The sequence below is a fragment of the Manihot esculenta genome, chromosome 11, assembly GCF_001659605.2.
Source record: "Manihot esculenta cultivar AM560-2 chromosome 11, M.esculenta_v8, whole genome shotgun sequence".
Lineage (NCBI taxonomy): Eukaryota > Viridiplantae > Streptophyta > Magnoliopsida > Malpighiales > Euphorbiaceae > Manihot > Manihot esculenta.
Window position 1 is genome coordinate 26,720,845 of NC_035171.2, and position 72,089 is coordinate 26,792,933.

At 28.8% G+C, this 72,089-nt stretch overlaps 4 protein-coding genes and 1 long non-coding RNA gene across 5 annotated transcripts; all 5 read right to left on the reverse strand.

Moving 5' to 3' along the window:
• Window positions 1-8,865: 8,865 nt before the first annotated feature.
• On the reverse strand, window positions 8,866-9,693 carry LOC122725184 (calcium-dependent protein kinase 34-like). Its single transcript, XM_043962175.1, has 3 exons — window positions 9,618-9,693; window positions 9,377-9,544; window positions 8,866-9,141 (listed from the first exon to the last, which is right to left on the reverse strand). Exons 1-3 carry the CDS (start codon window positions 9,645-9,647, stop codon window positions 9,058-9,060), a joined length of 282 nt encoding a protein of 93 aa, XP_043818110.1. The 5' UTR covers window positions 9,648-9,693; the 3' UTR covers window positions 8,866-9,057.
• Window positions 9,694-16,596: 6,903 nt separating this feature from the next.
• On the reverse strand, window positions 16,597-17,236 carry LOC110626116 (putative lipid-transfer protein DIR1). The gene has a single exon (XM_021771868.2). It carries the CDS (start codon window positions 17,121-17,123, stop codon window positions 16,806-16,808), a length of 318 nt encoding a protein of 105 aa, XP_021627560.1. The 5' UTR covers window positions 17,124-17,236; the 3' UTR covers window positions 16,597-16,805.
• An 11,707-nt stretch (window positions 17,237-28,943) lies between these two features.
• Window positions 28,944-30,900, reverse strand: LOC110625747. The gene is made up of 3 exons (XR_006352434.1): window positions 30,428-30,900; window positions 29,272-29,606; window positions 28,944-29,167 (listed from the first exon to the last, which is right to left on the reverse strand). It is a non-coding gene; the product is annotated as an uncharacterized LOC110625747 (long non-coding RNA).
• Window positions 30,901-32,726: 1,826 nt separating this feature from the next.
• Window positions 32,727-34,418, reverse strand: LOC110625872 (UDP-glycosyltransferase 92A1). Its single transcript, XM_021771557.2, has one exon. The coding sequence runs from the start codon at window positions 34,340-34,342 to the stop codon at window positions 32,810-32,812; it is 1,533 nt and encodes a 510-aa protein (XP_021627249.1). The 5' UTR covers window positions 34,343-34,418; the 3' UTR covers window positions 32,727-32,809.
• Window positions 34,419-46,363: 11,945 nt separating this feature from the next.
• Window positions 46,364-47,533, reverse strand: LOC110625937 (transcription factor IBH1). Its single transcript, XM_021771648.2, has one exon. The coding sequence runs from the start codon at window positions 47,164-47,166 to the stop codon at window positions 46,708-46,710; it is 459 nt and encodes a 152-aa protein (XP_021627340.1). The 5' UTR covers window positions 47,167-47,533; the 3' UTR covers window positions 46,364-46,707.
• Between the last annotated feature and the right edge of the window lie 24,556 nt (window positions 47,534-72,089).

The window sequence follows — 72,089 nt, forward strand, 5'->3', positions numbered from 1 at the left end:
AATGCTTTTATGGTTTTAATGTTAAGTTTTTGAATTAAATTCTTTAAAAAGAAGAAAAATGTTTTTGAGGGATAGGCCCAGGTTCGGCCGCCGAACATGGTACTGTCGCGGGAGCTCTTTCGGCCCCGAAGGTGGTCTGGCCAGCCACCTATAAGAGGCCCCCAGTCCGAAAATGGGCGATCTTTTCTCTCCATTTTCGGGCAAAGGTGAGTTCATGCCCTCCCTTTGATGATTTTATGATTTTCTTTCAAATCCTTCAATGTTTTTACGAGTTTTCATCTTGTCTTGAAGTTTTTAAGCTTAAATTGAAGTTTGGAAGCTTTGGAGACCGTTTGACTCATCTCCACGTTGGGGTTGCTGTCACTCCTAGATCTTCAAGAGGTAAGCCTAGATCCTTGCCTCTCTTATGTTTTTAATTAAGTTTTGTGAAGGTTTAAGGGGTTGAGATGCATGTTGTGGTTAGACCAAGAGCATTAGGGTTTGTATTGGGTTTTGATGAATGTATGTTCCCTCTTATGTTTTGTTGTTGTTTGTTGGGGTTTAGGCTAGTTTTTTTGCCCCTTATGCATGTGGGTGTGAGAATGCATGTTATAGGAAGTTGGGTGTGATGATTTGAGAGTTTGGGGTTGAAATGCTTGAGGCAGAATTGGGTTTTGCCATTCTAACGAACCCAGGTTCGGCCGTTGAATCTGCCTGTGGAGGCAGCCTTTGGCCGCCTAAACTGCCCTCGAAAGCATGGACTTTCGAATCTGAAGGGGAGTTTCGGTCGCCGAACCTGCCCCCGAAGGTTAGTGACTTTTGGGTCTGTGAAGGCTTTCGGCCGCCGAACCTTGCCCTCGAAAGTGTCTGACTTTCGAATCTATAGGGACCTTCGGCCGCCGAACCTGCTGCCGAAAGTCCCCTGCCCAGCCTTCCTTTACTTGTTTTTTGTATGTGTTTTATGATGTTTTAGGGGGTTTTTGGGGAGATGTTTAGAGTCTTGCTAGAGTTATGTTTGGTCCCTCACTTGAGTCCATCAATGTAGGATCGGACCTGAGAGACCAAAGAGATCAGCAGTGAGTCAACTGCTTTAGTGTCAGTCAAGCGTTAGCCTGAGGTGAGTAGAACTAAACTATTCTATTTTTTTCAAAGAAATCAAACTTTTAAGCATGTTCATGCATCATGAATGCCATGTATGTAATAGCTTGTGTGCATTAGAATTCACGAATATGATGCATTGCATAATTTGCTGTTGATGTGGATGGATATTGGATGACCCACTAGCCCTCGATATGATATGTTATGATATGATATGGAAGTCCAGGTCGAGGCCCATTCTACGCCCCTAGCACGATGTAAGAGAAAGTCCAGGTCAAGACCCATTCTACGCCCCTGGCACAGTTGGACATATTATGTTATGTTAAAGTGAAAGTCCTAAGGAGCTCCGTCGAGGGCCGGGCACATTGGATATGTAGAGGGTTACTGGTGACAAGTTCATCTTTGATATGTATTGTTTGTGTTGTGATGCATTCCATATGAGCATAGTTTATTAAACTGTTTTTACTGTTCTGCTCACTAGGCTCTTGTAGCTTACCCCTTTCCCCTAACCCCCCAGGTTTGCAGGATCAGAGTTAGAGCGGGAAAGTCACCAAGGTTGATGGTATATGTTATGTAATAGAATAGTAGTGGACATGTATCATATAATGGTTTAGTTTTGTGCTTTACCCTAGTTTATGTTGTAAATCCCAATGAATATGTTTCTATGTAAAAGGTTTCATAACGAATTATGTTAATCTAAGCTTGAGGTATATGATGTTGACCATGCTAGAGCATTTGATGAAGGCTCTAGCGTGGGTTTTCTGTTTACAGGTTATGATGTATGCTCAGGTCAAGCTTGGTTTATGAAAAATTTAAATTTTTATGAAAATGTATGTTCATGTATGGGATTTTATCAGGTACACAGGATGCATAGTAGGCTTGCTACGGGTTCCGGCGACCTTAAGTTGATCAGAATCCTAGCGCCGGTAGCGGTCTGGTTTCCGGGTCGTTACAATACAACTCAAATTAGTTCTTCAACTTTTCTTTAAGCACTTTTCTTTCTTCCTTTGATGTTGTTGAGATGCAACTTTCATCTTGATTCTTTATTTAGTATGTGTTTGAACTTAACAAAGATCTAACCTGCCTACATAGTTTCATAAGAAGGATTAAGTCATAACATAGTTCAAATGTATTTTGTTTTAGCAAAAGACCTATTTTAGCCATTAAAGTATTAGTTAATAGTCAAATAAGCTCTCTATTTTTTTGAATTCAAACAGACCTTTCAACTATTAAAATAATTCAATAAATCCTTTAAATTTTTTAAATAAATCAAATATGTCCTAGGAGTACTTGTATGCCCTTCAAAATTTAAAATTGGACAAATAAGTCCTTCAACTTTTTGAAATAAATAAAAAAGAGAGACTAAATTATAATTTCCTTAAATTTAAATCCAAGTAAAGGCATGTATGAAAAGTTTTTCTAGTACATAAGATGCTTATTAATTATTTTATGCACTCGATATGTAATATCATGATGAATATTTTGGTGTAATAATATAGATTAAATTGATGATTTACCCTTTATTGAACCATTTAGAAAATTTTTCTATAGATTTATTACCTTTTTTTATAGTCACCATCGCTAATTTAATATGATCTAATAAAACATATCAGCTATTTTGTTTAGAAACCTAGACAATATAAATTAATAAATATCACTAAAAGAGGTTAGTTATAGAACAACGAAATAGAATATGAGAAAAAGATTCGAATTAGAAGTAAGGGACTATGTGATAAGTTTTAAAATTTTAAATGCTTTATTTAAATTCTTCTAGAATTTGAAGAGCTTATATGCCTTGTAAGAGTATGTTTGATCTATAATTACAATTTAAAGGTCTTATTTGATTTATTTAAATAGTTAAAGGGTTTGTTTAGAGCTAAAAAAAATTAAGAGCTTATTTGACTATTCATGAATACTTTAAAGGTTAAAACATGCCTTTTGCTATTTTTTTGTGCGACTAAAAATTTGAAAAATTTTTTGTGCAACTAAACTTGGTGAGAATCCAAACTGCCTATGTACCTTCATAATAAGGATCAAGTTAAAATGTAGTTCTTGATAATTTTCTTTAAGGGAGAGTGTCGTTCACAGTTTTAGCTCATGTGGGCCAGGAGCACTAGTGAGCTTCAAGTGTAGTATTTCTCCAAAAATTTATCATTGATAGACTTAACGTGCACTCCATCTTTATCAATAATTTTATATGCACCATTGGAATAGACTTCTCGAATAACATAAGGGCCATTCCAACTCTTGAGAAACTTATTTTCCATGCATTAAAACATATTGGTTGGTCTTCTCATTGCAAGCACCAAATGTCCAACTTGAGAAGAATGAGAGTTAACTTAAGAAGAACGAGGGCAAAATCTCTTGTTGAAGGCTTTTAAAAGTCTAACTTGATATCACTCTAGTCTTTATTGTGCTTCAAACCTCTTTTCATCTCATGCCTTTAATTTTTCAAGGCATAGATGAATATTATCTTTAGTGAAAAGTCCCATTCGGACAGTATTTCAAAGAGAAGAAACTTGACATTTAAGGGCTAGCACAACTTTTACACCATATACAAGTGAATATAAGGCGGCTTGAGTTGGTATTTGGTATATAGTGCGATAAGCCTATAAAGCTTCTTTAATATTTTCATGCTAGTTTCTTATAGAGCAATTAATAATTTTTTTAAGCAGATTGCACAAAGTCTTGTTGGAAGCTTATGCCAAACCATTAGCTAGTGCATGACACGTTAAAGAATTGTGTTGCTTGAAATTAAATTGTGTGCATAACTTATCCATGGTCTTGTTAGGAAATGATGTACCATTATCAATTATGATATAACGGGACACACTGTATTAATATATAATGTCAGCTCGAATGAAATCTACCATACTCTCTTTTTTTACTTTCTTTAATACTGCAGTTTCAATCCATTTAAAAAAGTAATCCATAGCAACCAAAATGTAAAGATGTCCACCTGAGCTTTTTAGTAGAGGTCTAACTACATCTAATCCCCAAGTATTGAATAGCCCAGAAGCAATAGTTGGATGAAGTAGCTCTAATAGTTGATGGATGAGGTTGCCATAGAATTGAAATTCTTGGCATTTCTTTGCATATTCTATACATTTCTTTAATATAGTAGGCCAATAGTATCTCATTATTTTAATTTGAAAATACTTAGGGCTAGATTGATGGGCCCTACACACCATCGAGTGCGCTTGTTCTAATGCTTTTCTTAATTCTTCTTCCCCTAAGCAACACAACCACACTCCCTCCAAATATCATCAGTAGAGTGTGTCCTTATAATAGATGAAGCATACTGCTCTACATTTTATTTTTGTTTTATAATGTACCTCATCTGGCAACTTTTCATGCTCAAAGTAGTCAATCAACGGTTGATTCTCGTCATCCTCATTAACTTAATGGATAAAGATTTTCAAAACTTCATCTTCATTATCTATTATTAGAGGAACAATCCATCTTTTGTAGACATATACACTTGCGTTTATGCTTAAGAAAGACAGAGTTGAGGCTAGATTGACCAAAGCATCTGCCTGTTTATTTTTATTTTGCAGTACATGTGCAAGAGTGATGTCATCAAACTACTTCAATAACCTCTTACTTAAAGTAGAGAACTAGTTCAAACTTTTTGACATCACAAAGAGTGATGATTTAATTGATCACTAGATTTGAATCTTCAAACACCTCCAGGTGAGTTATGTTCAAGTCCATTGCCATCTCAAGTCCCAATATGAAGGCTTGATACTCAGCTATGTTACTTGAACAACATTTGGTTAGGCTGAATGCATATGACAACACCTCTCCTTCAAGTGAAATAAGGATAAGTCCTACCCCCACTCCATGACAACAAGCAGCTCCATCGAAGAATATCTTCTAAGGTTGAGAACTTTCAATGAATAATACATCTTCATTAGGAAGATCTTTCGAAAAATCACAGGTTTCTGGAATAGGATGATTTTTAAGAAAATTTGCCAATGCTTGTCCTTTCATTACCTTTTAAGAAATATAGGTTATGTCAAACTCCTACAATGATATTTCCCACTTAGCCAATCTTCCTACTAGGACTAGCTTTGTCATGAGATACTTAGTTGGATTAGTTTTTGACACCAAGCGAATATGATAAGCTTGCATGTAATGCCTTAACTTTTAATGAAGAACATCAATGCCAAGCACATCTTTTCAATTGGTGAGTAGTTCAACTATGCTCCATTTAATTTGTTACTAATGTAGTATAGAATGCCTTCTTTTCCTTCATCATTTTCTTGTACCAATAATGCTCCTAATGAGTGCTCTTGAGTAATAGTATAGCGAATGAGAGGATATCCAGGAATGGTGCTTATAAAACTGAAGGATTTGACAAGTACCTTTTAATACTATTGAAAGCATTTTTTCAAGTCTCATCCCATTTGGAAGGCACATCTTTCTTCATCAATTGACTGAATGGTTGACATCTCTCAGCCGGGTTTGAAATGAATCATCAAATGTATGCAAACTTCCCTTGTAGGCTTTCTAACTTGTGTATATTCCTTGGCAATCTTACGTTAATTAATTTCAACCCTCGACTTTGTACAATAAAACCAAAGAATCTCCCTATCGACATTCCAAAAGCACTCTTCATTGCATTCGTCTTCAATTGATATCTCCTTAAATGCTCAAATACTTGTCGCAAGTGTTGGAGATGATCTTCTTTTCTTTTCGACTTGACCACAAGGTCATCTACATAACATTCTACATTCTTATAGAGCATGTCACTGAAGATTCTTTGCAATGCGCATTGATACGTAGCACTAATAATTTTCAACCTAAAAGACATGACTTTATAATAGAAGATTCCTTTAGGAGTGCGAAACACAATTAGCTTTTTGGTCTTTCAGTGCCATTGAAATCTGATTGCATTTATGTGAACCATCTAAAAACAATTGAACCTCATGACTAGTAGTTGCATCAATCATAATTTTTAGAATTGGTAGCGGGAATTCATATTTTGAACACATATTATTCAAATCTTTGAAGTTCACAACTCGACATTTAGCCATTCTTCTTTCATATAGTCATAATATTTGATATCAATATACGATATTTGACTTCTCTGATGACTCCAACTTTAATGAGCTTGTTGACTTTATTTTCAATTTGTGAGATCAATTCAACATAAAAACGTCTCTATGCCTACTTTGCAGCTCTAATTTCCTTTTTTTATAGCCAAATAATGAATAATCACTTTTGGGTGAAGTCTAGGCATCTTTTTATAAGTCCATACAAAGATATCTCGAAATTCTAAAAGTAAGTCAACATAGTCATTTTTTTCTTCTGGAGATAACTTTGCAATAATAAAAATTGGTCAAGAACTTTCTTATGTTTCCAAGTTTATTTCTTTCAAGTCATCTATTATTGCTTTATTTCCCTCTTCAAATATAGGTGGAGCATCTTCTGCATTCTCTAAAACTAAAGACTTAGCCTCATTGTGACCTTCTATGGTGATATCACTACAAAAAAACTGTGAAATTGCGACCAAAATTAGCGACCAAATTTTTTGGTCGCTATATAGCTACCAATCAGCGACCATTCTGCGACTGAATGAATGAAATAATATTTTTATTTAACAAAAAGCTTAACGACCAATTTTTGGTCGCTGATTGGTCGCTATTTAGCGACCAAATATAAAATGGTCGCTAATTTAGCGGGAATTAATGGCGCGAGTTATTAGCGACCATATTTGCGACGAAATTGCGACAACTTTTTGGGTGGGGATATTTAGCGACCATATTTAGCGACTAAAATAATTAATCGCTAAATAGCGACCAATCAGCGACCAATCAGCGACCATTTTATTTTTAAAATTTTAATTTAATTTTTAATTATATTTTATTTTATTTAAAATTTTAAATTAAGTAATTTCAATTCGGTATATAAAACAACGTCGTTTTGACAATTTAAGGGATGCTCTAATCTAGGGACGTAAACGGGTAGGGTACCCATGAAAATTAAACTAACCGAACCCGAACCCGATTTATATTAGTAATATCCGAACCCGTTCCGAATCCAATTAAAAATTAATTTAAACTATCCGAATCCGTTCCAAACCCGATTATTATTATCCGAATAAAACTCGAACCCGTTTAATTTTATATATTTTAATTAATAATTTATATAAAAAATATTTTTCATTAATAATTTTCATATAAAAAATATAATATTTCTAAAGAATATTTAAATTTAAATTTTTAAATAAAAATATATAAAAAAAATATATAAATATTATTATAAAATATATTTTTTTATATTAGATTAATTATTTATATAAACGAATTCGGATAGTGAGTTACCGGTACATAAAATCCGAATCTGATCCGAACCCGAACCCATCCCAAACCCGATTATAATTACCCAAATCTGTCCTATTAGGGTTCGGTCGGATCGGATACCCGAAAATACCCGATCCGTTTACATCCCTACTCTAACCTAATTCCTAATCCTAATTTCTAATCCCTAATATCTAATTAATTCCTAATTCATAATAAAATTAACCCTAATCTCTAATTCCTAATTCCGAATTCCTGATCCCTAATTCATAATCCCTAACCCTAATCCCTAATTTTAATCTCTAAAATAGTGACCATTTTATTTTTAAAATTTTAATTTAATTTTTAATTAAATTTTATTTTATTTAAAATTTTAAATTAAGTAATTTCAATTCGGTATATAAAACGACGTCGTTTTGATAATTTAAGGGATGCTCTAACCTAGGGATGTAAACGGGTAGCGTATCCGTGAAAATTAAACTACCCGAACCCGAACCCGATTTATATTAGTAATATCTGAACCCGTTTCGAACCCGATTAAAAATTAATTTAAACTATCCGAATCCGTTCCAAACCCGATTATTATTATCCGAATAAAACCCGAACCCGTTTAATCTTATATATTTTAATTAATAATTTATATAAAAAATATTTTTCATTAATAATTTTCATTTAAAAAATATAATATTTCTAAAGAATATTTAAATTTAAATTTTTAAATAAAAATATATAAAAAAAATTTATAAATATTATTATAAAATATATTTTTTTATATTAGATTAATTATTTATATAAATGGATTCGGATAGTGGGTATCCTGTACATAAAACCCGAATCCGATCCGAACCCGCAACGGGTATTATTTTTAAAACCCAAACCCAATTATAACTACCCAAATCCGTCCTATTAGAGTTCGGTCGGATCAGATACTCGAAAATACCCGATCCGTTTACATAGCTACTCTAACCTAATTCCTAATCCTAATCTCTAATCCCTAATATTTAATTAATCCCTAATCTTAATTGTACTATTAAAGGTAAAATTAATAAAAATATAATATAAAACATTTTAAATAATATAAACTATAAAAATAAAATCTTAATTGAAAGATAAAAAATAAACATAAATAAACCTGCAATCAAAATAACCCATAAAACCCAACCCTAAATCTCTCTCAACTCTCAAAGTCTACTGCCGCCCTCCCCTCCCCCATTCGGCCTCTACGTCACTCGTCTGGTGCGCCTCCCGCCGATCGTGCTCCACGCTGTCAACGTCGTTTCTGCGTTCGGTTCCTGCTCTTCTCCCGCCGCTTCCTCTGCTCCAGTCTTGCTGTCCGGTGCTGCTCCTCGCCGCGTCCTCGGTCACTGCAGGTTTGTGAGATCTATTTATTTCTTAAATTTGTGAAAATATTAAGATTTATGTGAAGTTTTCGTTTGTGAGATTATTGAAAATTATTTGTAATAAAGATTATTGTGAACGGACTGAGAGTTGTTTTAGTGAGATTATTGAAAATTTTTGAAATAAACACTACCATTCAGAGTTGTTTTCGTGATATTGAGATGTGTTTTAGAATATTGTTAATGTGGATTTTGTGTGAATTTTTTATTTTTTGTTTTTGTTGTGATTATGACTTATCATAGTCTATTATTCTCAATATTTTTTGTTTTTGTTGTGATTATGACTTATCCATTCTGTTCATATGCATTGTTGCTGTGATGAACTCATCATAGTCTATTATTCCATTACCGTCTGCATCAGCCTGTTTTGCCAGTGGGGATATTGCATTAAATGTTTCTGATAATTAGAAGAAAAAGAACCATCCAAGATTTTTTGAACTTTAAAAATGGTTTTAGTGGCCTATCCTGGCATAATCCAGCTGTCAATGCATCAAACTCAATTTAGCAGAGTCCTCTCATCCCCATATCCCCATAACCAAAAAGAAAAAAAGTTTCATTGCCCCCGGAAACTATTGAAATAGAAATAGAACAACTTACAGCTTCCATGAGTTGTTTCACTTCATATTCAGATAGCTTTGTCCCTTGCTTGGCAAGTCCTTGCTTCAGCTCTTCAAGTGTTATAGTGCCACTGTTGTCAGTGTCCATTCCCCTGAACATCTCCTTCAATCCCATAATTTCTTCCTCAGATAGACAGCCAGCAATGACCTGCACAATTTTTCATTAAAATTTTGATGCATACCCTTTGAAGCAAATTTGTTAATAGGTCATTGTTGCATACCCTTAGAGCAACTTTCTTGAAATTATTCATTGCTTTGAATTGCTTGAGCCTACTCAATACTGCATTGTCAAGAGGAGTATCAAGAGCTTCTCCATCCTCTTTGATCCATGGATGACCTAAAGAACCCAAATATATTTTCATCAAGAACCTGCATTTTGAGGTCAAAATCAACGTCAGGAATTATACTTACTTAGAACCTGAATGGCTGTCAGGCTCTGTTTGGGGTCTGAATTTAGCATTTTCCTGACAACAAAGGGTTTGAGTCGTTTCTTGTTTGATTGTTATCTATTGCGTATGAATAATCATGTCAAGCATTAAGCACTTACTGCTAGAGCTTTCAATTGTTTATATTATTTAATCTTCCCATGGTTGCTTAGTTTTTTGCTTTTTCTATTTGTGAGAACTGTTTTCAGTAGACAATGTTGTGTTACTTTGAGCCTTATATTGTCATAGACAAATATTGAGTTGGCAATGGATTCAGTATGCCAAGATAAATCTAATTGATCATAATGCTTTCTTACAACTCCTGGCAGTACTAATACCTATTGTCGGTGTGGGAGCTTTCCTCTGGTGGGCAGGGCGGGATATGCTTCAAGTGGCACAGTGAGGCTTCTTCAACCTTTTTAGTCACATTTATTTCTTTCTTCTTAAATATTGTTGTGTGAAATCTTGCTGGCTTTGTGTACATGTATGTGTTCATATATGTATGCTGTGCACCAACCTCTTTTGCTGCTTCTTTCATAACTGATTGTTTTATGCTTTCTGGTCTACATGCAGTGCCCGAATTGTGGAAATGATTTTCAGATTTTCAAGTAAGGGCCACAGAGGTTCTAATTGAATTTATAGAAGCCTTTATGTGATAGTTTTTTGTTGAAAGTCATTCACCTTGGTCCTTGGACCATAATGTTAACTTTTGCAGATCGACTCTGAATGATGAACTGCAGCTCTGCCCCTTTTGCAGTCAACCATTCTCAGGTGAAAGCCATGTCCTGCATCGCCTGATACTATTTTTCATTCTTTTGGCATTTTGTCTATGTATTCCTAGTTTTCTGTTGACCTATAAGTACAGTCTGGTTTCATGGTAGCAAATTGAATCTTCTATATCTTTAAATATATCCTTCATTGAATGGTAGAAATTTTCAGCTATCCATGACATTTTCAGCTATTCATTGAATCTTCTATAGACTCTTGAACTGCAATTATAGGGTATATTCCAGTTTTAAATAGCTAGAGGTGTAGATCAATTGCGGGTTTCATTTGTTTCTTTTGTGGACTTTGTTTACTTTCTTACTCTTGAAATTGAACAACATTGTTAATTTTTCGTTTGTTTTCCTTTTCTTTTTGTCCTCCATCTCCCAGGTGGTGGCATTTTGAATTTTATTCATCTCCATCCAAGTGAAAGAGCATGTGATGCCGGAGGACCTTCTTGTGATCAACTGGAACAACCCTGAGCGCACAGCTACCATAGCGCAGGAGTAATAGGGAGCCAAATTAAACCGCATTTGTATTGTAAATTTTGGAGATGTACTTCCTACTGTAGCTCAGTAGACGAGCCTGTATATTTTACTGGCATATCTTGAGTTGGGTTTCTTTGAGTTGGACAATTTTCTATGTGCAGATTGTTCCAACCCTGTAACAGAAACCTATATCAAATTCATAGTACTATCACAATATTGTGTTTATTTTTTCTAGTTATTTTTGAAATGCATTTTCTTATTTGTTGCTTATCATTGTTTCCTTGCCCTTCTTTGGTTTCTGGTTAATCCTTTGCTTATTTGTTAATTTGACAGAGGCCATAAAAGCAACCACAAAAGCAAATTAAATAATAAATATTTTTTTGATTTTATTATTAATTTGCAACGAAATAACGGTCAAATGCTCATCCTGAGGCGATTAAATAACAACGAAATAGCGATTAAATAACAACGAAATAGCGATTAAAAAAGCGCGATCAAAATTTAGCGACCAAAAAAATGGTCGCTGATTGGTTGCTATTTTGTAATACTTAATTTGCATGATATCAAATTAGCGACCAAAAAATGGTCGCTGATTGATCGCTATTTTGTAATATTTAATTTGCCCTGACACCAAATTAGCGACCAAAAAATGGTCGCTGATTGGTTGCTATTTTAGCGACCAATTTTCAGATTGTCGCCAAAAATTTAGCGACTGGCCAAACAGCGACCATTTAATTTTGGTCGCTAAATGGTCGCTATTTCATAATAGCGACCAAATTCTGCCTTTTAGCGACCAAAATTTTGGTCGCTAAATCACTGTTTTTTTGTAGTGTATAATTGCATGTATCATTCTCCATATTGTCCAACTCTTCTTGCTGCTTTGAGTCTTAATTTTTGATTACCACTACATGTGTTCCTTTTAACATTTAACTAGTAATTACTATCCATTTAATGTATCTATGCAGATGTGAAGGGATCCTGCTATGTATGTCTTTCAGGTCAACAATAACAATGTGGATTTTAGCTTTGTGCTTGTTATTTGAAGCATTAACTCCTAGACTATTTTGGATATATGCCCCTTTTTTATTTGATCTCCTGACTTTTGCATAATCCTATCAAAACTGTCATCTTTATACAAGGATTACTAAGGTGATAAAAAATGGAACCTTTATACTTTTCTTCTACTCTTCTATGGTTATGTATTGTGTGGTCTTCTTATGAATCTTCAAATGTAGTGAAGTAGGGGTTTTATATACAAGACTAGTTATGATGATGCCACAAAGTGAGTCTTTTCTTTTCACACCTTTTATGGCTTGGCTTTATTTGGTGTATCCTGCTGAATGCCTTTAGTTATCAACTTAACAATATTTTCTCGATCATATCCAACCTTAGCCAACAAGATGTAGGCATTTGGATCAAAGCCATTTCCTATCTTATTTGGCAATTCTTTATATTCAATTAAAGGACCTTGAGATAGTGTTGCAAATCCTTTTAATAGAAGCTTAACAACTGTCAAGGATTATATGCTCGTGATTGGTAAAGTCAAGTCTTCTAACCGCTTTAAAATTGAGAGAAAATATTATCCTTTCATCTTATTTGCATGAGCTCCTTCCACTTTACCTTTTTCCTTCAAATTGATCTCTTCTTCTTTTTAAGACTTGGAGATAGACAATTCCCCCCCAACTGAAGCCATCTCTGTATAGAATTTTGCATCAGTAAAATGAGACTCTACTATTGTGAAAGGTGACAATTGACTTTCACCTTCTTTACTTATCCATCTCTGTAGTATTTGAAGCATTTGATGTAGTGTAGAAGGAACAACCTCATTTTCATGAGCCCAAAGTCGGCCTAACAACAAGTTATATATGGTTCTAGTATCAATAATATAAAATAGTGCACTTGTTATGAATAAGTACCTAAAGTGTGATATTTCCAATGGTCATTTATCCATCCTACTTGAAGCTTTGAATCATTAAGTGACTTTGCATTAACTCGTTCGAAGCTATGCCTAAATCTTTCATGATTTTGAGATGCATAATGTTGATAGCAGACCATCATCCACAATAATCCTATTCACTTTTCATTCTCAAATGTAGCCCTTAATGAATAACAGATGATTGTGCAGCTTAGTTCCTAGTGATACGTCTTCATCAGAGAAATAAGTTTTTGCCATACAAGAGTTGCATGTAATTTTCTTGGCACAAAAGCTCATTTTCATCATAGCTTCTCCATCCTCTGAGTCTTTGCTCCATTAATATGATAGCATAGGAAGATGATTATCTCAGGTTCAACTACTTTTGGCAGAAATTCTCTTAGAGTCACAGGGAATCATGGCTTTTGCATGAAACTGTTTTCATTTATTCCTCGATTCAGTTTCCTCTCTCCCTTTTGGGACATTGTTCTCTTTGTAGGTCTTTTCACCAAGGATTGTTTTGGTAATGATCCTCTCTTCTCTTTACTCCTCTTGTGAGTAATAAAAATCCATGCTTCATTAGATTTCACATTTTTATTATCTCTTAGTTTGATGCTGCCAGCATGTGATTGGTTGCTAGTATGGAATTGAGATGATAATGATTCTCTATTCTTTTTACTCCTCTTGTGAGAAATAAGGGTCCATCCTTCATTAGATTTTACCTTTTTATTATCTCTTAGTTTGATGCCTCTAGCATGTGATTGGTTGCTAGCATGGAATTGAGATGAGGTTTGAGTTAGAGATGCAATACTACTTAGGACCTGAATTGGTTTAAAAGACTCGAACTTCAACATCATGACATGTAGGCCAACAGACATATTGATTCTTTCAATGGTAGCCATATTTAAAGTGGCATCTTCTTCATTAAAAGTAGCTTCTCCTCTCTCATATTGCTCCATAATCTTGTCTTTCAAGATGAAACACTTTTATATAGGATGGTTAACCAATCAATGATACCTATATTTGTTTGGATCATTTACATAATCAACTCCTTCTAGACGTTTCATCTCTGGCAACTCAATAAGGTTAGCTTGTAGTAAATCGTCCAACATTCTTGGTACATCAAAATTGGAGAAAGAATATTGCTTTTCTTGTCTTTCTTTCAAGGTGTTTTTCTTTCTACCAGGACCTTTAATAGCCTTTTCTTCTTTCTTCTCTTCTTAGTATTAGTACAAAACTTAAATGGCATTATACTGATAGTTGTGGATCGCTTTTCTTCAGCTTTTGCAAGAGCCTTGCCCCCTTTGTGAAACTCATACTTTTCCTTAAGTTTATTGGGTTCTACCATTGGAAATCCTTGACTCTCCGCTACAGTAATGCTGAACTATATGTCATGAGCACAAGTGGCTAATTCTTTAAAAGTATTGGGCTTGATGCCTTGCAGAATGTACCTCAACCTCCAATGCATGTACTATATACACATATAAAAAGTAAACATTTCTAAGAGGTGATATTTGCGGTTTAGACTTATGTTTTTTCCACCTATGAATGCACTCAATCATAGGTTCTTCTGCCTATTGGCAGGTGTTTATAAGTTCCATTGTGTTGATAACTCGATGTGTATTGTAGAAACATTTAATGGTGCCCTACTCCAAGTTAGTATACCAATCAAAGATATTTCCTTTTAACGATCAAACAAACTGCTTAACCATGAGATCTTTTTCAGTACCTACATTATTGCAGGTTTTCACAAAATGAGTCACATAGTGTCTTAGATTGCCTTTATCATCAAACTATTGAAACTTTAGGGGTTGATAGTTAGCAGACATCTTCATAAAGTCAATCCTTGGGTGTAAGGTTTAGTATACGTATAAGAAGGTTGAGTGATACTTTTAACTTGATCCTTGATGTTATCCTTGAGTTGGTTTAAAAGGATCAAGCCACCAGTAACAACTTGCAAGCTTTTTACAACACCATTGATGAAACTCTTCATGCTTTCTTGTTGACTTTGTGTTTGAGGTTCTTTGATAGCAATTGGCTCTTTCTCAGTCAATCCATCCACCTTATTATCAAATAAGCAAATGATCCCTTTCTCTTTAACTGAATCAACCAGTGTCTCCAAAAGTTTACTCACTTTGGCAATTCGCTCTTCTAAAGAAGTTATATTAGTTATCATGACAGTCATGGTATCATATTTCTTAAATTTGTTAGAACCTTCAATAATTGCAAATGCCTTCCCATTTGCATTTTATAGAGTGTTGGTACTTAGGACATAGATATTCTATGCACATGAACACATTCAATTGATCATTCTTTGATCTTAGCATTAGGTTTAGCATCAATAGTTCACTGAACAGTGAAAATGGTAGGTGTATTTCCTTGTGAAGTAAAGGAAATTGATTCTTGATTCTTGATAAAGGAAAGAGATGAAAGGTAGAGAGATCTCACTGACATGCTAAAAATATGTACATAAAAATTTCATATCTAAAATTAAAAGATAAGAAAGCAGTGAACAATTAGTAATTTAATAAAGAAAAGTGAAATTTAATCTCTAACAATGAATTTCTCGAAACAAAAGAATTTGATTATTTGATTCTTTTATTTGACACTTGTGATTCAAGAGTTTGAAAAACTTGTTCTTGAATCGATAAAAAAGACCTCTTTGATTTGGAGGACTTGTAGATTCAGTAATCCTAAAATTTGGGTGGAAGTTATGAAGAGCTGGTAGCTTGTAGTCTTGAGAAAATACTTGCGGCCTGAGACTTGATCTTCTTCATTTTTCTTTTAGTATGACCTCTCAATTTATAGAGAATTCGAGAGGAGGCTTCCAATTGCCTTTTGAGAAGTGGTTAACTTGCTTTTTTTAATTAATCAATTTATGTTATAAATATTTAAATGGATTTATTTAATGAAATTAATTTAATTAAAAATTACTAAATAAAATTTATAGACTCAAAATGATATTTATAATTAAAATTTATTTTTTTATTCCCACAACATTAATTAAAAATGTAACTAAAAATAATTTTTATTTAATTTTACTCTATTATATCTTTTACTCATATTTCTCCATTAAAAATAAAGTTAACTTTTTTACTAAACCATACATGAAATAATAATTTTTTTTTATCTTTCTAATATATTAAATAGAAAAATAAAAAATTAATAAATAAACTAATATTAAATGAGGACGTCTTCTTTAACTGAATTACAAAAAAAAAATTGATTTTATAAATTATAAGAATATTATGTTCGAAATTCGAAAAAATAGCAATTAAATAGTTAAATTTTGACAAAATATTGGACTTGTAATATTTCACCTTTAAATAAACATTAATAAATGTAAATGAACAACTTATAACATTAACAGTCTCGATTTGAGATTCTCTTAGTGCCTCAATTTTGAGTAGTTAACTACTAAACAAAAGCCTCACAGATCACAATGGCTTGCCTAGGTTGATAGCCGATGATAGAGTTTATAAAACTCTTAAAAGAGAAAATAAAATTATTAAAATAAAATTATTAAAATTTTTTTTTTTTTAAAAGGTGATTGAAAATTGAGTAGAATATGAGATGTTTCAAATTTATGTTAATTTTGTGCAAAAATTAATTAGAATCAAACATTATTTCTTAAAGTATTATTATATTTGAGAAACAGCCAACACACGGAGAATACCAACCGGTCTAAAACAAGAAAAATACAACAAAGAGCTAAATTATCCAACTCAAGCTTCACCTTTTTCACAACAACTTTTGTTTCTTTCTGCTAATTATTACAGCCTTCCAAACTGAGCAGAAACACAACTTGTTCTTTAACCTCTAGCAGTTGGCAGGGTGAGGAAGATTGCACTTGGCTGGAAGCTTCACGGCAAGCTTTGGATCAATCCCAAGAGAAGGAAGCAACTTGGAATTCTTGTAAGAGCACAGGCAATTCATGTCTGCATGGGAAAGCGCCGAGCAGCAATCACTTGTCGGAGCAGTAGGGTTTGGAGGAGTCACAGAAGGCTTGCAAGCCATTAGTCCGGCCACCGGCATGTTGCAGATGGTTTGTGCAGTAGAAAGCTGAAGCACACTTTTGCTGCTGATGGCTGCAAAGATCATAACAATTACAAGGAAAAGTTTTTGGAATCTCTCCATTTTTGTTGCTATATATGAAAATCTAGTGCTAATACTTGAGATTTTGATTTATTTTCTCTGCAAGTTCTTGGGATTTGTACTGGGTTTGGGTGTTTATATAGGAAAAGAAAAGACCGATTGTAGTGGACATTTCTCTCGTGAACCTAAATTGGCAGGTTTGCCTAATTCTGGATACTGTGGTGTCACGGGAACAACACTCGTGGTGGGGAAGTATCATTCGCACTGGCCCAGCTCTCTTCTTGATGGAGTTGTTAATTGATCTGTTGCATTACTTTTCATATTGGTTGGAGAGATATTAAAACCCACTTGAAATATTTTTCTTTTTTTTTTTGTCATCACTTTTCATCCTCTCTTATTTTTTTTATATTTTTTTTTGCTTTCAATTATGTAATACATCCATTCTTATCCAGCAATTATATAATTAATTTTTATCGAATTAAAAAATTTACTGATTAATATTTTAATTTTAAAAGATATATTAAAAATTTTTAAACTTTTAAAACGTGCACTGATTCACTCATTAGTTAATTTTAGATTTTAAAAATTGGAAAGAAATTTTTTTTAGAATGAAAATTGAAAAAATAAAATTTGATATCTCTCAAATTTAAAAGATTCAATTGTTTAGTTATTCATTTAATAAATTTAAAAGGTAATTTTAGAAGGAAAAACTTTTCTTTTCTTTTTAGCATTAAAAATCACTGCATTAACTTAAAAATTTAATAGCAAAGAGTAATTAATAGAATTTTTAAAATGTTAAAATATTTTAATATATTTTTTAATTTTAAAAAAATAACTAATAAATTTAACTATATTATATAGATTAAATAATAATTTTTCATTTTTATATGATATTTTCTTTTATGTTGAAGTGTATGTGTACATATATTGCATACACATATTTACATAAATATATGATTGGATTTTTTAAGAGTGTGCTTATCTTAATTTATAAGATAATTCATTTATTTATAAGTTTTCAAAATAAGTGATCCGTTTGTTTATAACCATTTTTTAAATTTATAAATGCAGTTTATAAGCAAAATTGATTAAGTGAACTAAATTTTTATTTTGATACTGGTTTTATCAACTAAATTACTATATTACCCTTATTTAATTTTTTATTATTTTTGTTTTAAAATAAAATTTGGAAATTGAAAATTGAAAGAGTAGAATTTGAGAGTTTTTATATTTACTCGGATGCATTTATTACCAAGGTAAAGGTAAGTCTGTGAGTGCAATTTTAAAACTTTACCCTATTTTATTTAATATGTGTATATATTATTAATTCTGAAAACAAATTTACTTACAAATTACATATTATCAAACATGTCAATAGTTTATTATTTATTTATAAATATTTTAATCAAATAATAAATAGTTGTTTAGAATTTTAAGGGTTCATAAGCCAAGTTTTATAAGTCAAACTAAACTAAGATGTTGGTCTTAAAATGATGAATAGAATTTTATGCCTAACAAATTTGAATTTTATGCAAAGTTGGCGTTGCTATCTCGTTAAATAAAGTCAAGTCGGCTAACTTGAACATCTAATCATATAGTGATAACAACTTGATCCGATATAACATATTTTAATTAGTGATATATCATAATAATTCAATTTACTTATTTTAAAATTATTAATTATTTTGAAGAGAAAATGATTACTTTCCTGTAGATCTCTGATTTTATATTATATATATATAATTAAATCAGTGAAAAATAAAATCTTGTATGATATGAAAATAATAAAATAAAAATAGACAATAAAAAAAATTAAAAATGAGTTGAATAATTTAAGAATAGGGAGAGTTGTACCTAATCTTAGGCCATTTGGCAAAAAACTTAGTCTATGAATTTCATTTATATTTATAAAATGATGAGACTTAAAGATTCATTTCAGCCTCCAGAAGAAAAGATATTGGAATTTAAGAAAGTAATGTTAGGCCATATGAACCATGATCTTTAGACCATTCAGCCAACTAGAGGTGCATGGAGTCTAATTTTTATTTTTTTTAATAATTTATAGGGATCTTGGGGAAATAATTAAAAATCAATTAAACTAAAATCAGCTCCAAAGCAGCCCAATAAATCCAAATCAATTGGCCATAAGGGAGAAAGAGGGAGATTTGATTTCTTTTTTGGTTTTACCATATTTATTTATTTCCTTCGTCTCTCCCAAAAACCTAAAAATAATAAGCACATTCACTCATTCTTTGTTCCAGTCGGCCTTCCACTCTTCCTAGGCTGAAAATTCTCTCATTAAAAAAAAAACAAAGACAAGAAACGTCTCCTCTCTTCCTTACCTTGTCGCTGCCTTTTGCCTTCTCTGCTCAATCTTTTTTCTTTTTGCTTCTATTATTTTAATCAAAGGTAAACACTCTCAAAAATAGTTTTTATGGCACAAAAATATTATTTTACATGTTTTTTAATTTATTTTACTATATTACTCATCTTCTACATTAATTTTAATATGAAATTTGAAAATAATATAAATTTATATATGTTTATTTTGGTGATTCCCATTCTTTTTGGGTTATCCATCTTGAATGTAAAGGATTTTGATTTCCAAAATATTTGTATTGTAATTTTCATAAAATTCTCTATAATTTTCATATATTATTGACTTTCTAACCATCAAATCATGTGATTCTTGATCCTAAATTCTATGATCCTAAATTTAAGTTGAAAAGTGAACTAAATTTCTTATGATTTGAGTTTTTTTAATTTTAACTTTTATTAATAAGTGCTATATCGTATAGAAAATCAGTGTCAGTTTCTAGAATAATGTTATTGCAAGGGTCACACCTTGAGTTTTACTAATGCTTTTAAGTTGATTCCTTTTTTATTATCTAGTTTATATGTAAAGTTTATTTATGTTAATTTTTTTTAATTTTTATTTGTTGATTTACAATTTTTTCAAAAATTTAATTCTGTCAAAAATCTATTATCATCATATATGTTATTTCGGTAGGACTATTTTAATTTTTTTTTTTTTTTGTTCTTTTGACTTTGATTCTATATTTTGGTATTTAATTTTTTTTTATGTTATTAATATTTCTTTTTGTGTTAGAACAAGAGTTAGGAAAGGGATTTGATTTCCTTCTTTATTTAGGATTGCTGTCCCTTTTAATTTTCAGACTTGATTTTCTTTATTTTATTTGTTGTAAATTAATTTTATTTTGTTTATTTACTTTTTTTTTCTCCTTAAATTATGGTAATTTTAATTCTAGTAAGTGAGGACCAAAAAAGCAAGAAAAATATATCCTTACCTTATTTACAAAGAAGCATGGCCAGCACTTCTCCCCCTCATTGGTTTGAGTTGCTTGCCTTGGTGGACTATTGGGCTAACCCTATAAGCCCAAAGTGAAGTCCAACTTTATTTGAAGGCCCAATGGAGCACCTTTAAGGTCCTTGCGAAGGGTTATGGATTTAAAGGTTTCATAATAGGAAATATATTTTTAATTTTAATTATTTTGGTAATATAATTTAATTATTTTTTCCTCATCCTTTTCTTTAGTTGTAGGACTTTGGGATGTAATTCATTTCTCTTTCCCATTCTTTAAATACTTTTACTTGCTTTCCTCGTTTATATATGCATATGCGATGAGATGCAAAACTTACCATTTTTTCATATTAAATTCTATAATTTTATTATGATTTTGATATAAACGAATTAGTTTTTTACTTAAATTTTGAATTTGGATAGGTTTTGAGCTGAAAATAACAAAATAAACTAAAAGAAACTATTTTAGATCTTTTTTTAACTAGAAGGTATAGTCTTACCCAAGACTATAGTCTAAACTTGACGAACAGATCGTACGATTTCTATTTTGCGCTGTACAGAGTTTGAAACTATTTTAGATAGATGCAAACACAATCAGATCAAAATTAGAATAAGAGTCATTATAGGAGTAATAAATTTATTTTACTTTTTCTTTTAAATTCTGAATAATTATCTTTTTATTTAGGAAAAGCATATATAAAGGCTGCCCTAGAAATAGGATCTCATCTCTTTTCTTCTCTTCTCTCTTCTTCAATTCTTCTTTGGCTGAATTCTTCTTCTCCTTCTTTTATTTTTCTACAATTTTATTATGACACTTAAAGGCTAAACTCTTTATTCAGTTGAAAGTTAATTAAGTTGAGGTTTAAATAAATTGTGGGATTTTATTCTTAATTTATGTTCATCTTAATTTCTGTTTTCAATTAATTTCTATTTTTGAAAAACACCACCTCCATTGTTGTCCTTTTAGAAGTACAAGAGGTCTATTGAATCTCCTAGAAAGACAACATATTGCTAATTAACCCGAGTAAATATGTAATTATTTAATTAGATTAATACAAGTAATAATTAGCATATTCGTTTATATTAAAAAATTAATTGATTTGATTTAAATAATTCGCTTGCTATTATCGATCACGTTTAGGTTTTTCTATTCTTAAAGTAATTAATTAATTAAATCTATACGTTTGATGTAGTTATCAATTAATTAGGAATTAATTTAAGCGCTACGTAAATTAATTTAATTTTAAGAAAGAATTGGTGGGATTCGCTTGTTTGAATATTATAACCAGTAATGGGAATTAAATTAATTATCTTTGAATCAATGATCAATTGAAACCTCTTAATTTTAATTACCTTCAACATGAGCTTTTTAATTAATTATATATTTCATCACTCTAATTGCATTAATTTATTTCTTCTTTAGTTTTTTTTCAAATCAATTTCTTCAATAGCAATTTTCTTCTTCTCTCTTCTTGATTAAACGGTTCTTCTTTTTCTCACTTATCATAAATATTAAACAATTTTAAGGTTTCTGTGGGATCGACACTCATTTACCCTATCTGCAAAAAATCTTTTAAATCTAGAAAAGAAAAATCAATTTTTAATTGATGGATTCGAAGCCCGTTAAATTTTGGTGCATTGCTGGGGACCTCTAATAATTTATTTTTATTTTTATGACTAGATCTGAAAACAATAGAATCCAGTTTGATCAAAAAAGGGAGCCTCTCAACCATCTATCCGAACATCTGTGCGAGAAAACACCAAATACCCCACGTCTTCAAGACCACCCAAACACCTAGTTGAACCCAATGGAAGAGAAACGATGGCTGCAGCTCCTGCCGAAGAGCAACCTCTTTGCATTACATACCCAGTGTTGAACGCACCCTTGGAATTTCAAACATGTATGATTCACATGTTATTAAAATTTCAAGAGTTGAAAAATGAAGATCTACATCACCATTTGAAAGAATTTTACGTAGATTGTGCAAGCATGCGACCACAGGGGATAACTGATGAACATATCAGATTAGTAGCCTTTTCTTTTACTTTAATTGAATCTACTAAGAATTAGCTCTATTATTTGACCCCAGGTTCAATTACCACTTGGGCATAAATTAGAGCTTTGTTTCTAGAAAGGTTTTTTCCAGCAACTAAAGCTCCATCTATAAGAAAGAAAGTAAGTGGAATCAAATAAAGACAAAATGAAACGCTCCATGAATATTGGGAACGTTACACAAAATTAATAGTAAGTTTTCCAAAACATGGAATCACCAAAAAACAACTCAACCTTTATTTCTATGAAGGACTATTGTCATTAAAAAAGAGAATAATAGATGCTGCTAGTGGAGATGCTATTTCAGAAATGGAGCTTAAAGAGGATAAAACTTTAATCTCGAAAATAGCTGCCAACTCTAGACAGTATGGTCGAGATAAAGATATTTCTAGACGTGTGAATGAGGTAAGTATTGCATCTTTAGATTTTAAAATTTCACAACTTACCGCTGCAATTCAACAATTGGTTGTAGGGAATAATGTACGGACTTCTGGCATTTGCAAACAAGCCAACCATCCCATAGATATATATCCTACCCTTCAGGAAGAACAACAAGTAAATATAATTGGAGGATTCAATAGACAACAAAGGAAGTATAATCCATTTTCAAATACATATAATCTGGGGTGGAGAGGTCATCTGAATCTTAGCTATGGGAATAGACAATAAAATTTTCAACCAAGAGTGAATTATCAAGCTGCAAAATCAGGTATGTCTCTAGAAAATATTGTGCAATCTCTTGTTAATAGAACTCTTACTTTTCAACAGGAAACGAAATTGAGCATATAGAATTTAGAGAACTGAGAGAGTCAACTTGCTATATCAATGAGCAAGCTGGAATCTCAAGGAAAACTACTCTCCCAAACTGTACCAAACCCAAAATAGAATGCAAGTGCAATTATATTGCAAAGCAGAAAAGAATTGGAAACTGCCAGTTGAAGTGGCTTGCCCAAGGCAGTGCAACAGATCTGATGCCAGAAGCAGAAATAGAGATTTCAGCAGAGAACTAGCCCAAAAAATCAGAGGTAGAATAGTGCTTAATTCAGGTAACGCGTCCCTCTTTTCCTAAAAAACTTTCTCAATCCAAAAGGGAAAGGGAAAAAAAAAGAGATTTTAGAGATTTTTCGCAAAGTCCAAGTAAACATACCCATTCTTAAAACTATAAAGCAAATACCCAGGTATGCGAAATTTCTAAAAGACATATGCACTAGTAAAAGGAAATTATATGGATATGAAAAGATTAAGATAGGTGAGAATGTGTCAGCTTTACTTCAAAGAAAGATTCCACAAAAATATAAAGATAAGGACATGTTTGCAATATCATGTAAAGTTGAAAACTTTGAAGTTAAGAAGGTAATGTGTGATTTAGGAGCTTCAATAAATGTTATACATCTGTCTGTTTATTTATCTTTGAATGCAGGTCCTTCGAAACAAATAGGAGTCGCACTCTAAGTCACCGATAGATCAATAGTCTATCCAAGAGCGTGTTGAAGGATGTCTTGGTTTAAGTAAGAAAATTAATTTTTTCAACAGACTTTTTTATTTTGGACATGGAAGATGATAGTTTATCTAACTCTACTGATTTGTTGCTCAAAAGACCATTCCTTAGCACAGCTAGAACGAAGATCAACGTGCATGAAGGTATGCTCACGATGGAGTTTGACAGAGAAGAGGTAAAATTTAATGTCTATGATGTAATGAAGTATCCTAATAATAATTTTTCTCTTTGCACAACAGACATTGTTGATTTTCTTGCTCAAGAAGTATTTGAATTAAGTAAGGAAGACAAGTTGTAGGTAGCTCTAACTGAAAATTTGACATTGGACTGCCTTGACAATAGCACATCTCAACTCGATGAGGAAATCATAGAACCAGTATGCTCATTGGACGTTTCAAGCCATAAGGTAAGTATTTTTAACTCACTTCCAATACCCAAAACTTACCACAAACTTCTTCTTTCTATTCTTCAGGCGCTAAAACTCGATGTAAAAACATTTCCTATGCATTTGAAATATGTATTCTTAGAAAGTAGTAACACACTTCTAATCATAATCTCTCCCAAGTTGAATCCTTTAAAAGTAAAGAAGTTAATTTGGGTGTTGAATGAATACGAAGATGGAAGTGGTTGTAGAAGGGAAACCAATGAAGCTTAACATGCCACTAATATCCAGCCAAGGACAAGAAACAAAGGCGCTACTTGGGAGGCAACTCAAGGTGACATGCTTGTCCAATCCTATCCGTGACCAAGAGCTTTTATTTCTCATTTAATTTTTTGTTCTTTTATTTTTTCCATTGCCTTCTACCTTGGAGCAGATTATATCTTCCGAACAAGTCTGAACTATATGGAGATTAAATAGAGCCTTCAATGGTTATTTGAATGGTAAATTATTTGATTTGTTTTTTTTTTTTTTTTGAAATAGGGGTGGGGGGAGTCGAACCTTTGACCTCACAAGGCTACAAGGATGCACTTTCCACCAGGCTAAGCCTCGGAGTGCTATTTGATTTGTTTTATAACTGCTTTATTAAATGTAATGTTATTTTTTTTACTATTTTAGTTATTTATTGTTTATTTTTATTTAAAAAACCCTAACACCTTCTTTTCTTTTCTTTTCTTCTCTCATGTGCCGTCGACCCTTTTTCTCTCTCAACTCTCTCTCTTATAGGAACGACGATGGCGAAACACCAATGCACCAAGGACCAATTTGAAGCGACGATAGCCACCGTGCCCTCGACCACATGACGCTGCTAAGACTCATCGGACTATATGGCGACACCATTGACAAAGAAGCAGCCTGCTCGAAAAATGACAAAGACTCTGGCAGTATCATCGCAAATAGCAAACGCGACGCCAGCGGCGGTTTCTTCTTCGGTTGCAACGAGGAGACCCACTCGCTCACAAATGAAAGGTAAAACCCCCATCTATGAAGTACATATGATGAAGATGACGAATGGGAGGTCAAGCTTGAAATCCTAAAATAGCTACAGGACTAGAAAGCACAACCAAAGACCACCACATTGATCTTGGAAGCTTCCACAGAAAGCAATAGCGAAGACACAGCAGCGAAGACACAACCTCAAGTTACAGTGAAAAGGAAACCACGGGCCTTCTCCATTCTGATATTTACTCTTGCAAGAGCATAAGCGATGTTGCGTTGACTCAGTTGCAATTGTTTGATGAAATTTATACTTTAATTGATAATATTGGATGGAGGAAATCCTTTGTAATAAACTGCCCCTCCTACGTTGAGCTGTGCCGTGAGTTTTATGCTACCTTTGAGTTCTCTTTTGATGTGTAGAATTTTAATTTAAATGTATCTATTGTTTATTTTAGGCTGCAGAATAAAATGGTACATTGTTCAATTACAAGTTTTAATCTACATTTGGGAGTTTATAATTATGATTATGTTAAAACTATTGAGTACTTAGACTCCTTCTGTGATTATCCAACTGGTTGGGATCCAAATTTGGTATACAAAGAATTAACAAGAAACCTTGCACTTGAGTTTAAAGGGGGACATAGCTTTGCCATTAACTAAAACAGAATATGAGATGGATGTTACACAATGCATGAATAAGGGGACCCAAAACATCCACAAACCCTAGTCGTTTTAAGCTTTAGCTATGTTTAGCTTGAGCAATATTAGTGACCGACAAGAAAGCCTTCACATTTTTATATGATGAAAAACCTCGAAAGTTACAAACACATTATCTGTGATCAACCGTTCGAATACGAATGTATTTATACCTTTACAACACTAGTCAAATAACCGTTTTATATTAATATTATAAATTTTAATAATTAACATTAAATAAATAAATAAATTTTTTTACTTATTAAAGTAGATTTCACTTAAATTAAAAAATTAAAAGATATAATGAAAAGGGGAGAAACCGGTGAACTATCCCTGCTAACATTTTCTCTTCATCATTTATTCTTCATTTCATCTAATACAACAACTTCCCTTCAAGTATATATCTATAATCATCAACAAGATAAATATGTTGGCAACAATGGTAAATTAATAGAAAAATGAAAGGAGAGATAATGTGCTTAATAAAAAATCAAGCTCTAGGACTAGCTAGTATATAGAGTTTTCACCTTTGAATGAACTTGCTAGAATCTGCATCTCACACATTAAAGTAGAGTAGATTTTAGGGTGACCTGAACAGAACCTACTTTTTTTTCAATTTTTTAAAAGTAACTCATATTCATAATTTAATATTATTTTGAATTAAATATTCAGTAGTTTATTATCAAAATTTAATGGGATTAACAAAAAAATTATATTTATAATTTTTTTATATAATAACTATGGGTATTTTCAAATCCATTAAATTAACTTATTAAGAGTTAAAAATGCTCATAACGAGTATATAAATCGTTTAAGAAAAATCAAACATTAGATCTCAATTAAGAAAAAAGAGTGTCAAATCACTTATTTCAATATTTGTTGGTTAATTTTTTTAATTTTTAATTAAATATTTAATTCTATATTATTAAAATTAATAGTATTAATAAAATAATCTAATTTTGCTAATGATAAAACAGTACATGGTCCTTTCTCTCTTTTGTTTCCTTTTTCTTTTTCTTTTTTTTTTTTTTTTTTTCTGAACAAAGCATTATAGTCTGAAAAGATAACACCACTATCCGAAATTTTCCAATAAAAGTTGACAATGATTAGTTATTAGCATGCTTATTGTTGAACGATTCTTTTTAAGTAATTAATTAATACAATTTTTTTCATAAAAAAAATGCCAGTTGAGACTAAAAATCTAAAGCTTCGAAACTTCAAAATTTGATAATAATTATTCAGAATATCAAAATCCATTAAAATTTTGTCTAATTTTAAATGGGAAAATGTAATTATCTGAAATAGTACACCAGTGATATTATTTATTACTCTCTCCTAATTTTACTAGGATTAAAATAATGATTAGAATAAATTAATAGGATGAATATTTTATTAAAATACCTTTTTATAAAATGTTAAAAACTACATAATTTATTATTGAATTGATTAATATTAATAAGGTATATTTAGAACTATTTTCATAAAAATACCTTGATTTTATAAATAAATATTTAAATTGAAAAAAATTATAAAAAAATTATAGAAAATTAATTAACTGAATTAAATCCCTTATTTAACAGTCCTACCTCTAAAACAGATCCTGTTTTTTACTTTTTGGCTTTTTTAATTGTTGATTGAATCATTGTTTTATCTACGCTTCCTAACTTTTATAAAGAATCTATTACTTTTAATTCAAATCGATGTGTTAAATTTAATAGTGTTAAATAAAAAGATTTAATATTTTTTAATTAAAATAAAAATGATTCAAGTAAAAATAAATCAAGAAAAAAATATATATGTAAGAATTGAATTCACATTTTTCTTTTTAATTTTACACATAGGCCTTCACGTTGACTTGGCAACCTAATCATATATGAATTTATGGATAATGAACTCACTAAATTAAAGTAGATTGAGGAGAACGTAGTTTTTGTTAAAACAAATAACAAAAAAATAATAAAAAAAAGCTTTGGATGTGAGATTAGTGTCAATTTATGTCATTGGTTGTGCCTTTATTTCATATACGAATCAGAATTTTGAAAAAAAAATATAAAATTAATTTTATTTTTAGAACTACTCAACTGATCAAGTGCCATCTTTTAAATATTAATTTATTTTAAAAGTTAAATTTCTATTATTTTAAAATTTTCCTATAAATTTTTTCACCAATCAAATTTAATTGGTATAGTTGATAAAGATTTATAAATATAAAAATCTTTCATAAACTTTCGATGTAAAATTGAGATGCGATTATTTAATTTTATTAACTATATCGACGAATGGTCTTATTCAATTTTTTATTTTGTGTTTAGATAGGTGAAAGGAAAATAATGGGAAGAAAAAAAATTAATTAAAATGGAAACTAATTGATTGTAGTATTTGTATGGGCAAAGCAAGGAAAATATTGAAAGAAAAATATTTTTTTAATGATAAAATTATAATTTTATTTTTAAATTTTCAAAAAACAATCTATAAAATATAGGAATACTTTAGTTATTTTTTTTAAAAAAAATCCTACTTCTCCTCCAATTTGAAAAGAAAATAATGGATGGATATAAATTTTATTTTCCTCTCAAAATTTTATTTCCTCTTATTTCTCCTCAATTCAAACAGAATGTTAATATAGCTAGGGATGGCAACGGGTAGGGTACCCGCGAAATTGGAAATACCCAAATCCGAACCCGATTATATATAAAATTTTCAAACCCGTCCCAAACCCGTTTAGTGTTTTAATTTTACTACCCGTACCCGTTCCAAATCCGTTTAGCAATACCCGCACACTACCCGAACCCGACCAAACCCGATTTTTATAATTCAATTCAATGATAAAAAATTAAAAATTTACATATTATAACCCAAATAACAAGCTCCCTATTTTTATAATTCAATTCAATGATAAGAAATTAAAGATTCACATATTATAACCCAAATAACAAGCTTGAATTAGGAAATTTAAATATACTAAAAGTAAATAAATATATTACAAATTCATCATAACACAACCATTAATCAATTATCTATCCAACATAACATTTTGAACAAATGAAATGTTCCAAAAGTTCATTAAACTATATTGATTGAACATAAAATATATTTAATTGATCATTTCAATCTCCAACATCAAATTGTGCTTGAAAAGCTTCAAAAAAATAAATAAAGAAAAATTAGAATACCACAGTTGCAAAATAATACACATTATCATAAAAAATAATAAAATAAAAAAGAAATAAAAATCAAACTTACATATTAAAATTGTGAAATGCATGATTTAATTCACATCATTCTCAGCATCCCATAAACAAGATTTATTCTCATTTGAACAACCAGAAAAAATTATTAACATTTATTAGTTTTACATTAAAATAAAATAAAATAAAAATAAGAGTTTATTGTTGTAATTACCTTCCATTTCTGAAGCGGCTGGCAATGAATGAGAGGGATTGATTGGTGTAGATGGCTCCAATTGAAAATGGGTGGAACTATTAGCGGGCTGAGTGGTTGAAGAAGGTTGAGAAACAGTAGTAGTTTTACAACTCGCTACATCTTCGGAACTATTAAACGTTGACATTTTAAATATCCTAAATATGAAGAACAATAACATGTATTAGCAAACAATACATAACCATAAGAACAAATATAGTAACTTAATCAACATATAAATTTATTCAAATCAATACATAACCACAAACTAAAATAACCACTAAAGTTCACTTAGTTAACAATCAGATTAACAGTGATCAAATAGCAAATAATCAGATCATCAGATTAATAGTCCATAAATTCTAAAATTCTTTAATAGCAACTTTTAGTCCATAAATCAGATTAATAGTCCATAAATTCTAACAATCAACAGTAACCAAATAGCATATAGTTAGATTTTTTAACAATATCTAAATAATCAGATTAATAGTCTATAAATTTTAAAAATCTTTAATAGTAACTTTTAGTCCATAAATCAGATTAATAGTCTATAAATTCTAACAATCAACAGTAACCAAATAGTAAATAGTTAGATTTTTTAACAATATCTAAATAATCAGATTAATAGTCTATAAATTCTAAAAATCTTTAAGAGCAACTTTTAGTCCATAAATCAGATTAATAGTCCATAAATTCTAACAATATACAGTAACCAAATAGCAAATAGTTAGATTTTTTAACAATATCTAAATAATCAGGTTAATAGTCTATAAATTCTAAAAAATCTTTAATAGCAACTTTTAGTCCATAAATCAGATTAATAGTCCATAAATTCTAACAATCAACCGTAACCAAATAGCAAATAGTTAGATTTTTTAACAATATCTAAATAATCAGATTAATAGTCTATAATTCTAAAAAACTATTTTTATGTATCCTTGATGTGTTTATGCAGTATAAAAAAATGAAGTTAACATACCCGAAGAGATTTCAGTAAAAGAAGATGTCACTGACGCTGATTGGGGAGAGGCACGGGTTGTCTCCAGTCGTCACCGACTGTGGAGAGAGAAGGAGATGTCGCCGATGCCAACCGGGGAGAGGGAAGAATTGTCTCCGACTGGGAAGTGGGAGATGTCGCCACACTAGAGAGAGAGAAGGAGATATCGCTGACCGGAAGTGGGGGAGGGAGGCGTTGACTGGGAAGTGGGAGATATCGCCGACTGGAGAGAGAGAAGGAGATGTCGCCGGTGCCGACTGGGCTGCCGGCAGTCGTCAGTGAAGTGGGGGAGAGGTGTCGATTGGAAATTATGGGAAGGGAAGGGGGGAGAGAGGCGCAAAGAGAAGGTCGAGTAAAATAAGAAAATGAATTAGGGATAAGGGAATTTAGGGTTAGTTTTGAAGTATAGCTAATCGGGTTCGGGTAACGGGTATCCGATCACTTAATTCCGAACCCTACCCGAATCCGAGACGGGTAAAATTTTTCAAATCCGAATCCGCCCAAATCCGTTTTGTAAATACCCAAATCCGTTCTAATAGGGTTTGGACGGATCGGATACCCGCGAAAACCCGCCCGCCTGCCATCCCTAAATATAGCTCAATCCAAACATAACGTTAATATATATATATATTTTTATTTTGAAATAGATAACGTTAATATAGTTAATGGATAAATTTTGTCAAAAAGGTAGTTCCGTAATTAAATGATAGCGTAACTAGTTTCTGGAATACTTTCAGATAAAAGAAAAAAACTAGTTTCTAGACTGAGCACACAATATGCTTTATAGAAAAGCACTAAATGCTGAAAATCACATCCTTCGAAAAAAAGTTGATAACAAAAAGAGGAATCTCTATCATGTGACGTGATTGTTCGTTAGAAGTATTTATTTCTCTTTTATCTTATCATTTTTACTTTTTTTAATTATATTTTAATTTTTAAATTATACCATAATCAATAGACTGAGTCCCTATATTTATAAAATTAAATATTTAAATTTTTTATTTTTATTTTATTCAAATTGATGAACCCCTGTTTATTTTTCTGTGAGTTTAAATGTAAATAATTGATAAAAATTATTACATCACATAAAAAAAAACTCACATCTAAAAATATAAGTTTTTTTTTTTAATTTTATAATTTTTATATATTAAAACAGATCAACCACTACATTTAAAATCTATAATTTTTTTAAAATTTTCACTATTTTTAATTTCTCCTATCTTTTATAGTGAAAGTAAATATACAAAACAAACACTTTCATTTATTCAAACACCTCATACAATTAAATTATTTTTACTATTATTATAAACAATAAAAATATATAAATTAACAATAAAGTTTTCAAATTTTTTAATATACATTCAATCCTCCCAAAATTTTCTAACACAAATTTTTATCTTCCTAAACTCTCTTCACCTCATTCTTTATCTTTTTAAGCAAAACTATTAAATTAATTTTTTTTCTTACTTGAACTAACATTTACTATCGTATTCAAAGCTCACACTAACTACAAAAATTACCACAAATATTGCATCTACAGTAGTAATAAAGCTTATTTGGATTATCTATAAATTATGAAATTAGAATTCTAGCTCTCTTTCCGTATCTACTGTTAAGATTTTATAACCTCACATCATAAAATGCCACAGAACTGTTTGAAGTAGATATCTATCAACTTACCATTCATTTTCAGGATTGAGAATGAGAAAAGAAGAAAGAGGATTTGGACTTTTAAATATAAAAGTTTATTTTATATATGTTGTATGGTACAATAAAGATATTATAAAAATTTTTTTTTTTAAATTTAACCAGAAAATAAATGAAAAGACTGAGTTTAGTGAAAATACAGAGTTTAAATATTCAATTTTAAAAATATAAAGATTAATTTATTAATTATAATATTGATTTGAAGCTAAAATATAATTTACTTTTTCTTTTGACTTATTCTAAAATTAGTGTTTATTTTTTTAATTTAGACTATGATAACATTTAAATTAATTATTATACCCTTATTTAATTTTATTTTATTTTAAGAAATCTTTTAAAATATTTTTTAATATTTAATAAAATTTAATATATTTAAAATAAATATAATTGAAAAATTAATAAAAAAATTATATTTCTTAATATATATATATATAAAATAAAAGTCGTCAAAGTTATGCGACGATGAAGTATATATTTTATCATCTTGATTAATTATTATTATTTTTTTTCATCAATAAAATATGGAGAGGGGAGAATCCCTTGAAAAGGTACTGTTTATATAGCATTTCTCAAATGCTTTCAAAAAAAATATATAGCATTTCTCAAAATCTAAATTTTCCATTTTCTATTCACTTAATTCATGCAATAAAAAAAAATTCATGCAATTGGCTTGTTCTCTTGTCTTTTGGATAGAAGGATATTTACGAGATCATCCAATGCTTTGACAGAAGACCCAATCTCTTCACCTTCCTCTTTTACTGATTTTCTCATTAACATACTAATCTCCAAAGCCTTCTTCCTCATATGATCACCTTTCCCTTTTGGTTCCATTACCAGATCCACCACCTCCTTCACTTCTTTCCAAGTTATAGTGCTTTGAAGTCCTCTTGTCAGCTCCACACTAACACCCATTTCTTCCACCAGCATTTTAGAATTATACGCCTGTTCTGCTGCTAGAGGCCATCCTATGATCGGCACACCTTGGCTCAAGCTTTCCAGTACAGAATTCCAACCACAGTGGCTGAGAAATGCTCCAATGGATTTGTGTGACAGAATCTCCAACTGGGGTGCCCAATTCCTCACCAACAATCCCTGTTTTCTGCTGTTGATTCGCTCTTCGAATCCTTCTGGTAGCCATTGTGCTTTAAATTCAGCTTTTCTGTCAAAACCCACTGGTGGCCTTATCACCCAAATGAAAGGCTTTGTGCTTTCTTCCAACCCAATTGCCATTTCTATCATCTGAGACAGAGTAATGCAGTTTTGTGAACCAAAAGAGATGTAAAGAACTGAAACTGGACTCTGTAAATCTAGCCATTCCAGACATCTCTCTGTAGAAATCCCAGGTTTTTTCCCTGCACGTTGAATGGTTATGCTTGAACCTGAACCTGAACCTGAAAGGGATGAACCATTGAGCACATCAGGTGGAAGAAGAGGTCCAATACTCCAAACAGGAAGCTTAATATATTTCCTCAAGAGCTCCAATGCTAGAGGTTCAATTTCTTCAGTTGTATTGCATAAAAATCCAAAGGATTGCAAAGAAAGTGAGATCTGTGTCTGCATAAACTTGGACCATGAATCAGTACCATCTGCGTTTCTTAAAAATTGATGCAACTGAGTTATATGAAAACGGTAGCTGTCAGGAAATCCCGGCACGTGAAACTCATCGGAATCAGCTTTCCGTTGAGGAAGATTCAACCACAAAGAAATATAAGCCAAAGAGCCATAGGCTCCACCGGTAGAAAAGCTCAGATTAACAGTACCTACACTCTTGGCAACTTCATCTGCCCATCCAAAGAAAATATCTGATATTACACAGAGCGGAGGCTTCCCTTCTTTAGCTACAATATCAGAAAGAAGACCATGAACTGGGTTCCTAAGACTTGTTGATGCTGCGAAAAATTTCCCAATAAGATCTAAAGGCAAGTTTTCAGAGTTTTCAGTGTTGGCGGGTAGGCCATGGTCGGAGACAGAGAAAGGGAGCTCCACGAGACAGATGGAGGGTTCAGGTGGGGATGATGATGATGAGGAGTTCATGGTGGAACGAAGGTGTTGGATGTTGAAAGGGGTATTGGCGATGGTGACGGTGAAGCCAGTTCTCCGGCGGATTTGCCTTGCAAGAGCAAGAAATGGGATGAGATGACCATGAGCCATGAACGGTAACATCACTATGTGCTGGGAATCAGATCCCATTTCAACAAACCTCTCTGGTGTTTAAGAGAGCTCAAAGACTTTGATCTGTTCACCTATGAATGTATACGAACACTCAAATTTTAAGGCTGATGGACCGTATAAATTATGTGGGACAACGACTGTTACGAGTTCATTCCCAGTAATTTTTTTTAGATATATTCATTAAAATTTATATAAAATTATTTAAATTATCTCATAATTATCAAAATTTATTCTTATATGAAGTGTAATTTACAAAAATCTTATTCACTTGTATTTATTTAAGATTTGAATTTGCGCCTTCATTTGTCTGAAAAAAAATACTTTATATTCAAAAAATAATTTGTAAACAATATTTCCTAATAAAATAACTTATATTTTATAGTTTAATTCTAATTTAAAAATAAAAATATTAATAAAATTCATATTTAATTATATTAATAATATTTTCATTTATTTTTTGAAAATAGAAAAGTAAATTTGGTTTTTATTAAAGGCCATAGTTGGTCCCCACTTTGTTTGGTGGTGGTGGATCCTTCTAATAAATTTTTACATGACGTGTCCTCTGCATACTCACTCGTTTCCATTTATCAATCTGCCTACCATTTAAACTCCAACAACTTAAGTTCATTCCTTTTAAATTTAGGGTAATTTACTGTATAATTTTTAAATTATTACAGTGTTATTTAATCAAAATTAGTTAAAAAGATTATTATAATATAAAATTAAGAAGACACATTATTTTACTTAATTTATTATTATAATTGAAATATTAAAAATATTACGGTAAAAATACTAAAATTTTATTTATATAATAATGGTTCTATATAATAAAGTTATTTAAGTATATGATTTTTTAAAAGGTTATTATAATGCAATTAAAAAATACATTATAGATAAAATGTATAATGTATTAACTAGTAATTTTATCTTAGTACAATAAAAATTTTAAACTAATAATTTTATATTTTTATTTTACATCAAATATTTCATTTTAAATTTAATCATTTATAATTTAAAAAATATAGCTAAATTTTTTTATTATCGATTATTTATTTATAATTATTTTTTATAAATAATCACTCCTACTAAAAATTATATATTGAATTTGATACTACATAACAATAATTTAAAATAAGTTATGAGTTATCACTATTAAATGAGTTAACACTATTAAATAAGTTCACGTGACGAGAATTTCATAAATAGATAATATGATCTATTTGATAAAAAAATTAGATATTATTATATCCGATTCATCATATCATTATTAAGTATAGTCCAGCATATCTCATTACGTCTACAATTATGAAATTACCGATTTATTAACAGAAAATATCTCTTATTAAGTAGGTAGCTATATTATTTTCAGAAAAAAATATATTTATCTTTATTTTTTTATAATAAAAAAAATTATAAAAATAAATATACATTATTCTCTCACAATAATTCAGCTCTAAATAATTCATTATATTCACATCTTATTTTTTAATGTACTAATTTACGTGTCGAAATAACTCTCATGAGTATTTATTAGTTTATATTCTTTATTTTTAAATTTAATCAATTATAATATAATTTTATTTTTTAATAACATTATATTTTAAATATTTGAGTTTTAGTATTCATCTTAATTATATATATATATATATATATATAAATCATAAAAATTTTTTTTTACGAGAAAAAATTGAATTAGGTATTCTGGAAACATTTAAGCAACTAAAAATAGTATGTATGTGGATGTCGTGTTGCAGTGGATGACATAATATTGTTCAAAGTGGTGACAGATAAGTCTGTCTTTTGGCATTTTTCCGTGCCATTATATCCGATTCCTTACTTTTTCTTTGTCTGTTTTCATCGGCAAAAGAAAGGTTTTATCTCTTTGGCTCGTTTCTCATAAGCAAAATGCAGCACGTCTCCTGACACTACAGTAAAAGAACTTCACTGGCACAGGAAGTGTCCTTTTTCTATTGAAATAGAAAAGTGTGACACCATCCCTAATTGATTCCAGCCGTGTACACTCTAATTCATATAAAAATTAATTATTCTTTCATAAATAGAGTATTTAATTATTTTATAGAAAAATTTATATTTTATATTTATTTCATTCTATAATTTTATTTATATTTAATTTTTAGTTATATTAAATTTTATTTTTACATTATGATATAAATTAATAATTATAACATTCTTTAATTTTATTTTATTTTCAATATAATTTTTTATTAATTATTATTTTTTTTAATGAAAATTAAAATCATCTTTTAACATTTAGTTCAAATAATATATTATTAATAATAATTTTATTATTTAAATAAAACTTAAAGTTATCATTTTATATTAAAGATAGGGATAATTAAAAAGTTAATATAAAATTTTATTTTTAATTAAAATAATTATATTTTTTAATTTATATAAAAAATAAAGTGAATAAAAATTATGAAATAGAGAGATAAATATTTTGAATTAATTCATTATATTTAAAGTAATATGAAAAACTATTGAATCTTCTATTCATATAAATTATATAAGTTAATTATAGCATTAATAACTTATCTACTTGTAGTTTAAATTTTGATAAAATATTAAAACTATTCTTCTCTAATATAGTATAATTTATCATTTTATAAAAATTATAAAATTAGTTAAATTTAAAGTACAATTTAATGATTAGTTATGATTTTTAAATATTGATTAATTTATACTAAATTTTTATAATTTTTATAAATTTAAATATTTAAAAAATTATAATTTTAATTAAGTGTTTAATAGATAATACTAGATAATATAAAATATAAGTATATATTTAGCTTTTATTTATTGGGGATATGTACTTTTTGAAGCTTTATTATTATTATAATCTTCGCTTATTTTCCCTTGAGTGTTCGTGAATTACTTAAGATTTCGCTTGATAAATATTCGATCAGACTTGACTTAATTTTTAAACAAGTCATGAGTCAAGTTTAAACTTTATAATATTCGTCTCGTTAAAATTTATGAGTTCATTTTATTTTCGAGTTTATGAGCAGACTCGCGAACAGTCTCATTAAATAGATTGAGATTAATATTATAAGAGAAATAAATTCAAACTCTGCATATATTTTCATGAGTCAAATTTAAATTTTTTAAAATTTAACTCTATATAGATTTATCATATTTTTAAAATTCATAGTTATTCGAATCATTAAAATTTAAGAGCTCGTTCTTTACAAGTTTGTGAATTAATTTGTATATATTTATTTAACTGAAATTATTTAATTTAAACTTATTAATTTTAAATTAAAATTCATTATGCATGTAAATAAATTGATATGTTCATAAATTATTCGAAATTAACTTGATAAAAATTCGACTCGAGTTCAAAATGACTATAGTTCGAGTTTGGCTCGAGCTCAAAAAAATTTCAATAAACTAAATTTAAATTTTTGAAAACTTAACTCTGCGCAATTCATTTATATCTCTCGGTGGACTGTGTAAATATCAATTGACCAAAGACAAAATAGTATACCTAATTATAAAAAATATGGGCTTCTTATATAATGCATTAAATAGATTTTGAATATTATAGAACCATTCCCATTAAAGTTTCCTCTCTCAGGTTTAGACTAGAGAGATTTTTTCTTACCTTTCTCTCCTCTCCCCTATGTGGATCTATATTGCTTCTTTTGCTGTTAGAGTGTGGCCATCTATTGCCCCTTATAAGGGTATAGAATATATGAGTTTAATATTTTATAAATATTTTATAATAACTTGTATTTATCTCTTGTAACTATTCACCTTAGTTAAGGGCGCGTGTGGATAGTAAATTCATATATCTATAATATATTCTATTTTAAACAATAATCTATTTTAAATTTAAAATTTTAAAAAGTTAGCTCAAATTCTATTATCTTAATTATAGTGATTTTTAATTTTTTTAAAAAATATAAGTAACTTATATCTCTATAATTATAAATCTGATACCACTGGTTAATTTTTTAAATAATTCTAAAGATGCCATGTCTTAATATTATAATATAATTTTTTTAGTTTTAGTATGTGTATACAAACAAAACACACATTGTACAAAGCCCAAAAAGCCCATCAAACAAAAGAACTAACAGTCATACGTGAAATTTGAGCAAGAAAACACATTGCAAAGTTTAAACCAACAGCAGAAGATATGAGAAGGTCCAAAAATATTATGTATTATTATCTTTTAAACCTTGCAGCAATAATCCATGGATTTCCTTTACTTCTAGCTAATTTAAACAGTTAAGAAAGACTGAAAATCCTTCACAATAATCTTTTCTTGATTGCAAGCATTGTCTACTGAAATTATGCATTATCATAAAAGATGCTCAAATCTCACATACATACATGCAATCTCATAATCACACAAAGAGGATATCTCCATCTTTCATACACAGGATTTGACAGCAAATCAAACTCACACTATCCTAATCTTATTTAAACTCAATGCTTAAAAGCTACCCTTAATAAAATTTCCAATCGATACTACTGGGAATAGAAACTAAGCTCTAATGACTTTTGTATTCAAGCTCCAAATTGCGTCAAGCTCTAACCTCCAATTAATGGGCGGTGAAGGCGATCAACGACAATTGAGGGCGGCAATGGAGATGAGCATAATTGCATGTGCAGTTGGCAGTTCTTTGTTGAGAAAGAGAATGAGTGAAATGAAGCTAAGATATTAGAGTTGGCAGGCCTTGAGAATGAAATTGATAGGGAAGAGAAAAGAAGTGCTGATGGAGAAAAAGATTCTTATTTTGGAATTTAAAAATCCCAAATGGAAGTGGTCAATTTGTACTACAAACGGCACTGCTTCCATTTATAACGTAAACATTTTACAGTCATAATTAATCAGTTTGTGATTATTAAATCTATAATCAAATCCGTGTGAAATTAAATAAATATAAATAGCTTTTGAAATTAACACTTATAAATAATAAATTAGCTTTTTTCAAACTCAAAAAAATATTTCTGCATACAGCAAAATCCATGCGGCTCTCTACTGCTTTCTGCATATGAAGTGCTTAACAACCGTAACAATTGCAAGCCCACCCATTGCTCCGCTGTGTTTAGTTGCAGTTTAAGAATAAATGAATAATTTAGATACCATGTTTAAAGCTGAAAATAAATTGTTAATAGGAGGAAATGTAAAAAAAAAAAAAAAAAAACTATTACAGAAAGCTAATACTATATATATATATATATATATATACTAGCTTTTTATTAATGTGCTATGCACATTATTATACTTATTATTTTTTATATGCACATATTATATAATATTATATATTATCATGTGATGTCACTGAAACACTCTATTTGTGAATTGGCAATATGCAAAATGAAGATGTAAGGTGGCTCATGCCTTAATGCGCAACCTCTCTAACACTTAAGTTGGTTTAAGTAGGCGAGTGAATGAATAAAAAGTAGCTAAGCATGTTAGAATTGCTTACCTTGAACTCTACATTAGAGATCTCATTTTTTGATAGGAATTCTAAAAAGCATGGCATAACAACCGTCAACGTAATGTGATCGAGGATTAGGCTCAGTGTGGTGAGGGCCGTCATAATAGATGGAATTTTGTTTATTATCTTCTTTCCTTATCAAGACTGAACTCACTATTTCTTACATCACAAATAGGTACAAGAAAATAAACTCTCACCTAGTTTGGACGAGCTTAGTAATGGGGGAGAAGATAAAAAATTGTTAAGTTATCAAAAGGTTTGATATACTCGTCCCTCCAAATAAAGCTATTCTTCCATTTTAAAGCTTTAAAGAATAAGAGACACCTATTGGCAGGGCACGAGATGAACCGCCTTAAGGCTGTCATCCACCTATTAAGTTTTTTGACATAGTTAATGCACCTTGGTGAATATCTCCTAAATGGTCTTCTAATGTGTAGCTTTTTATCACCATATCATCTATGTAAACTTCTACCATTATCCCAATTAAGACTTTAAAACTCTCGATTACGAGTCTTTGATATGTTATTATTGTGTTTTTAAGCTCAAAGTGCATTACTTTGTAACAAAAGACTCCTTCATTAGTGATGAATTTTCAGCATCATCGAATTTTATGAGTATTTGGTGGTACCCTGAAATAGCATAAAAAAAAAATATTATTGCATGTCCTGATGTAGAATTAATTAACATATTAATGGACGGGAGAGAATAGTGATCTTGTCACCTACCATTTTACTTTTTCACCAGCACCATGTTGGCAAGCCACGTTGAATATTGAAACTCCTATCCTGTATCTAAAAGTTTATGAATCTCCTCTTTTATTACTTTTATCTTTCAAAGGCAAGTTTTCTCTTCTTTTATTGCACTGGTTTGACAGTGATATTCAACCTGTGCGTGATTATAGCTGGGTCTATTCCTTACTTCTTTTGGATTCTAGGATTATAGCTGAGTCTATCCCTTACTTCTTTTGGATTCTAGGCTAAAGTTGTCATCTTGTAACAATCTCTTAACTGTCTGTTGGTTTCGATTTTATATGGAACTTGATTTTTTTCAAAAGATCAATGGATACCATCACCTTTGTCAAATCCTTGGTGGAATGCCTATAACACTCTTGGACATATTTCTGGCTGCCTCAAACTGATCACAACTCTCCTCAGAGCTTGTAGTTTTAAGCATAAATAATATAGATATATTAATTACAATATTATTAATTATTAAAATTTTTTTACCATTTTATTAATAGATTATAGTTTAACTAATTTACTAGGTTATGGTTTATCATAATTTATTAATAAATTGTAATAGTATGATTTAACTAATTTAGTTAATTATAGTTCATTTTATCTAAATAGATTATATATATATACTATCTTCTATTAATAGAATTATACTAATAAAATATAAAGCCTATTTACTTGGAGTTTATTTCTTATCAAAAAATTACAATAAAGCTTTTGAGAACTCTATTAGAATTTTTTTTTTCTTCTTATTTTAAAAGTTTAAAAATTAAAATAGTAAAAATTATATTATATTTGATTATTTAGTATTTTTATATATTTTAAATAAAAATATTATATAATGTTATGGACTTTTTATATTATGTTAATAATGAAATATGAATTTTGTTAGATTGATATAAATAATATTAATACTTATTAGAAATATTTTGTTTTAGTTTAAATTTTATTATAAAAATTGAGAATCATACTAGAATTGTATCGAAATCGAAATTGCAATCGAAATAAGGATCAATTTTAACACATGAAACCATACTAAATTTTAATCTCGATTCTGGTTTTAAAATATTCAAGAAACTGACTTTCGACTCCGATTCTGATTTTTATAAGAAACCGCCTGAAACCAACCACACGCCCCTAGTTTCAATGGCTCTGAATCATTACTTTTGTCTTTTTGAATGATAGCTTCAAATAGACCTAAACTTTGAACTAGGGCTTTAACCACTTGACCAGACTATGGCTCAAACCTTCTGGACCTCCCTCGACTTGCGTTCAAGAAGTCTTGACCTGGGCTTGGTTAAGTGACTACCTCACTAGGCCTAGCTTACAGTCAATTTCATCTCAATTAAGTTGATAGACTTAATTTGGAGCTTTTAATTAAATAAGGTCCATTAGGAAATTAAGTATATGAGATTTAACTAACAATTTAATTATTACTTTTTTAATTATAAATAATTTAATTTCTAAATTTTATTTTGATAACAAAATATTCGCTATTAATTTTAACATTAATTATCTATAAATTAAAACTTAAATTAAAGGACTAAACTATTATAAATATTAAAAAATAAGAACTAAATTATTATTAAATATTAAAATTAAAGAAACTAATTATTCTAAAAAGTTAAATTTAAGAAGACATTGTTAAAATCTAACAAATGAATTTTAATAGAAAAATTATTTTATTAATATTAATGAAACATTAGAAACTATATATTATTTTTCGTTAAAAAGTAAACTAAATGATAAATTTTATCAAATTTTAGGACTATATTATGAATTGTCCTAAACAATATAGATCATGAAAGGCAACTGGAGTTGAGAAAGATTAGGGTAGAAAGCATGACCCTAATTCTTCCGTTTTAAAGTTCAGATTAATATCCAGACTAGGATTAATATCCATACTAGTAAGAATCTCGATAGATGAGATAAGATAGTGCGGGTTCTTCCTCTTTTATTTAAATGTCTCAAATTTAAATTTTTAGTATAGAACACTTTTAAAAACTTAGAAAAGAGTTTGTTCGGTGTGAATTTAAATTAATCGAACCAATGAATTTCAAATACCGTTTATATTAAACAAAATAATATGCTAATAAGATTTTAAAAAATACTACTTAGTAAATTATTTTACTAATCAGTATTATATTAATAGTTTCCAAGTTTAAAATTGTAATTAATTGATAATTTTTTATTTCATCATTTAAATTTTAAAATTTTGACTATAAAAATACATAGAATAACGTAAATAGTTCACCTTTTTTCATCTAATATGTCCTTCAAAAATTATATATATTTTGAAAAATAAAAGATTTTCAGATTTTATACTAAATTAAAAACGGTTGAAATTATTATAAAGATAAAGCAATAATTTTAAACAAAATTTAAAAAAAATTATGTATTTTTTCTTTTTTGAAATGAAAATTGTAAATTGAAAATTGGACATCGGAGATTAGGAGAGTAGAACATCTATGGTAGTGTATTTATTGTGTTTTTGTATTGATAAATTTGTTATCGGTTTAAAACATTAATAATTTTTTTCAATTATTTTAAATTTGATATTAAAAAAAATTATAAAAATTATATATTAAAACTTTTTTCTTAATTAAAAATTGAGAATTAAGAGAATAAAACTTGAAATTTTTGAAATTTAATGAGATGCGGTTAATTTGAAATATCAAATATTATAATTTTTAATTAACTCATTAAAATATATTATGTAAAAATCATTAAACTTAGTAAGAATCTTATACTTATTAAATAATAGAATATGTAATTAAGGCTGATATTTTCTTATTAATTTTTAAAAAATAAAATCTAAGTATTTAATTGAAATTTATAGCTCACCAGTTAGCGCCATCGTCCCCTCCCCCTCTTCCTTAACTACATTCCCAAATAAGTTTAGTAACCACAGACCAAAACGGTGATTTTTAAATAAATTAGATTCAATTTGATTTCTAGAATTTATAAAAATAAAATCCAACCAGTTAAATTGAAATTTTTTTATTTTAGAATTAAACATAATTAAAATTTAAATTTAAATTGATTTAATTTGTTTATTTAATAAAAACTAAATATTGTTCAGTCCTATTTTTATGTTATTTTAATAAATTAAAATAATATAATTTTTTGATATAAACATATATATAATTTGTATATTTTGCAATTATTTATTTTATTTATAAAAATAAATTATCAATTTCAATTAATAAAAAATAATATTAAATCATTTATTTCAAACGCTTATCTATATTTTTAAATAAATATTTATTATTTTTATAAAAATTATAAAAAAAGTTAAAAAAATTTAATTTAATTTTTAAATATAATTAATAGCTGATAAATGATCGTGAATAATTAATAATTGATTTTTAATTGTAATAAAAAATATGTTAAATGTTATTTAAAATATTAAATATATATATATATATATATATATATATATATATCATGTTATTTATTTATTACTAAAAAATATATATATAATTTATTATATAATATAATATTAAAGATATGATTGTATATATTAATATAAATTTTTTTTAATCTATCCATATATTTTTATTATATAAAAATAAATAAAAATTATAATTAATATAATTATTTTTATAATATTTATATTTATTTTATAAGTATAAATTATTTATTAATGTATATTAAAGTTTATTTTATTATAAAAATTTTATAATTATTAAATATTAAAGGGATAATATAATTTAAATAAATAAATAAATTTTATCACTAATAAGAAAAAGTTTTAAAGTGAAAGCTGATGAGTAATTGATAGGATATTTAAAAGTTATCGGCTATTAACAAGCTATCAGCCGTCTTTTAAAATAATTTATTATAAAGGAAAATGTAAATTAAACTCCCAGACAGAAGATTCCTGAAATAATGAGTATGGAGTAGGAAGGAGAATTGCAAAAAAACTATCCAATCAATCAGCAAAGGAATCAGCTACACAACTTGTGGGACACCCGAATATATACTATAGCATGCGTTGAATTGACAACGCCACCCATCACTTTGACTCTCACAAATTAACCAATAGAAATCCTCTTATAAATACACCAAGTCTCAGACAATCATCCACACCTCTAGAAATGGGGAAATTATTTATTTACTATTAATTATGATGAAATTTTATATGATATTTATCATAATTTATGAATATAATAAAATTATTGTATATGAATCACATTAGTTTGAATTGTATAAATTGAATTTAAATTTTAAAAAAATCCATGTCTTTAATAAAATTAAATTTTATATATTGTATATAGGTTAATCAGAGCTATTTATATATATTATTAATTAATATATATATGCACGCTCATATATAAATAATTATATATAAATATTATTTTTTATAATTTTACATTTGGCTCAAATTTTAATTAGATATGAAAAGCTGGGGAACAATGTTTTAGAAAACCATAGGTTAATTACTTATTATATATATATAATTGACATTAAAATTTAAATTGGAGATTTCAATATTTTTATTAGTATAAACTTGAATTAATAAAATATAAAATATTAGTAAAATAAATATACCATGGTTCCGTTCAATTAGTTTTTAGAATAAATTAAACTTGACTCAAATTCAATATTAGTAAAATAAATAAAACAGTTATTTTTTCCCTGTTGCATCTCTTTCTTTACTGTGGAAATTAACATTGCAAACTAAGATTGTTTTTCAGTTTTCCAGTTTCTCTACTGCACAGGCTATTGTGCAATTCCTTCAGCTTGAATTAATAAAATATAAAATAACTTTTTCTAAAAAAAATGAAAAAGAAAAAGAGTATCTTGATGGAATTAATTGTAAGGGAAAATTATAAAAATTTTCTCCTAGGTAAACTGAGGAAATCCCTAATTAAATATAAGAGCTAATTAAATTATGAAAATTTATTGAATACAATAGTTATAGCATATAACTCACACGAGAATTATAGTATCTATGATAAAATCGTTGTAGATATGAGAAGGTGGTATCAAGAAGAAGAAGAAGAGAAGGAGATTAGTGGCTGAATGCTTTAGGCTCAACACCTCAAAATTCTAATTCCTAATTAACAATTTCTTTAAACCAAAGGTAATTTAATTATAATTTAATTTAATTATATAAATGAAAAAATATAAAAGCCTAATTAAAGAGAAAATCCCCTATATATGAATGATCAGTATTAAAGAAATTATGGCTCCACCATGTGCCACATGACATTCTCCTATACTCGTCCAAACCAAACATTCCTTTTTTACACTTCCAAAGCAGATACATTGAAGCCAAGGAATGGTTTCTTTGTTTTCTGCCCTTTTCCCAGTTAATATATATAAATATTTTTCTATGTCAAAAGGGGAATTCCTCATACCCAGATATGGTCTCTCATTTCTCTGCTCAAATAGCTACTCAAAATTATTTATGCTAAGATCTACAGCAAACAGTAATAAACTCTCAACTCCATAAGATTTCAAATGCTTCCTTTGAAAACCCAAAATAATGAAAAGGAAATTTTTATTAAAGATGAAATCAGGATAAACAAAACATGGCTACGTTCATACTAAAACCTGGTCGGCAAACTAATCAAGCATGCCTAATATTAGATGTGACATGCAAAGTGAAAAAAACTTTATCGAGTTCTTTGTCAACCCGGTAAAAATCAATGAATACCAACACGCCAAATCTTTCAAATTCATTCAAAACTATGATCAACTATTATTCTTCAAATTCAACATATGAACCCATGACCCGATGATCTATTTATGTGAATGGCTGACCCTGCATCACAATTTTCATGAGCTATTTAAATATATGCATGCTTTGTATCAATGGACGATTCCCAGAAAGACAGATCGAATCATCACTGATAAAGAAAGTATACAAATATATATATACGATTAGATCTGTCAGACTTTATCTATGTACAACAAAACAAAACTCATTCAAGCAAAAAGAAAAAAACCCATTTTCTATGAGTTTCTTGCATACAAGCTTACCTTTTTGATTGATCTACACAAGTATACCATATCTATTAAAGGTCGGTTTTTTTTTTTCTTCTTCTTTTTAGATAGATACTCACCAGTTAATTACCACCCCAAATCTTGATTCATCTCCTCGTCTACACAGCATCTTCTCTATCTTATTCTTGTTTTTGAATCTTTTATTTTCCAATATATGATATCATTCGGAGCAGTGATCCACTATACTTTTCATCACCTTAACCTGAGTGGCAAGGGATGCCATAAAATGTGCAGTTTCCTCCAACAACTCACAAACATCCATGGTTTCCCCACCAGGAACCAGCTTTCGAAGCATATCAACCTTGTTCATCTCTGTTGAAACCTTGTTTCTTTTGATAACCCTTTTCTTCTTAGAAGCCAAGAATCTATTTCTCAAAATCCCATGGACCAAAGCACGGTTTCTTATCTTCAAAAGAAGCGCTCGGCTCCACGCTCTTCTAGACCCAACAGCACGAGCCATGGAAGAATAAGCAGCAAGCTTTATCCTATGGGTTCTTCTGCGGATTTCCTCATCAGAAGGAGGACCAAGTGTTGTAGCTCTTCTGATCCTGGAAAGAGAAATGAGAAATCTACGAGCGAACTTGGTCCTTGTTGTAGAATTGTAGTGGATTGAATTCATGGCTGGAAGAAGAAAACGAGAAAGGAAAGGAAACTATATAGCTAGGGTTTGTGTATAAGGTGAATTTTTATCCTGTGATGAATCCTAGGACTAACTAACTCTGACACAAGTCACTTTATGGGTATGATGAATAATGGAAGAGGGACAAAATGAGCATTGAAGATTGGAAGTTGGAGATTTTCTTCTGACACAAAGGGGGGGCCTCTTGCTCCTTGCAAGGACAAAAGGCAAAATTTCATCCCCAGTTAATCACAGCCCCATAATATTATTATTATTCTTATTATTAATGTTATTACAAGAGAGAGAGAGAAGAGAGATTTTTATTTTCTTTCTTCTGGGTTATGGCTAATGTGGAAGAAGAATTGTGAATCATTTAGAGGAGGAACTATGGGGAAGGAATATTTAGATGAGGATGGTAGGGATTGAATTTGGACGGCTAGAGAGAATTTTAGACTTTGGAACCAATTTTTTAATAATAAATTGGCATTGTTTTATTTATTTATTAATTTTTATGGGTTGATTTATTTATTTATTTATGTTTATAGGCTGTGCCCCCACTTGTCCATCTTCATTGGAGAACGTGTCCTTCACGCAATCTCTATTTGCGTGATAAAAAACATGTAAGATAATGGTTGCTCGTGCTGCACCATTTTGGGAAAGACCTCTTCAAGAGAAATTCGTGTCGTGTTTCTACTTGTCTAAGATTTGCGCGTGAACAACACGTGCATTAAACACAACAGAAAGGCACTTATTTTATTTTTTAAAAAAATTTTTATAATAAAAATAAAAAATAAAAATCATTGTCAAGGGAATAGGGTTGGAGAAGTGGGTTGGTGGGACCCAGTCGGGGCCAACCACCACATGAAGGCACATGGTTGAGTTACCCACTTGTCTGATGGAACCTTTTTTTCTCTTTTCTAATCTTTGATTACTTGCTTATCAATTGATGCTTTATGTTTGTGTTAGGTTTGATCCTTTTTTTATTAACAATCTTACTTGGACTCATAACCCCATTCATTTTCCTCTATTTTACAATTCTACCCCTATTAACTTTGTTAATTATGTCCTTCCATGTCTTAATCCAATCATATCAAACCAAATTATATAATATATTTGAAAGCATGTTTTGATTTATACAGAATTCTTTCTTACACCAAAATCCACAAATGCTTAATTAGTAACAATTTTTTTTATTATTTAATTTAATAAAGTTTAGATAAGATAAGAAAAAATATTATTTGCTATAAAATTTTTATTAAAAAAATAAATATAATAACTTCTATTTAATTATATAAAATTATGATAATAACTTACGCACTTACATATGCTCAGAAACCTAAACAAATATTCAAATTTATTGTATAAATAATTACTTTAATTATTTTATTTGTAATATAAATTATAAAAAATTTGTAGCATTTTTATATATTATTTTTGTTATTTTAGTTAGAAAGCCATGGAAAATTAATTTCAACATAAAATTTTGCCAAACTTTTAAATTTTTTAGTTTAAATATTCAATTCAATAAAAATTGTAACCCTAAAGTGTAATACATAGATTTTGTTGTTTAAATTACTTATAAATTTAGTAAATAAATCTTAAAATTTAAGATATAACTTTGAGAAAAGGATTATTAGAATAAAAAGTTCTAAGTTTTTAAAATGGATAAGATTAAAATATTAGATAATTTTGATTATATCAAATTTTTTAGATGATGATTATTAAAATATTAAATAAATAAAAATATATTTTTTCAACAATTGAAAATTTTATAGTTAATTCAATCTGCACTCGTACTTAGCACCCGAGTAAATTTGAGAGATCTTAAATTCTACTTCTCTGATTTCTATTTCAAAAAAAAAAAGAGCTAATTCAACTAAATGTATTAAATGTCATTTTCACAATCAGTATTAATCACATGAAATTGTTGATTAGAGAGTTAGCATCCCCTGTATAAAAATAATTTGATAATTTTCTTTCTCTATAAAAATAAATTCTCTTTTTTTCAGCAATAAATTTTTATGTCTTATAGTTAATTACAATTGTTTTAATTTATTTTGATTTTCATTATATAAAATATACAGCATAAAGAAAAATTAAGGTCAAATTAATTGACCATATTTAGAATATGAGATCACTACCTTTGTATATATTTTATAATTTCTATCTAATAGTGATAGTAAAATACCTTTCACTAAATATAATAATTATAAATTTATTTTTTTAATTTTATTTAAAATTTTAATTTAATTAAATAATTATAGCAATATTTTATTTAAAATAAAATTGTTAAACATTATATTAGTATTTAATAAAAATTATTAAGAACTTATATTAACATTTAATTTTTAATTATAATCTAAAAAAACAATGAAAAAAAACCTAAAAAATCTTGTTTGAAAATCAATAAAAATTAGCATAAAGTATAATTTAAAAATTTTAATGGTAAAATTTTTTATTGCTAAATAAAATTTGTTCGTCACTATAATGTATAGTCAAAACTTTTAGCGTAAGTTACCTCCTAAATTCTTCAACGATGAAACTTTTGTTGCAAATAATTTTTTAGTAACTAATGTTTTATTTTATAATTTAAATTTATAAAAAAGTTATTTTCTAATATTATTATTTTAGTATTTTAAAATAATTCTAACATATTAATTTTTATGTATAACAATTAAAATTCTAATATTGTTAAAAAATATGAAAATGGAGAAGGATTAATATTTTTTAATAGAAATAAAAATTTAAAAATAATAATATTTTGTTTATATTAAAAATAATTATAAATAAAATAATTGATAATAAGAAATTTGTCATATCTTTTAAATTATAAATAAGTATCGTAACTGAAATAGAGTTGTGTTGTGATTGGTTAATCTGTAGGAAAGAAAATGTGAGGTGGTTGGCGTTTGTGCCAGTCAATCCGACACTCAAGTCAGTAAACTGGAGAAAAGATCGAGTGTAATAAATTATTTAGAACTCAAGAATAGTTGTATAAAAATATTTATCTTGATCTCTGTCTTCATTAGTTTTTATATTGTAAAAAGATAGAGTTGGTTATCAAATCTCTTGGAAATCTGATTGGTATCAACTAGTAGATAAGAGATTATATCTTATGACCTTAATATTAGATTGTTGCAGTGGAAAATAAAATAATTTTAAGCCATAAGAACAAACAAGAGTTGATGCATGCAATAATGACATTAAAGGTGCAAGAGTTATCTTTGCTGAATTTTATGGAAGACTAGACCAAAACGAAATAAATCAAAATCACCTTTTTTTTTTTTTTTTTTAATCTCATCTCCAGCAGCGGTGCAAGAGTTATCTTTGCTGAATTTTATGGAAGACTAGACCAAAACGAAATAAATCAAAATCACCTTTTTTTTTTTTTTAATCTCATCTCCAGCAGCAAAACGTGACCAAAGGACTGCCAAATAGCAACTCTCTTCTACAATTTCATACACTGAAATTTTCGGTAAAGGAAGTGTGCTAGCACCTTGAATGTTTTCCTCTTTCTTTCGAGTTTTGTGAATTTGGCTTAGATAAAGGATTGGAGATCTGATCTCATTCAATCCTTGAAATATTTAGTGCCAAAAACTTAAAAGTAAGTAGGAGAGAAATCTCTTCTTTTTCTCTAAGAGGTTCAGCCAAAGAGAAGAGGTGGAAGAAGCTTGCTCTTCTTTCTCATTTTTCTCACTTATATATAGCCACATCTTCAGAGTTCTATTAGGGTTTTATTTTCCTCTATTTTAGGCACTCTAATTCGACTAAGGGAGTGAAAAACCTAGAGAGAAAGTTTTTTATTTAATTTGAATTGAAATCCAATTAGATATTGGTATTTAATTCAAAATAAATTTTCTTAAAACAAGCTCTAATCCTATTAGAACTCTCTTTCTTTTACTAATTGATTAAACTTTTTAAATAACTAATTATATAAGACCTTAAATCAAATTAAGTAGGCCTAGGAATGTGTGCCAAAATTCGCATGTGCCCATTGATAATATTTTAAATAAAACACTTATTAATAGCCCAATAAAGAAAAGACCAAAGTACCATGTGTCCAAATTTCATCATGTGCGATCCTATAAGACCATTCAATGTTGACAATGGATTTTTAAGCTCCATAAATTATAATTGGTCTCTATCAAGATATTGTAATTATCCAAATTGAATAGTTATGAATTTGCTCAGAAAATCACCCTACTAGTGAACTAGTATAATCCTTTACCATAAGATATCATAATTTGCATAAGGCATAGAATAAGTCATCCTTACTCATTGCTAAATTATTTTTTTTACCTATTAGTGATATTAAATCAATCAAATTAATGATAACTCTTATCATACAACTTGGGTGTGACCACGCTCTTCTCAGTTTCACTAGTCAAGTAACCAATGATATTTTCTCTTTCTTCGAGAGAGGCAATCCCTTCACTTCTCTCATGTTGCTGAGTACGAATCGTGGCATACCCAATCATACTCATACTTGCCAACCCTTTTACGAGCGCGTTAGGTGTAAGTTTAAAGCATACAAGGACTCATTTAGGCATCCATAGAGATTTTTAGTCTAAGGACTTCTAGTACAAGTATCACTAGAGAGACGCTTATGATTGTCAACCATGTAGTGTTCATGTAAGTGGATCATTTTCAAATACAACGTTCTTAACTTGTATTTATGTTCTCTGATTGATATCCAATATCCTATGACCTGTAAAACATGATCATCTCATAGAGATCATACTAATCTTAGCTCAATGTCACTTCTATGGCAATGATTGACTAAGAAAGTTTAGAATGTTGTTCTTTAAAGTTTCAAGATTTTACTACCGAGTTCCTCACACTTGATAACTTAAATAGACTCAATATTCAAGGATGTTTTATCAATTTAATATGTACAGTAATAAATAAAGTGACAAAATAAATGTCTCATCTTTATTTATTATAGATAAAATGTCTTCACAATGTACATGAGACTAAGGCTTACACTAACAATGGAGATCTGCTGGATTGTGTTCTCTAACAATAACTTTCTGTGAAGTCTCGTCCCACTAAAGATAGGGCGAGTCTTAGTAAAGAACCGAGAACTACAATGTTTGGGACCTCCTTTCTATGGGTAGGACCGCATATTAGACCTTTGCCACATGGTCCTGTTTTATGGTGACAGCTCATTACTGACTTTAGCCGATTTTTGTGTTACATCAGAGGCCCCTCAGTTGGTTTTCAATTCTTCAAATTCGAAAGTTATAATTGTCTTCACGATCTTAGGCATGTGGCAAATCTAGATTGGCTTTCCACATTCACGTCGCTTTTCCTGTCTTGATCATAGATGATGATTGCCTTGTTCCTCGAGTTGCATTCAAAACCTGCCGTCGAAACCATCATATAAAAACCCTTCTTCTTCTCCAATTCCCACTTTTACTCACAACTAATCTCTGCACTATAGAAAAGTCTCGACCACTCATCTTCTTCATTCCCACACCTCTTTACACAAGGCAATTCATACTTTTATAAAATGAATAGGGATTCTTCTTCTTCCTCCTCCTCTTTCTCTTGTGGAAGTTCAACCTGGTGCGAACCAGCTGAACTTTGATCAAATCAGTAAATCGAATGGTTTGAATGTGATTTTTTGAGACTCCACTGTTGAATATTATGGATATCTTATTACTGTAAACCGCCATTCTAATTGTAGCCTGTTCTCGTAAAAATTTGGCTTGATCTAAGTTGAATTGCATTTCTTCAGGGTTTCCTGAAGTTTCAGAGTTTCCTGAAGTTTCAGGGTGTTGTGTCCTAAAACTGCTTACTTAGACTTCCACGGAGATTACTGCCTAGGCCTCATATACAAGAGAGAAAGAGATTTTTCTTGTGGCTATTCTCAGGGTCATTCTGTATGCCCAAAGTATGTAAGGCAATTTGTTATGTCAGTTATCTTTGGCTTTATTGAGTCTTTTCTTTAACTCTTATAGGATAGTTTTGTTTGTAACCTCAGTCATTTCATTAGTTTGAGGATGATAGACCGAATTGAATCTTAAGTCAATCTCCCATTTTCTATAGAAATCTATAAATTTAGAACTCACAAACTGAGTCCCATTGTTAGTGATTACTACCTTTGGGATTTCAAATCGGGTGAAGATGTTCTTGCTGATGAAAAAAATCGTCTGTTGGGTGGTAATGGATTGAACTGCCTCAGTCTTAGCCCACTTGCTAGAACGATCAAATTTCATCGACTCAATTTTTTTTGGGAAAAGGGCAAAGATGTCTAGCCCCTCATTAAAGGAAATGTCAGGGGCTTTCAATGAGCATTTTTTCGATTCATGCACGATTTAAAAAATAATTATCAGTTCATGCAGAATCCGAAAATATTTTCGGATTCTGTTTGTCAACGGAGCGTGTTCGACAGTCATACTGTCGAACACGCTAGTTCGACACTTATAGTGTCGAACAATGGGGAGTTCGACATCATGGGTGTCGAATTGCCATGTGGCGTGTCTGATGTGGTGTGTTCGACATCCAAAGTGCCGAACAGCCTATAAAGTGGACATGTGGACATGTCCTTGCATGCATGACATGTCTTATGCATGCAAAGGGTGCCTTACATGCATGACATGTGTCATGCATGCAAGGCACTTTTCAGGAGACCCATGTGGTACTGTGCATGCAAGTCACTTTGAATGTCGAATGGGGCGCTGTGCATGCAGGTCATTTTGGGTGGAGTGCCTGCATGCATGAAACATGTTATGCATAAGGGGTGCCTTGCATGCATGACATGTGTTCATGCATGCAAGCCACTGTCTGGGTAAAGGAGACCCACGCACAGCTACGCGGGGAGGAGACTTTAAGTCTCCTTCCATACACCATCTTTCTGCTTTCATCTTCTCATTCTCTATTTTATCTCTCAAATTTTTTCTTCTCAGCATTTTCTTCTTCAAAATTTTTTAGTATTTTTTTTTCCAAATTTCTTCAGCAATTTCTTCTCCCTTTCCAGCTTCTTCCTCAACAGATTTCCTTCTTCACCTTTCAACATTTCCATTATCATCAGGTTCTTTTTTTACTTAAATTTATTTTTAAATATAGATATTTTTTTATATATAAAAATAAAATTATAAAATATAATTTTATATATAAATATAATTTTAATTATTATATGTATTAAAAATTTAAGTATAATATTTTTTTATTTTTAAAATTTAATTATGTAAATACTAAATGGTAATAATAATAATTTTTCAAATTTCTGTTCATGCCACTGGATCGGCCAGGGAGCAGTGAACAGTTTGTTCGACACCATGGGTGCCGAAGAAGCTGATGAACTGGCAGTTCGACACTCATGGTGTCGAACTCCCCATTGTTCGACACTATGAGTGTCGAACTAGCGTGTTCGACAGTATGACTGTCGAACACGCTCCGTTGACACACAGAATCCGAAAATATTTTCGGATTCTACATGAACTGATAATTATTTTTTAAATTGTGCATGAATCGAAAAAATGCTCGCTTTCAATTGCTGCTTGCATCTCTCTAAGAGTCCTTGAAATCTTGCATGTACTTGACATCGACGACACCTTTGGACGATTTCTTTTACATCTAGCATTATCATTAGTCAGTAGTATCCGTGTTTGAATATTTTTCGGACGATTGTCCGAGCCCCTTCATGACTTCCACCATCATCTTCATGGATGTCTTTAAGGATTTCCTGACCCTCTTCTTCCATTACGCCTCATAGCCATGGTTGAGTTGAGGATCTCCTGTACAGCTAACAATTAATTAGTGCATATTTAGAGGACTTTCTTATTACCACTGCTCATCCTTTATTAGAAATTTGTACACGGGTGTCATCCATGATTCTCCTTCCTCTATGTGCTGTTCACCTACCATTGCCATTTTAGCCAGAAAATCAGCTTCTTTATTGTCACCTCTAGCCACCTGGTGAAACTCACAATTATCTTGCCTGTCTTTGATCCTCGTTATTAAAGAGTGGACCTTCTCCTCGTATTTGATAACATTCGGTTCTCGAATTTTAAACTGTTCCTGACACTCATTAACAACCAACTATGAGTCACTAAAAAATAATAGATTTTTGTATACCTATTTTTGCAACAATTTTTAGTGCCATAACCACAATCTCATACTCGGCTACGTTGTTGGTAGTAATGAAGTCGAGTTTTATTGTGTAATGCAGTTTTATCCTAGTTTGACTTTGCAGAAGTATTTCAATTCTGGAACCCCCAGCTTCGCAAGCACCATCTGCCCAAACATTCCATTCCTCAATAGGTGATTCCGTAGTCTCCAAAAGCAGAGTCATCTCTGCTATGAAGTCGGCTACTGCTTGTGCTTTCATCGCATTTCTTGGGACATACTTGATATCGAAGGCTGACAGTATTATCGCCCAGGTGGACAACCACTCTTTTAGCTCAACTATGGAGTACTTTTCGTAAGGAATAATTTATTATGACTTCTATGGTTTATTACTTAAAATAGGGATGCAACTTCATAGTGGACATCAGGACTGCAAATGCCAATTTCTCAAGAGGGGGATAATTCAACTCCACCTCCTTCAAGACCTGGCTAGCATAGTAGAATAGGCTTTGCTCCCCTTTGTCCTCTCAAACGAGTACCGAACTTACAGTTTCTTGCATCACAGATAAATACAAAAATAAGACCTCTCCTTCGACGGGTGAGCTTAGCAAAAAGGGAGATGATAAGAAAGATTTTAATTTTTCAAATGCCTTTACACAGTCTTCCCCCAAAAAATTTATTTTTGCCTTTTAAGGCTTTAAAAAATGGGAGACATCTCCTAGCTGAGCATGATAAACCAGCTAAGAGTTGTAACCCCCCTTTCAACTTTTGTACATCATTTATAGTTTTAGATGTTTTCATATTTTGGATGACATTAATTTTTTCTGGATTTGCTTCTATACCTCTTTCCAAGACCATGTATCCTAAAAACTTCCTAGCTTTTTTTCCAAATGTGCATTTTTCAGGATTAAGTTTCATATCTGCCTTCTCCAGTACGTCAAAAACTTTCTGGATATTATCTAGATGATCTTTTAAGGATCTGTTTTTTTTACCACCATATCACCCATGTACACCTCAACTGTTGACCCCACTATATCTTTAAAGATTCCTGACACTAGCCTTTGGTAAGTTGCCCTTGCGTTCTTTAGCCTAAATGGCATCACCTTATAACAGAAGACTCCTGTATCGGTGATAAACACAGTTTTTTCTACATCTTCAGTATCCATCATGATCTGGTGGTAACCTGAAATAACATCAAGAAAGAAAACACGACATGACCCGAGGTAAAGTCTACTAACATGTCGATAGATGGGAGTGGATAATGATTCTTTGGACATGCTTTATTCAAGTCAGTAAATTCCATGCACCGAAAACTACAGTATCCAGGTCTTCCTTTCCATGAGTGAGACCGCTTATCAAACTTTTGTCATGTGCCTCTATTTTATGACGATAGCTCATAACTTATTTTACGCGATCATTATATCACATCAATAACTAAATTTAAAATTATTATTTTTAAAATTTATTATATTAAGATAAAGTTAATAATTAATGTATATTTTATTTTACCTACAATTTATTTTATAATTATACTATAATAAAATTTTTTAAAAAAATTATATATTTAGTAACTTTATTAGATAAATTAATAAGCAGATTAATAAAACTTAATTATTTTCAACATTCACAAGAATAAATTGACTAAAATAATATATTTTATCAATACTATATTATGATAATCGTTTTAACTACTTTTGATTAGATATACTCAAGATAATTTGATTAATAATAAAGTATTTATTGCACTTATAATATATATTATAATTGTACTATAAAATAGTAATATTTTATTGTATCAAAAAAATAATTATAAATAAGATAATTAATAATAAAAAAAATTACTCATATCTTTCAAATTAATGATGATTAAATTTAAAAATAATAATTTATACAAAATAAAATTTTAAAATTATTAATTTTAAAATTTATTAACACACTGTTTACTTTATCTACAATCTATTTTTATAATTTTACTATAATAATTTTTAAAAATTAGATACCTAATAATTTTATTTTACAAGAAATATTATTATGTAAATAAAACTTTTACATTTTATTACAATGAAGGACTTTGTTTATGGAGTTAAACTTATATATGAACTTCATTTGGTATATTAATAGTTTTAATTAGTTGATATATATATATATATATCCTATTCAAATTATATCTACATTTAATTTAATTTAAAAAATAAAAAAAAATTATTCTAATAAAAATGAAATTAATATTTATACAAAAGTTTTATATAAATATAAACTATTTAATAAATGTACTCACATATTTAGTTTGGTGGTAAGTATATCCGAGAGATTTCAGATTTTACTCTCTCAATCTCCAATTCCCATTTCAAAAAAAATCTATTTAATAAATAAATTATAGTTTTAAAAGTAAAATAATTTATAATTTAGAATAAAAAAGAGAAAACTTACATTTATTTAATCTATTAAATTGAAAATTTGAATTGCAAAAGGTATTATTGTGATATTTGAACTAATATTAGGTGAAAATTAAAGTAGAAGATTAAAATTTAATTCAAGGAGATAATCAAACAAATGTCATCTTCTTTACGTTTTATTCATTATTATGAGAAAAAGAAATTATCTAATTCTTCTTGACATTTCAACAACGATATATATTTATATGGATTACTTTATTTTATCTTTTTTATAAATTAAAAAAATTATTTTTTATTACAGAATCTTTAATAGATAATTAAGAATTGTTTCTATCAAGGTGATGGATCCATCTTATCTGTTTTTTTTTTTTTTTTTTGGATTACTTGAACGAAAGTTTAGTGTTAATTCCATCTGTATCAATTTTATTTTATTTTATTTTTAATAATTTTGTATGGATGATACGTTTAAATTTTAATTATGTGAAAAATTCATGATAATAATAAAAAAAACATGTTAGTATATATAATCATTTTAATTTGTTTAATCATGAGTTTACAGTATCACTTTGAAAACAAAACGGAAAAGCATAATATTATCTTGTTAAATAATTAGATTTAATTTACTCTTAAAAATTAATTTAAAAAAAATAAAATAATACTTAAAACTCTTATAAAAAAATTATTATTTTTTTTTAATTTGGCGTGAAATTCAATAATATTTAATAACGATTATAAAATTATTATATTAATATTATTAAAATAATAATTTTTTTTACACTCATAATTAATTTAATTATGAATATCAAATTGACACTCGTAATTGATTTAATTAACTTTTAGTTTGTGAATGCGATGGATATGAGTGACGTACATTCTTAAAGATAAGAAAGCAGGCGTATATTCTCCCGCCGATCTTATAAAATTACTATTTAATTTTTTATTTTGTCATAATTATTTATATAGTCCTTTTTTATTTTTATTTTTTTTAAATTTATATTTAGCCTTTATATTTCTATCCTGTTTAATCTTTAGTCATTCCCTCTAATTTTCGATTTGTCAATGTATTTGGAGGAGAAAATTTATTATTTTAGACTAAATAATTTAAAATATAAAAAAAAATGGATTATATAATTGTATTTTAAAAAATTACAGAGAGTGTAAGGTACTCAAATTAATGTTAGTGATACATAAAAAAAAATATTAGTAACAAAGTTATACATATAAATAAATATTATTTTTAACAGTGATATTTATTTTTATTAATAATTAATTTTTAATATTAATTATTATAATTTTATAACAATAACATATAATAATTATATATTATCATAATAAATTTATAATATTAAATTTTATATTTTTAAATAAAAATTTTTAGTGCTACTTTTAACATTTTTTGTGGTGAATGAATAAAAAATAAGGATGCTCATCCATGCCAACTCAGTTGATTCTATCGAATTAACTTGTCATTATTTTAATAATTAAAAATAAAATTATCATTTTTTTAGACTTACAATGTTATCTCTACATTGCATATTTACATGTCTTGGATTTGGATAAAGTTTTTATAGATTTATTGTGACTTAATTGAAAAATATAGTTTTTATAGATTTATTGTGACTTAATAAAAAAATATCACACTGCCATTTGAAATTGAGGTTATACAACGATCGTCCAAAATAAGTTATGAACTATTACTATAAAATAGAGTCATGTGATAAAGGTTTTACGTGATTCCACCCGTAGAAAGGAGAATCCCAACACTGTTACACCCGGTTCTTCATTAAAATTCGCTCTCCCCTAAATAAGCCGAGTCTTCACATAAAATTATCGTTAATAAGGACAATTCAGCAAATTCTCGTTACGCCTATAATTACAGATCACCGATAAATTGGATGGCGGGATCCCTTATCAATTAGCCGGTACAAGGCGAATTCTCAGGGAATACTATAATTAACTACATCTTTTTATAGTATAAAAACTAACAATCACATGAACAAATGTATACAATTCTTACACAACTACTTTTGAATTCTAAGCAATTTCTTATACTCACACTATTCTTTAGTTTATTGACTTGAACGTCAGAGTGGCTGCCGTAAGCGCTAGCCACTTCACACTCTCTTTCTTACAGTATTGACCAATCGTAGTACAGCTCTATTTCAGCCACATTATTTGATTCCATTGTCGAGAGATGCATTGAATTCTCTCTACTCATTTGGATTAAAACTGGTCTCTTATCCTTTTTTTCTTAAAAAGAAATCTTTTTTTATCTCTCTTGAAATAGCCGACAGTTCACAAGTTGTTGCCAAGGTTTCTACCAATAAGGGCGCTATCATTTATTCCACTCCTGGCAGAGGACAAAACACACCCTTTATGGTCAACAAAGTAGATCCCAATAATATGAACATTGAGCAAATGCTTCAATACATCAAAAGGTTACAGGCTACTCTCGAGCAATGCAAAGCTCAGGAGGAGGCGTCATTCATGGCTTCTAGGGCAAAGGAGGAAGCCTCCTTTGATACTTTAAGGAATTGAACAGACGCAATCAAGATACGGTCCAAAGGGAAGGACAAACAGCTAAGGGACATAGTCTAGAAATTCATTAGATTGGATGATGAAGTCCAAGTATTGAGAGAGGACAAAAGGACGAGTCAAAAGTAAGACCAAAAGCCGAAGAAGCAAGGATACAGGGGAGACCACATAAGTTACCTAATGTCCCGAAGAATGAATGACTAAGATAAGTATAAGAATTATACTCCATTGAATGACTCACGAACATATATTCTCATGTGGATTAGGAAAAATGACAAGAAGATTAGGTGGCCTCCCAAGCTCAACCCTAAGAAAGCCAAAAGGTGAGACAGGACCAGGCACTACCACTCTCATGAAGATCATGATTATACGACGAAGGAGTACCAAAAACTGAAAGGCAAGATCGAGAGGTTAATAAGTTCAGCAAAGGCAATTAATCTCCATAATTCTACAAGGCGATAGGTTCATCAAGGAAAAAAAATTAAAACAATTCATCGTTAGAATCTCACAAGGCGAAAAGTTCATCATAAGGAACCATTTAAGAGATCTTATAAGGCAATAAGTTCGTAAAAAGAAACCATTGCGATAGGTTTGTCAAGGGAAAAATCAAGACAAATCATCGCTAGAATTTCACAAGGCGACAGACTCCTCAAGGGAAAGATCAAGGCAATTTATCACCAGAATCTAACAAGGCAACAAGTTCAGCAAAGGGAACTAGCAAAGAGATTCTACAAAGTGATAAGTTCGTCAAAGGGAACCACCAAGGCGATTCATCGCCAAAATCCTACAAAACGATAAGTTCGTCAAAAGAAACCATCAAATCGATCCCGCAAGGTGACAAGTTTATCAAAGAGACCAACCAAAGTGATTTATCACCAAAATATTACAAAGTAATAAGTTCATCAAAGGCAACCACCGAGACATTTCGTTGATAGAATCCTACAAGATGACAAGTTCGTGAAGGGGAACCACTGAGGTAGTTCATCGCTATAATCTTATAAGGCGATAAGTTCATCAAAGGGAACTATCCACTATCGAACCTAAAGTTTCAAAACCTAGGGATAAATGATGTATATCAATATTAAAATTTATTAAATCTGAATCTCAGTAACTCAAATTATGTCAAACTCCTAATAAAGAGGTAGAATTTTAATCATAATAGAATAATATTCATATCAGAATACTATCCTTATCTGGTAGAATTTCATATCCTATCTTATCTACGATTTCTTATCTTATTTAGGATTTCTTATTCTATAGTATATAGGATTCAACATCTTACACTAGAATATCTCATACACTTCTAACAACATACAAACTCTATCCAGTACATTATATAAGGAGTTTATAACCTTCATAATCAGATATATTATTTTATCAATAATCAATTTAATTATTTATTCAATATTCATATTGATTTAAGCATTCAAAAAAATATAATGCGAACAACACTAATACTATTGATCATTTTGAATAACACACTAAATTAAAATTTTATTATTCCAAAAAAATTACATATTGCTTCTTTCATCAAAGTAGAAAATCTATCTTTATTTTGTTGTGGACGCTTATCTTAAATTCGGATTACATAAATTTATGTTCATTCTTCTCTTGTCTCTCTCACCACTGTACTTTAAATGTGTGTGCCTACTATAATAACTATCTAAAAAAAAAAAATCCTTTCAAGATTCCTAAAAGTATATATTTATATACATATATTTTTCATATTAGTTCATTAAATAGGTAAATTAAAATTAAAATTTATTAATTTCAAAAAAAATTATAACCTATTAAATATTTAAATTTATAAAAATCATAAAAATTAAATACAAATTAACATTATTATTAATAACTTTGTCAAATGAAATAAAAAATAATTCAAATTATTATTAACTTTATTTCAAATTTTATCAATTTTTCAGCTCTAAATTAGCTGAAAAATTGATAAAATTATTTTCATCTAATTTTATCCATTTATAAAAATTCATAACAAAATTTAAAATATAATAAATAAAATGCATAGAATATTATGAGTAATTTATATTTAATTATATATAATATAAGTTTTGATATCAATAAATTATAATTTTAATTTAAAATAATCAATGAATTAATCAAGGTATAAATATATATTCATCATATTTTAAATTTATATAAAAGAATTGTGGTTATATATATATATATATATATATATATAAAATTCTATCGATGATGTCGGCCAAAGAAATGTGGTGGAATGGAGGGGAAAAGTAAGTAATAAGTCGGCAAGCATTGAGCAGACTATTTCAGGAGTTGGCTGTCTCTGTCTTTAAAGTAATAATTTCTAACATCGCACCAACTGTGTCTTCATGCCTTGGCTTTCCTTCTCTTTCACACCCCCACCTTTACACTTTCTAAGATTCTTTGGGCTCCTTTAGCTATCAATTGAGCTTTGATTTATTTTATTTTATTTTCAGTTTTTCAATTATATTTAATTTAATTATTGGCTCTTAATATTTCAGATTAATTTTGTTCTGATTTTATTAATTATAACATATCGAATATATTCACATTTTATCATTTTTAAATTACAATTTAATTTGAATTTTTCATCAAGCTAAGATAATTTATAGTCTAGGATTGTAATTCAGTTTTCAAAATTAAAATATTATTATTAAATTTAAATGAATTTAATTTAATTCAAAAAGATAATTCTTTAGATAAAATAGTCTTCTTCACTGTTAATTTTGAAAATTATTTAGGTTTTAATATTAAAAATTGTTTTTATTTATTTTATTTTACAAAAATATTTGAATTTAGTATTTTCAGTTGAAAAACAAAACTTAATATTATTAAGATAAATTTTATTGATCAATAATTATATCTTATTTAATTTAGCAATTTTGCAACTAGTACTGGATGATTGATTTTTTTTTTTTACCATTGAAATTCTAAAAATTGATTTTAGAGTGTTTAATAAAAATTTAATTTCTTATAATTTATGAATTTTTTCTAAATTTAAAAATTAATTCTACTTAATTATTTTTTTTGTAAGGTTAACCAATTATTGAAATTGAAGTTAATAATACAGATTTTTTAATAAAAAAATAATTTTTTTTATAAATTTCTTAATAAAAAATATAATTAATTTATACTTAATTATTATAATTTTATTGGTTTAATTTAAATATTTATTAAATTAATATAAAATAGTGGAGATATATAAATAAATAATACCTTCATTTCTGAAATTAATTAAGATGAATGGTCCCTTGATGCATGGTTGGCTATGGGCATACATACATATAACTTCCTAATTTAGACCTCTTAACTACCTCCACTTTATTTCAAAATCATTACATTATCTTTATGGTTTAATTTGTTAAGCAACAAATTAACATTAATTATATTCTAACCCCACAATTATTTTATATTTGCCTTCACTCCCACGTCAAGCCTTAATGCATTAGGCAAAATCATTCAATCACATTGCAATAAAAGTGTTCTCCCGTGGAAGGTGTCATCTCAATCACATCAATTGTTTTCACTACTAATTATACTTCGAACCATCGCCAATTATTTTTATGCTTTATTTTTTATTATAAAAAAAAAATACAAGTTAATGGTATAAACTGGTTGTTACATATCACATTGGAGCTCCACTTTCCTCCATCCCCTTTGCTATGCTATAGATAATGCCTTGTAGACTCCCCATAACTCAGCTTCAAGAGAGTTACAAACACCCGAAGCTTGTTGAAAACCGCCGAGCCATATTCCTTCATTACTCCTGAAAACTCCTGCACATCCTGCCAAGCTTGGGTTTCCTATCGCACTACCATCGGTATTTAAAACCACAAAATCATCTTTGGAATGTTCCCAAGCTACGAAGATTAGGACCGAGCAATATTCAGTTCAAATTAAAAAAATCAATCGAATCGAATTAATTTTAAAATTTAGTTTGTTTTTTATTCAATTCGGTTGGGTTCGATTTTTAATTTTAAAAATTTCGATTATTTCAATTCGGTTCGATTTTGATCAGAAAAAAAGCAAAAAAACCGAACCGAATCGATTAGTGATAATAATATATTATTTTCAATAATATAGAGAAATTAAATTATATTAAAATTAAAATATTTTAATTAAATTTTAAAATATTAAAAATAAAGTGTAAAAAATAAAAAAAATTATTAAAAATTGAAACTAATCAAATCGAACCGAATCGAATCGAATCAGATCGGTTCATTTCGATTTGATTTCTAATCAAAATCGATTCGATTTGATTTTTATAAATACTAAAATTTCAATTTTCGATTTATTCGATTCGATTCGATTTTAAACCGAACCGACCGAATGCTCACCCCTAACAAAGACTACACCTTTGCGAATAGGTTCATCTCTTAAATTGACAGGATTCCGCCTTTGCCGCTTTCACCTGAATTTTAATTTATTTAAAAACTTTCAAAGATTACAAGAAATCAGCTTTAAATATTTTCGCATTCCTCTTCTATCATATATACCATAAATTTAAGGAAAACAACACATCCCAGATGACTCCATCTAATTCAGTAATTCATTTAATAAATGTAGAAAAAAAAATTATAAAGTTCACATTAGCTTTATTTTTCAAACTCATATAATTATTTTAATTTAATTTTAAAAATAATGAATAAAATAGTATGTATATATATTATATATTAAAATTTTGATAAATATATTTAGTATGAAAGTGATTTTTTAATATGAAGGAGATTTTTTTTCATATTTTTAAAAAATTTATGTCAAAAAATTCGAGACCTAATTTAATAAAATACTGTTAAATATTTATTTTACTTTTAATAAGTAGTATTCAAAAAATAAATGTTGGAGTTGAATATAAAGGAAATATTTTGTGAAAGGAAAAAAATGATAAGAGTAAGAAATATTTTTTTATTATTATTTTAATTAATAAAAATAATGCATTATTATTATGTGACCATTTAATTAAATTATTAAAAAAATATATATTTTTTAAAATGGTATTACAAATATTAAATGAGTATGATATGTGCATCTATTATAATAATTTATTATATATTAAATTATATGAAAATAATTAATAATAATTTATTATATATTAAATTATATGAAAATAATATAATAATTTATTATATACTAAAATAATTAATAATAATCTATTATAATAATAAAATATTAAATTTTAATAAAAATAAATGAAATTTATAACGAGTAAAGATACGCGTTTTTCACATAAAAAATTAGTAATTTTAAAAATATGATTAATTTTCAGTAAATATATAATTTTATTTATTTTATTTATAATTTTTTAATATAATAATAATAATTTACAAAAATTTACTCCTATTAAAATTTTTAATTTTGATATTTTATTTTAAAATATAATTTTTGAAATGTTAAATTAAATATATCTAGCATTTTTACTTTTAAGTATTGTCTTAGTTCATTATTACTAGTATTAACAAAAATTTAAAACACATAAATTTTTTACTATGTATTTAAGGTACAATAATTATTTATTTATATTAAAATTTTTAAATAATTATTTTTTAAAATACGAGTATATATGTACAAAAATTCATAAAATTTTAAAAAATAAATTAAAACATTAAGTTGAATTATAACTACAAAACATCTATTTACATTTGGTAAATTTCACATTTAAATCAATAGGTTAGTCTAATTATAAAAATATAAAATTATTAAAAGTTGAAATACTTTGAGTTTACTGATTATATCATTTTTATATTGTTAAGAGTTAAAATATTATTAAATAGTAAATGTAAGTATTCAGTTGATTCGATTAAAATTAAATTAAATTAAATAAATTAAAAAATAAAATTTAAATATTTTATAAAAAATTAAATTGAATTAAATTTAGTAAAAATTAATTTAAATTAAATCAATCTAATTTTAATTTATTTCGATAAATTTAACTCAATTTTCAGTTTTTACATTACATTTTATTTTTTATTTAATGTGCTTTTCAGTTTTTACATTTTATATTTTATATTTTAAATTTATTTTAATATTAGTTATGATTTAATTTCTATATTATCAATTTTCATCAAATAATTTTAAAATTTATCTCTAATAAAATTTTAGAATAATAATATTAATTAAAATTATTTTTAAAACTATAAATTTAAATTGTAATTGAAGTTTAAATCGAGAAATCAACTGAGAATTCATATTAATATTGGCTTATTGCCTAATTTGTCTTTGTATTTGTTCAGTAGGTCCAATTTAATATATACTTAAAATTGACTCAAAAATTTCAATTTTAAGTTCAAATTGAAATTGGCCCAAAGGAGAAATAATGTATTAAAGAGCGCGTGAATTAAATAATATAAAGATACAAATTTAAAATATTTATGAATTTATTGAGTTAATTCAATTTAGTCTAATTAAATTTATAAAAGTAATTTGTTTTTAATTTAATTTTATTTATTCAACGTTAATTAATTATATGAAATACAAAAATAACATATCCTATTTTTAACTTTTTTTTTAATTCTCATTGATTTTAATACTTATTTAATTTACTTAATTTCAATTAACTGTATGAAAATATAAAAGTAATATTTTTATTTTTTATTTGGTTAATGTATTTAATTATATAAAATGTAGAAAGATATTAACTTAATTGTTTATTATTTAAATGAAAATGGATTAAATTAGATATACCCTCTAAATTGACTATTGGACTAGATTGACTTTAAATCAAACTTTTATGCTAATTTAATAAGAAATTAAAAAAAAGAATTAGTTAAATTTATTACCCAATAAATAAGGGTAAATTAAATATTAAGCAGAATAATATCCACTGCATAGGGGAAAATTTTTTGGATAAATATGTTAGTAATATGCCTATAGCTAATTTATTGGTTCTAGTTGGATATTATTGTTCGTATATTTTAAGTAATTAATTATAATATTATAAAGGTAGTTATTTATCTTTAGTATTAATTTAATTAAATTTGGACTAAAGATAAAGTTTATGAAACTATATTATTTTTGTAAAGAAAATTATAATGTGGTTATAATTGTGAGATTTTTATTGCATTTAAATAATATCTTTAAATATTTCCGGTTTTTATTATGATTAGACAATGATTAGAGTTGTTGAGACTAGTACATATTATGTTTTTTCTTTTTTGGAAGAAGCAACTGATCTCATAAGTTGAGATATGTAAAATATTTAGAACTAATATATAGGTACTTATTTCATGAATAAATACACTGACTCGCCTGAAAAATTAATATGAAAAATAATCTGTGTCTATGGAGTACTCAAGTGATGGTTGTGTAAGTGATTCTTTAAACTTGAAATCAATAAATAAACTTATATAGGGATTTTTATGTTTTGATTTATCTTACATGTTACTTAATTCATGAGCAACAAATAGAAATGAATTGGATATATTAGGAACTGTATGAAGGTATTTATGCGATTGAGATATGATTCATCACCGTAGATTAAATTAGGGAATGTCTCATTTGTTCTTTGTTAGTATTGATCATTAAATCCTTGCCAAAGTGGAATAAAATTAACAAATGAGATTTAGAATTTCATTCGATAGATAAATGACAAATAAATGAGAATTAATATGATTGAATATTGTAAACACGTTCCATGTATCAAATGTTAAATTGAGATATTTGTGATGAAGGAATATTAATTACACTAACAAACCATGCACTAAAAGGTTAAATCAAACCACTTTTAAAATTCCGAATATTTGGATAGTCTTGACATGTTGTTAGACAATATTATTGACTTTTAAATTAATTAATTATTTAATTATATTTATTACCAACATATTTAGAATCTAATGGGTTATACACATAAAGAATTGCATGAAAAAATAAAACAAAAAGTTAAATCAAGTAAAACTTGATTACATATAAACTGACATTGAAATAAAATTGTAATCTGAAAGAATTATGATTTTGATCTAATTAATTAGATAGGAACTTAATTAAAATTATCTAATATTATTATGACTTACTTTAATATAGTTGTAATTTAATTAATTAATTAATTAATTAATTAATTAAAGACTATTATATTGAAATCTTAAGATTTTTATATAAAAAGGTATCTTATGAAAATCTGAAATAACACTTGTGAGAAACCCTTTTGAGAGCCTCCAGAATTTAGAGAAAAGGCAGAGAGCTAGCACTCAAAACCTCTCCCCTTCTCAACACCTTAGAATTGTTCTAAGATTTTTCGATTACTATTCTGTGTGGATATCGTTAGAGACCGGATACTTAAACGGTTTATAATTTGCGACAATCCAACCAAATCATCGATCTCGTGTTTTGCTTGAAAGAAAATAAAAGATATTTATTTTCTTTTTAATTATTATTATTACTTTCTTCGTTTAAACGTGATCCATATTGATAAAAAAATTTTATTTTATTTTTCTGCATTCAATCCAATTGAAACTCAACAAAATATAAATTAGATAAAAAACATAACATAATTTAGCATAAAAGCCCACGTAATAAATTCAAATAGATCAATTGCTTTGTGTGATTTGTTCTAATGCTAGGAAACGTACCCATTAAACCCCAAGCCCAATAGACATCTTGTTAAGGATTAATTGTGTCTTAATTGTCCTTTCTTAGTTTAGTCGTTTTACTATGTAATCATTTTTTTATTTTTTTTGTCCTTATATGTCTTATTTTGTCTTAGTAAGAACTGTTAGTGATATTTGCCTTATACACTATAAATAGGGACTCTTCTTGAATAATAGTGTAACGATTACATTTTTTAAGAGAAATGAATAAAGGAAATTTTCTTTTTCTCTATTCTCTCACATGGTATCAGTGCCTAGGGTTTGAATCCAGGCGATTCCTCTCCTTCAAATCTAGATCTGCAACCTATGTCATGCTTGTGCTCAAAGAGAGAACATGCCAAAATGTGGAAATAGTAGTAAGAATCAGACATCAGCAATGGTTATCGACAAAGGACAAGCTAGCGTACAAGGAATTGAAGATTCGCTTAGCCTCCAATCATCCAATCATCCTAGTATGGTCTTAGTTTTTGCACCTCCTTATGGGAACTAACTTTAGATCTTGGAGTAGGGCTATTAAAATAGCCATAGGAACCAAGGAGAAGTTATGGTTTGTTAAAGGAACAGTTTTGACACCTAAAAAAGATTCTGAATCTTATGAGCAATAGAAAAGATGTAATTTCATAGTCACATCTTGGATTTTGAACTCTATATCTAAAGAGTTAATCAAGGTTTCATCTACACTGTTTCTACCAGAGATCTCTAGCTAGAGATCTTAGGAAGATTCAGCGAATGGAACGGTCCTATGATCTATCAGTTACATAGGAAAATATCTCTCATTAGTAAGGGGAATGAGTTTGTACTCGTCTACTTCACTAAGCTGAAGAGACTTTCAGATGAATTATGGTCCATGGAGACATTACCTCCCTGTATCCGTGGGGCTTCCAAGGCTATGGCCGAAGTAGCAAATAGAAACAAACTAATGCAATTACTAATGGGACTCAGTGATGCTTTTGGATCATAAGGGACCAGATATTTGGAATAGACCCTTTACCATCAGTTGATAAAGCTTACTCAATGGTTGTTAAATTTGAGTCTCAAAGAAACGTCTTAGGGACTATGAATGAGACTATTGACTCCTTTGTGTTTTTTAACAAAGCACAGGGATAGGGATAAGGGAAATATAAAAGGTTTGGGACCAAATAAGGTAAAAGTACATGCTTTAAACTAATAGGCTATCCTGATTGGGTATAAACCTAAAACTAAGATGGGAGGTCAATCTAACAAAGGACATAAAGGTCCAAGGGTTGTAGCAGCTATTGAAGGATCCAACATTGAAGAGGATAACCCTATGGATCCCCCTGATACTGCTATAAAGATTGATGAACTTACTGTGATGCTGAATTCTTTGCAACAAGAAATGACTAAACTTATGAAAGGCAGCACAACCTTCACTGCTAGCACCTCCACTCAAGCCGGATATGATTCCAAATCATATCTCATAGACTTTGCTGGTAAATCTCATTCACTAAAAACCTGCACTGTTAAATTGTATAGTGACACTAGCTGGATTCTAGACACTAGTGCCACAGATCATATGTCCTCAAATAAGTCATTATTCACTTCCTTTGAACAATTGCAAAAATGCATACCTGTCTCATTCCCTGATGCAACTTCAATGCAAGTATCACATTCAGGATATGTTAGTTTGTTTAGCATCAAGCCAATTCACTTCTTGTATTCCATACTACTAACAAGTAAATAATGGTGAGTTTCACTCAAATCATCATGCATAAATAAACTTTATTATTAAGTAAGCACGTGCATAATTCTTACCGATTAAGTAAGCATGTCAATTTTTATGCATTCTAATTTAAGAGAGCTGCATTTTACCATATTTTGCATCAACTTTTCTTAATTGATAAGAACTTATAGACATGGTAAGTGAGTATTGATCCCACAGAGACCTTAATCCTGTTTAATTTAGATGACCAATTTGAAATAGAATGGTAGTTTAATACAAAAAGTGAGAAAAAGAGAATCTTTTGATGAAAATAGTTTTTCCTTGGGCAAGCCAATAAAATAGACTTAAAAGAAAAAATAAATAATGTAATTGAAAATTGAGAAACAAATAATTAATTAAAACTTTTAGCTGAAGGTGATCAAATTGAGGTGTTCTGCAGTTGATTATTGATTAAAAAAACATTTATTTTATTATTTATTGTTTGGTTATAGTGGTCAAACACGCGAATTCCACCAATTCTTCTTTATGAATAAATTAATCCGCTTCGCGCTTAAATTAATTTCTAGTTAACTAACAACCTCAACATGCGTGTAGATTTAATTAGTCAACTGCGTTAAGAGAGAAGAACCCAAACTTGATCAATAAAAACACGAGTTTTATTTAAATCAAATATGTCAATTTCTTAACATAAACTAATATGTTAATTACTATTTGTTATTAATCCAATTAAACAATTACGGATTTAATTAGATTAATTAGCTATAAGTTGTTTTCTCAAGAGATTCAATAGGCCTCTTGAATTCTCAAGAAAACAACAATGGATGTGATGTTCCTCGAAATCAGAAATTGACAAAAAATAGAAATAAAATGAAGAGAGTTTAAGTGCATAACCTCACAACTTGAACAAACCTCAATTTAATTTAACGTTCAACTAAAAATAAATTGTTTAGCCACTCATGACCATAATAAAATTATAAAAATTAAGCAAAAGGTGAAGAAGAAGAAAATAAAATGGAGAAGAAGGTGGGGGCAGCAAAAGAGGAAATGAGAGTGAGAGGTAGAATATGATTCCCTAGGTTTAATGTTAGGAGCCTTTATATAGGCACAAAAGGATAAAACTTAATAATTTAAAATAAAATATACTACTTCAATCTTATCTCTATCATAGTCTTATCTATATCCTAATCCGATTGAGTTTGATTCAACTCGACCCCATTTGAAGCTGATCTTATCCTTGCTTAGGTGGCAAAATCTATCTTATTTATCCATTGTCTTGGGCTACAGGTTTGGTCAAGGTTGTAGCCTCCCAGTATAAAAAATCCTTTAATTCAGCTTTTTCTTCAGCTTTTTCTTCTTCTTTTTCTCTACTTCTGCTCACAAACCTGTCCAAAATTAAATTCAAATTAAATTTAAATATTTATATCAAAATTATAGTAAAATCAAGGAATTAAATGAGGAAAAAATTGTGAGTTTTGTAACTCATCAATAACAAAAGTGTATTTATGGCTTATCCTTCCAATAAGGTATAATTCATGCAAATCCAATTATTCTAATTTATGCTATGAATTTTTTTTACAAGCTCTTCAATAAGATCTTAATCAGTCCAGTATTAGTACTTATTTCTAATATCACAAAATATATCAAATGCATGTATTTTTA

Excerpts from the sequence above, each read along its gene's own strand:
- LOC110626116 (XM_021771868.2), bottom strand. The coding sequence starts at position 17,123 with ATGGAGAGATTCCAAAAACTTTTCCTTGTAATTGTTATGATCTTTGCA.
- LOC110625937 (XM_021771648.2), bottom strand. The coding sequence starts at position 47,166 with ATGAATTCAATCCACTACAATTCTACAACAAGGACCAAGTTCGCTCGT.
- LOC110625872 (XM_021771557.2), bottom strand. The coding sequence starts at position 34,342 with ATGGGATCTGATTCCCAGCACATAGTGATGTTACCGTTCATGGCTCAT.
- LOC122725184 (XM_043962175.1), bottom strand. The coding sequence starts at position 9,647 with ATGAATAATTTCAAGAAAGTTGCTCTAAGG. Across the intron at positions 9,545-9,617 it reads TCAAGAAAGTTGCTCTAAGG|GTCATTGCTGGCTGTCTATC; the intron begins GTATGCAACAAT and ends AAAATTGTGCAG. Across the intron at positions 9,142-9,376 it reads TGAAACAACTCATGGAAGCT|GCTGATGCAGACGGTAATGG; the intron begins GTAAGTTGTTCT and ends CTGGCAAAACAG.